The sequence below is a fragment of the Schistocerca serialis genome, chromosome 8 (assembly GCF_023864345.2).
Source record: "Schistocerca serialis cubense isolate TAMUIC-IGC-003099 chromosome 8, iqSchSeri2.2, whole genome shotgun sequence".
In the NCBI taxonomy this organism is placed as follows: domain Eukaryota; kingdom Metazoa; phylum Arthropoda; class Insecta; order Orthoptera; family Acrididae; genus Schistocerca; species Schistocerca serialis.
In genome coordinates this window covers 15,511,074-15,583,162 of record NC_064645.1, presented here as the reverse complement: position 1 = coordinate 15,583,162, position 72,089 = coordinate 15,511,074, and the positions used below count along the sequence as shown (strand labels likewise).

Genomic DNA, 72,089 nt, shown 5'->3' with positions numbered 1-72,089 from the left:
TGGCCTTGTAACAATAACCAAAACGTCATTGCTATTCTGGTACTGCAAACGGCTGAAAGCAAGGGGAAACTACAGCCGTAATTTTTCCCGAGGGCATGCAGCTTTACTGTATGATTAAATGATGATGGCGTCCTCTTGGGTAAAATATTCCGGAGGTAAAACAGTCCCCCATTCGGACCTCCGGGCGGGGGCTACTCAAGAGGACGTCGTTATCAGGAGAAAGAAAACTGGCGTTCTACGGATTGGAGCGTGCAATGTCAGATCCCTTAATCGGGCAGGTAGGTTAGAAAATTTAAAAAGGGAAATGGATAGGTTAAAGTTAGATATAGCGGGAATTAGTGACGTTCGGTGGCAGGAGGAACAAGAATTTTAGTCAGATGAGAACAGGGCTAAAAATACAAAAACAAATATGGGTAATGCAGGAGTAGGTTTAATAATGAACAAAAAGTAGGAGTGCGGGTAAGCTACTACAAACAGCATAGTGAACGCAGTATTGTGGCCAAGATAGACATGAAGCCCATGCCTACTACAGTAGTACAAGTTTATATGCCAACTAGCTCTGCAGATGATGAAGAAATTGATGAAATGTATGATGAGATAAAAGAAATTATACAGGTAGTAAAGGGAGACGAAAATTTAATAGTGATGGGTGACTGGAATTCGAGAGTAGGAAAAGGGAGAGAAGCAAACATAGTAGGTGAATATGGATTGGGGGTAAGAAATGAAAGAGGAAGCCGTCTCGTAGAATTTTGCACACAGCATGGTTCAAGAACCATGAAAGAAAGTTGTATACATCGAAGAATCCTGGAGATAATAGAAAGCATCAGATATATTACATAATGGTAAGACAGAGATTTAGGAACCAGGTTTTAAATTGTAAGACATTTCCAGGGGCAGATGTTGACTGTTGTGTCGGTATCTGGGCCGACACCGTGAAGTTGAGATGGCTGAAAAGGCAAGCTAGACTAACGCAGACGGGCGTGAAGTACTGGAACAGGATACGTAATTAATGTTAGGAAGAAAAGTACGGAGCAGGTTTTAATACTTAACTTTACTTAATCCTTGTGGTACATCGATCTTGACGATACACAGGAGACTTTAAGTACAATCACTGTATGGCTAATGTCGCCTTGCTAGTTCGTAGCCATTAACTTAGCTGATGGCTATTCTGTCTCTCGGCTAATGAGAGAGAAAGGCTTCGTACATCTGGTCGGTAGCTAGGTTCTCGTACAACTGGGGCGAGTGCTCTCTCGTATCACGAGACCTGCCTTGGTGGTGGCGCTAGGTCTGCGATTACACAGTGGCGACACGCGGGTCCGACATGTACTAAATGGACCGCGGCCGATTTAAGCTACCACCTAGCAAGTGTGGTGTCTGGCGGTGACACCACATTGACTCTGACCACAACTATTAGTTGTGAACTGTAGTTGACTGGAATACTCTCTTTCAAATTCTGAAGGTGGCAGGGGTAAAATACAGGGAGCGAAAGGCTATTTACAATTTGTACAGAAACCAGATGGCAGTTATAAGAGTTGAGGGGCATGAAAGGGAAGCAGTGGTTGGGAAGGGAGTGAGACAGGGTTGTAGTCTCTCCCCGAAGCTATTCAATATGTATATTGAGCAAGCAGTAAAGGAAACAAATGAAAAATTCGAAGTAGGTATTAAAATCCATGGAGAAGAAGAAGGGATCGGTTGGTAGGACATGTTATGAGGCATCAAGGGATCACAAATTTAGCATTGGAGGGCAGCGTGGAGGGTAAAAATCGTAGAGGGAGACCAAGAGATGAATACACTAAGCAGATTCAGAAGGATGTAGGTTGCAGTAGGTACTGGGAGACTTGCACAGGATAGAGTAGCATGGAGAGCTGCAGCAAACCAGTCTCAGGACTGAAGACCACAACAACAACAACAACAACAACAACAACAGTCTCTAAAATAGATAAACCGCAACACAAGAGACGAGAGTAGCTGTATTTCTCGTGTGGAACGACGTGGACTACAAAGCATCAACTGATGTCCTTTTATCACATCTCGAGAGAAAATCATTCACATTATTCAATTGAAATGTCATGATAATATCAAGTGAATGTAGCAGGATAGTTCTGTACCATCAAGGAGGTAACTCGTCGGTCACAGAGTTGCCGTACATATTCAGTTATACTTCCAGGAAGGATACCACCTGATGTGTTCTGTGGGTGACCTCGAAAGTGACCACAGGATCGTGTCAAAGCTGTGGGTGGCAAGGGCCGGAGTACCCTCATTATAAGTCAGTGAGTCTTATTCGCACTTCTCTGTCTAGGTTTAGGGGCTAGAGTGTAATTACTTGTAACACAACGATGCACTAAGTGCAAACGATACGTCATAAATTAATAGCTCCGAAATTATTTATGTTTTACTGTCTTAATCGGAACAAAACCTTGGAAGCGTATTCACCAGAAGCGATTCACAATTTCGGATCTTCTCCAGTGGTTGACTTGACAACGTATCTTTGCTATACATTATTGTTATTGAGATACCTGACATTGGCACACCCTCCAGAACACAGAGATGACCTAGCTTCTTGTTGTTAGCTTTTCTGACGGATATTCTGCCGTTGCTCGAAACGTGAAGACTTTAAGTTGAATTCGAACATCCCATACGGCGAAAATCTGATGTTTCTATTCTTCTAACTTTCAAAAGACAGTTACAATAAGCGGCAGAAAAGCGCCTGTGAACCAACAATTAATAAAGCAGTCATAATTAGTGGAATGTGGCGAACTGGTAACTGTGAAAAACTACTTTTTTCATCTGCTCAGCACCGCAGTATGAACTTAAGAGTTTCGTAGGATTACTACACTTTATTTCGTTGTGATCGTTTTCAATGACAGTAGAGGAGGAACAAAACCATCTGACTTGAAATATACTTTTCCAGCGGGATTTGAATCTTTAGCTGCAGTTGCAGTAGTACATCCAGTGAGGTATCATGAATGTGAGCATTCACTCATTGCTGTAGTATAGGCCGAGGCGGAAAGAAGCAGCTTTCCCACAAAGTAAACGATGAGAGACACCCTAATTATCGCATAAAGTAACCGACCCGCAAACGAAAGTTTTCCAAAACCGCTGTCACTTATTAAACATGAATTGTTCAGAAAATTACAATTATATCCAGTGAAAAGAGTAGGTTAATGCAGCTCCAGTCCGTCACTGAGTTGCCACATACTTTCCGAACAGCACTTAGGATACAGGGTGGTCCACTGACAGTGACCGGGCCAAATATCTCACGAAATAAGCATCAAACGAAAAAACTAAAGAACGAAACTCGTCTAGCTTGAAGGGGGAAACCAGATGGCGCTATGGTTGGCCCGCTAGATAGGTGAAATGGATATCAACTGCGTTTTTTTTTAAAAATAGGAACCCTCATTTTTTATTACATATTCGTGTAGTACGTAAAGAAATATGAATGTTGTAGTTAGACCACTTTTTTTCGCTTTGTGATAGATGGCGCTGTAATAGTCACAAACGTATAAGTACGTGGTATCACGTAACATTCCGCCAGTGCGTACGGTATTTGCTTCGTGATACATTACCCTTGTTAAAATGGACCATTTACCAATTGCGGAAAAGGTCGATATCGTGTTGATATATGGCTATTGTGATCAAAATGCCCAACGTGCGTCTGCTATGTATGCTGCTCGGTATCCTGGACGACATCATCCAAGAGTTCGGACCGTTCGCCGGACAGTTGCGTTATTTAAGGAAACAGGAAGTGTTCAGCCACATGTGAAACGTCAACCACGACCTGCAACAAATAATGATGCCCGAGTAGGTGTTTTAGCTGCTGTCGCGGCTAATCCGTATAGAAGTCGGCATGGAGCATGTAGTAGTCAATTGCGACGGAATCTCTGTGTTACATTGTCACTGTGGTGGAGCGAGGGTTACAGTAAGCGGGCAGTGGTTCATTAGAAACAACCTACCGCTTTCCCAGGAGAGCATTCGTGCGGTCACCGTAGCACCGTCACTCGCTTGGAGAGAAATCACCATAGAAACTGTAGCATTCAAGCTCGACGTAATTTCTGTGTAGTATCATTAACGTACGTGTGCGAAGGTTAAAGAAAATGGGCAGTGGTTCATCGGAAACAAGAAACTGGACTCCCAGTAGAAGTTCCATGTAATGACTGTAGCCACGTTAGTCGCTTGGAGTGAAATCAGCATGGAGCCTGTAGTATCAATCACGACAGAAATTCTGTGTCGCATTGTCAATGTGATGGTGTGAGGGTTACAGTTAATGGGCATTGGTGCACCGGAAACAAGCTACTAACCTCCCAGGAGAGGTTCCATTTGATGAATGTAGCCACGTAAGTCATTTGATAAGAATTCGGGATGAAGCCTGCAGTTTTGAAAATCGATACAATTTCTGTGTCGTCCGTCAATGTGAGGGTGTGAAGGATACAGTAAACGGGAGTGGCAAAACAGAAACAAGCAACTGGCACCCCAGGAGAGGTTCCATGCGGTGACTGTAGCCGCGTTAGTCGCTCGGAGAGAAGTCGGCATGGTGCCTGTAGTTTTCAATCGAGACAGAAATTCGGTGTCGCATTGTCAATGTGATGGTGAGAGGTTTTACAGTAAATGGGCAGTGGTGCATCGGAAACAAGCTACTGGCCTCCCAGGATAAGTTCCTTGTGGTGACCGTGGTGGCATTAGTCGCTCAGAGAGAAGCCGGCATGGAGCCTGTAGTATTCAATCGCGACGCTATTTCTGTGTTGCATCGTCAATGTGATACTCCGAGGGTTACAGTAAATGGACAGTGGTGCACCAGAAACAAACCGCTGGCCTCCCAGGAGAGGTTCCATTTGGTGACCGTAGTAACGTAAGTCACATGAAGATAAGTCGTCATCAAGCCTGTAGTATTCAACGCGACGCAATTTCTGTGTCGCATCGTCAATGTGAGGGTCACAGTAAACAGACAGTAGGGCATTTGAAACAACCTACTGGTCTCCCAGGAAAGGTCCCATGCAGTGACTGTGGCCATGTCAGACGCTCGGAGAGAAGTCAGCGTGGAGTCTGTAGTATTCAATCGTGATGGCATATCTGCGTCACATTGTCAATATGAGGGTGCGAGGGTTACAATAAACGGGCAGTGGTGCATCAGAAACAGACTACTCGCTTCACTTGAAGAGAAGTCAGGATGGAACCTGCAGTACTCAATCGCATTGCAGTTTCTGCGTCGCATCATCAATATGAGGGTGCGAGGGTAACAGTAAATGGGCAGTGGTGCACCGGAGACAAGCTACTGACTCGGAAGAGAGATTCCATGCGGTGACCGTAGCCGTATTAGTCACTTGGACAGAAGTTGGCATGGAGCCTGTAGCATTCATTTGTGACAGAAATTCTGTGTTGCATCATCGATGTGAAGGTGCGAGGGTAACAACAAATGGGAAGTTGAGCATCGGAAAAAGGCTGCTGGCCTCCCATGAGAGATTCCATGTGCTGAAGGTATCCACGTTAGTAGTTTGGAGAGCAGTCGACATGGATCCCGTAGTATTCAAACGAGACGCAATTTCTGTGACGCATCGTCAGTGTGCCGGTGTGAAGGGTTAATGTGCATGATCTGTGGTCTGTCGGAAACAAGCTACTGGACTCCGAAGAGAGGTTTCAAGCGGTGAACGTAGCTGCCTTAGTTGCTTGGAGAGAAGTCAACATTGTTCCTGTAGTAATGAAACGCGATTCTTCTCCTTACACGAGGCATCACAACAACGTTTCACCAGGCAACGCCGGCCAGCTGCTGTTTGTGTATGAGAAATCGGTTGGAAACTTTCCTCATGTCAGTACATTGTAGGTGTCGCCACCGGCGCCAACTTGTGTGAATGCTCTGAAAAGCTAATCATTTGCATATCACAGCATCTTCTTCCTGTCGCTTAAATTTCGCGCCTGTAGCACGTCATCTTCGTGGTGTACCAATTTTAATGGCCAGTAGTGTAGTTCGCGCACGAGAAATTTGCTTTGTGCAGGACCCTGGATTCTTGTTCTGACAAATTTTAAAAGGATAGAATGATCTTCACATCATAGTCCAAAGGTGGTAGGTACATTATTTATAAATTCATTTAATGTTGACTTAGTGCCATCAAAGGCCTGAGGGATCAACTGTAACGCATCGCTTATTGAAATACTGCTCTCAGTATCGGCAGAGTTAGGGGTCGTCATGACTCGCTGTGTAGAGGCTGAGTAGAGGCAAGCTGGCGCTGCTCCATTGTGGTACGTGCAGATGCTGCCCTTGGAGCCGAGTTGCTACCACCTGTCCAGAGCTGCGCTATCTCGGGCCGGGCGTGGTGTCGTGTAGCCCGCAGCCGCTGGAGCCGCTGGAGGCGCCTGCTGACGCCCAGGCGGTCCTCCCAGGACCGTGATACGGATTTAGGGCAGTGGTTGCCGGAAGGGCCTACCACTTTAAGCAGATTGAAGGTTACGTTGGACTTCAGGGATGGGATCATTCTGGCAGAGTTTACAGGTGGAGGAGTCAGGTAACTGGCAGAGACCTTCCGCCTTCTATTAACTGTGATTCATAACAACAGTGGTGGAAGAACCTTTGTCTGCAGGTCTACATCTACATCTACATTTATACACCGCAAGCCACCCAACGGTGTGTGGCGGAGGGCACTTTACGTGCCACTGTCATTACCTCCCTTTCCTGTTCCCGTCGCGTATGGTTCGCGGGAAGAACGACTGCCGGAAAGCCTCCGTGCACGCTCGAATCTCTCTAATTTTACATTCGTGATCTCCTCGGGAGGTATAAGTAGGGGGAAGCAATATATTCGATACCTCATCCAGAAACGCACCCTCTCGAAACCTGGACAGCAAGCTACACCGCGATGCAGAGCGCCTCTCTTGCAGTGTCTGCCACTCGAGTTTGCTAAACGTCTCCGTAACGCTATCACGCTTACCAAATAACCCCGTGACGAAACGCGCCGCTCTTCTTCGGATCTTCTCTATCTCCTCTGTCAACCCGACCTAGTACGGATCCCACACTGATGAGCAATACTCAAGCATAGGTCGAACGAGTGTTTTGTAAGCCACCTCCTTTGTTGATAGACTACATTTTCTAAGGACTCTCCCAATGAATCTCAACCTGGCACCCGGCTTCCAACAATTAATTTCATATGATCATTCCACTTCAAATCGTTCCGCACGCATACTCCCAGATATTTTACAGAAGTAACTGCTACCAGTGTTTGTTCCGCTATCACATAATCATACAATAAAGGATCCTTCTTTCTATGTATTCGCAATACATTACATTTGTCTATGTTAAGGGTCAGTTGCCACTCCCTGCACCAAGTGCCTATCCGCTGCAGATCTTCCTGCATTTCGCAGGAATTTTCTAATGCTGCAACTTCTCTGTATACTACAGCATCATCCGCGAAAAGCCGCATGGAACTTCCGACACTATGTACTAGGTCATATATATATATATATATATATATATATATATATATATATATATATATATATATATGTTGTGAAAGCAATGGTCCCAAAACACTCCCCTCTGGCACGCCAGAGGTTACTTTAACGTCTGTAGACGTCTGTCCATTGAGAACAACATCCTGTGTTCTGTTTGCTAAAAACTCTTCAATCCAGCCACACAGCTGGTCTGATATTCCGTAGGCTCTTACTTTGTTTATCAGGTGACAGTGCGGAACTGTATCGAACGCCTTCCGGAAGTCAAGGAAAATGGCATCTACCTGGGAGCCTGTATCTAATATTTCTGGGTCTCATGAACAAATAAAGCGAGTTGGGTCTCACACTATCGCTGTTTCCGGAATCCATGTTGATTCCTACAGAGTAGATTCTGGGGTTCCATAAATGACATGATACGCGAGCAAAAAACATGTTCTAAAATTCTACAACAGATCGTTGTCAGAGATATAGGTCTATAGTTTTGCGCATCTGCCGACGACCTTTCTTGAAGACTGGGACTACCTGTGCTCTTTTCCAATCATTTGGAACCTTCCGGTCCTCTACAGACTTGCGTTACACGGCTGTTACAAGGGGGGGGGGGGGGGCAAGTTCTTTCGCGTACTCTGTGTAGAATCGAATTGGTATCCCGTCAGGTCCAGTGGACTTTCCTCTCTTGAGTGATTTCAGTTGCTTTTCTATTCCTTGGACACTTATTTCGATGTCAGCCATTTTTTCGTTTGTGCGAGGATTTAGAGAAGGAACTGCAGTGCGGTCTTCCTCTGTGAAACAGCTTTGGAAAAAGGTGTTTAGTATTTCAGCTTTACGCGTGTCTTCCTCTGTTTCAATGCCATTATCGTCCCAGAGGGTCTGGATATGCTGTTTCGATCCACTTACTGATTTAACGTAAGACCAGAACTTCCTAGGATTTTCTGTCAAGTTGGTACATAGAATTTTACTTTCGAATTCACTGAACGCTTCACGCATAGCCCTCCTTTCGCTAACTTTGACATCGTTTAGCTTCTGTTTGTGTGAGAGGTTTTGACTGCATTTAAACTTACAGTGAAGCTCTCTTTGCTTTCGCAGTAGTTTCCTAACTTTGTTGTTGAACCACGGTGGGTTTTTCCCGTTCCTCACAGTTTTACTCGGCACGACGATTAGGTCATGATTGGTTTTGAGGCTGTGTACGGCTGTACTTGCTGTCGTGTCCTGACACAGTTGCCAGAGGAAGGAAAGGGGTTGCTGGTCAGTCTGCGCTCCCGAGCAGTACACAGCAGTACACAGAAGGACAATTCACAGTGAAGGCATTTGAATGCTTCCATCTATCTGAGCCAACACTGGTGCACGCGTTTACTAGAATGCAGGTGGTGAGACTCGGTAGGGAACTCGTTGTGGAGACTCTCGGACAAACAGGTGTTTGAAATAGTTGTTTATTCCAGAGAGGACTAACTAATACACTGGAGGCTAGGGTTAGAAAAAGCACGAATAACACTGTTACAACAGAAGCCAGTGCACAAGTCCCAGGAGTGGATGCTAACCACAGTAGCAAACACTAGCACCATCTTAAGGCAACAACTTACTTGCGAAACAAAACATACTGAATGTGACACTGTTCACTGAGGCACTCCAAGTGAGAGAGAGCAGACTTACGCGGAGCTGGACCGAGGCTGGAGTCGACGGACGCGGATTCGGCGCCCAGATCGTCTGACTGAGAACTCCGCCAAGATGCGGAATCTAGGAGTTTTACAGAGTCGCGTGGGGGCACTGTTTTTCCCACTTAAAGCCACCCAGCCAAACCCGCAGGTCTCTTGCAGGCGCCTGCCAATCGCGGTTTAGTTAGGTCCCCTCTACTGCTCCTCAGGCAGGGATGATAATGCAGTTGCACTAAGTCCGTATTTGGTATCAACATTGTTCAGCTGAAAGCTAAACGTAACTGCTCTGCCAAATAAGACTTGCAACATTATCGTCACACGTCATTTAGCCCCACCCTTCGGGCTCCCCGGAGTGGGGACTGCTGGGTCAACAGCTTTTTGGCGTTGTCGCTCTCTTCCTAAGCCTTGTGAGCCTACTGACGCTGCTGGCCTCAGGGCTGGTATCAATCTGGCTTTATACACTACTACATGCCCGTAGGTTACAAAGTTCTACGGTGGCAACTTAGCACAGCGTTTAGACGACATATGAAGTTACGTGTGAATTCCCCGAAGAGTAACTAGCGCCCTGGGGCCGCGTCTGCATTTTCGCAAGGCTTTCCTCTTACGGTTTACTTCCTGTAGTAACAGCATCTCTCCCAGTTTTGTCTGCCCCCAGCATCGTCTCTGCTTCCGCACCTTGGTGGGCCTGTCCTCCTTTCTCACAGCTTCAAGATAACACTGCAGTAGCAAGGAAAAATCTATATACACTACTGGCCATTAAAATTGCTGCACCACGAAGATGACGTGCTACAGACGCGAAATTTAACCGACAGGAAGAAGATGCTGTTATATGCAAATGATTAGCTTTTCAGAGCATTCACACAAGGTTGGCGCCGGTGGCGACACCTACAACGTGCTGACATGAGGAAAGTTTCCGACCGATTTCTCATACACAAACAGCAGTTGGCCGGCGTTGCCTGGTGAAACGTTGTTGTGATGCCTCGTGTAAGGAGGAGGAATGCGTACCATCACGTTTCCGACTTTGATAAACGTCGGATTGTAGCCTATCGCGATTGCGGTTTATCGTATCGCGACATTGCTGCTCGCGTTGGTCCAGATCTAATGACTGTTAGCTCAATATAGAAGCGCCTGCGATGCTGTACTCAACGACGAACGTGGGTGCACGAATGGCGAAACGTCATTTTTTCGGATGAATCCGGGTTCTGTTTACAGCATCATGATGGTCGCATCCGTGTTTGGCGACATAGCGGAGAAAGCACATTGGCTCTGAGCACTATGGGACTCAACTGCTGAGGTCATTAGTCCCCTAGAACTTAGAACTAGTTAAACCTAACTAACCTAAGGACATCACAAACAGCCATGCCCGAGGCAGGATTCGAACCTGCGACCGTAGCGGTCTTGCGGTTCCAGACTGCAGCGCCTTTAACCGCACGGCCACTTCGGCCGGCGGAGAAAGCACATTGGAAACGTGTATTCGTCATCGCCGTACTGGCGTATCACCCGGTGTGATGGTATGGGGTGCCATTGGTTACACGTCTCGGTCACCTCTTGTTCACATTGACGGTACTTTGAACAATGAACGTTACGTTTCAGATGTGTTACGACCCGTGGCTCTACCCTTCATTCGATCCCTGCGAAACCCTACATTTCAGCAGGATAATGCACTACCGCATGTTGCAGGACCTGTACGAGACTTTCTGGATACAGAAAATGTTCGACTTCTGCCCTGGCCAGCACATTCTCCAGATCTCTCACCAATTGAAAACGTGTGGTCAATGGTGGCCGAGCAACTGGCTCGTCACACTCTCACTACTCTCACTACTCTCGATGAACTGTGGTATTGTGTTGAAGCTGCATAGGTAGCTGTACCTGTACACGCCATCCAAGCTCTGTTTGACTCAATGCCAAGGCGTATCGAGGCCGTTACTAAGGCTAGATGTGGTTGTTCTGGGTACTGATTTCTCAGGATCTATGCACCCAACTTGCGTGAAAATGTAATCACATGTCAGTTGTAGTATAATATATTTGTCCAATCAGTACCCGTTTATCATCTGCATTTCTTCTTGGTGTAGCAATTTTAATGGCCCGTAGTGTATTACATTGCTTCTGCTGAAAGGCTGGTGTTCTGAGGAAGGGACAGGTCAAGCTGGAGGTAAGGAATTCCTGGATCGTGACCAGTGGCTGGTTAGGTGGAGGGTGGAGGGGGGGGTGAGGATCATGGTTGGACAGTGCTATGAACTAGGAGAGACAGGGATCAGTGTTGGGATTACGTTGGCTCTGGTTGGAGAGACTGGTGGCAAAAGACGTGTTTCCATTTCATGAATCAGGAGAAGGAGAGTAGGTCTTTGACACATCATCAAGGTCAAGCTCAGGTGTCGGGCGGAAGGTGAGGCCTCTACCTACGACCGAAACTTCTGTGGGGCTGAGGGTTTTGGAGGAAAGGTTAACAACAGTGTTAGGGGAATGTTCTGGCTCTGGATTTGGTGCAGTGTTACCAGGGAGTTTTTGGGATGTGGCAAATTGAAAAGATCAGCTAGGCAGGGTCTGGAGCACTGTGGGGAGGATAGGGACTGGATACTGGTTCACTGAGGTGGCAGTAGCATGTCAGCAGGTTGGATGACTTATGAAAGCGGTGCTCATAATGCCGTTCCAGGTGCTGGACAGTGTGGGATTCAGTTTCAGAGACACGACGTATACAGCTTGTCTTGGAGGGTTGCTGAGGTAGTTCTGGCATGCCTGTGCCGTACAGATGTGTATTTGCAGTACCAGTTTAGTGAGGATCAGGGACCAGCGGAACCTGAGAAGATGCTCATTATGAAAGCAGGGGTGGGATCCAGAGAAAGGAATTTTTGCAGTTAGACCATTGTACGGGTGGGGGGTGTACTGTGGTTCAGGCAGCGTTTAAGAAACAGGATGTGGGACTGGGTTTTAGCCAGGGAAAGGGATACTCTTCTCAACTGGTGCAGAAAGATGGAGCAGGTACATTGTGGTAGGGACACTGTAGGTAAAACGGGAAGGACACGGAAATGGGCAAATGAAGGAGTTAGATTGTCGTGAGGGGAGCTCAATAACAGAAAAGAGGAGTAAAAAAATACGACACGCAAAAACATGCACAGATACGTTAAAAATGTACAGAAACACGCGAAAAAAGGAACCGATGAACAACGGGATATGCGTGCGTAAGGGAAAAGTGGGGGACGGGGGATCGGTTAGACTGAGGATCAAAGTTCGTGTGGCACAGGTAGGTGTGGAGAATAAAATGTAAAAATAAGTGAGGATGAGGGATAAAATGGGATCAATAGGAATAATTATCATTTGCAGTGGGAAGAACTTGGAGCATCAGATGCTGCACCGACACCCCGTGCAGTCACGAAGCCACATTTTTAGTGGAAGAAATCGTTCGTACAGAGTTGCTCGGAAGTGTGTGCAGTTTGAAAGGCGGTGAATAAACACTGGAAAGAAGAGAGGAAATGCACAGAGAGAAGAATAATACTATAGAGAATAGTAACAAAGGAAAACATTGCAGAGTTGTGCGATTGTAGAAAACCCGTTAGGCAAAAATCAAACAATGGAAACTCCAGGTTTGAATTTCAACAGTATAAGGAAAAGATAGATCTACTAACTGTAAAGATGACACATTGGCTTGCTGACAGGCGCAATGAAAAGATGCTTACACATTTAGCTTCCAGTCAAAGCCTTCAGAAAGTGAAACACACACACATTCACTCACACGAGCAACCACACCACACACACACACACACACACACACACACACACACACACACACACACACACGCGCGCGCGACCACAATCTCTGACAGGTGGGACTGGGATGTGGCTGTAATGTGGGATGGAAACAGCAATCTCTAGAGGAGGGGGGGGGGGGGCGGGACAGCAGCAAATGGGTGGGGGGGGGGGGGGAGAGAGAGGAACGCTGACTGGCGGACTGTGTAGGACCAGACTGCCGAAAGGCGCAGTGTCAGCAGGTTGTGGGGCTGGGAGGTGAGCGGAAAAGGACAGGAGTGGGGAAGGGGGAAGACGGGGGGACGCATTGGCAGAGTGTGGCACACAAAGAGGGTGAGCGGGCGAGAACGGGAAGGAGGTGACGGGACAGAGGGTGCGAAAACTGTCGGACGGAGCGTGTGGGGACTGTAGGTTGACGGGAATGAAGAAACCGAAATGATGCTATTTGAAGCTAAATCGTTAAAAGGTAACATACGATGATTAGGATGTCATAGAAGCAAAACGTATGACGTTTTTACACCTTAAATCTCCAAAAATATCTAAACTGGAAGGCACACATTGACTACTTAACAGCTTAGTATTTTCAATTTGTATTTTGGCAGGTGCGAGAAACACAGACTAGAAAGGTAGTCTATAACTTCTACTTTGAGTCAGTTATTCATTATGGCATAATCTTATGGGGAAATTCAACAAATGAGACTCCTAGTATTACAGAAGAAAATACTTAGGAACATAAGTGTTACCAAACAACAGGTGTCCTGTCAACTATTGTTAAAAGATTTCAATACACTATCTATACCCTCCCTTTACATATATGAGGTGATGTTATTCTTATATAGAAGTCAGCATACAGTAAACTCTGTTTCGTCCACAACTAAAATACTCACCACAGAGAGAATTTTAAACTCTTGAAACACTACTGAAAACTTTTTACCCAAACACCAGGGTAGAAGGGACTTAAAATTTACAATAAAATAAAAGGCAGTAATATATTTAACATGGAGTTTGGTTCATTTAAAAGATTAGTTTTTACCATTCTAGTGGAAAAGTGTCATTAGTCTATTGACGAATTCATTGGGGACAGTTTCAGAGTTTTAAGATGGTAATTATGCATTTTATTTTTGTATACTGGAAACTGCAGTATGCATTTGTGTAGCAGTATCTCAGTAGTATACATAAAATAATGTAAACTATTGCATTTCTCTTTAAAAATGTTTCTTATTTTAAATCCTGACACGTCTCCCACAAAATGTGTATTACGAGACAAATAAGAATGACGACAAGTCATGAATGAGTGCGTGTTTCCACCTGCTGTGGAGGGTCGCTTATGCTTTAGACTCACAGCTTTGCAGGTCTGTCAGCAAGCAAAATCGAGAATGGTGACCACAAGATATTTATAATGTGTAAGTTGGCACACACATCAGCAGGGTGACAGATCATTCATGGAGTGGATCACCAAACCCACACTTGTGCCAATCCACAATGTGTGCTGAAACCACGACAAATGAAATAAAATGACAAAAATTGTTTTCCTAATGAGCCCTCCAATTGTGATGTTGTTAATGTTTATGTTTTATAACTTCTAATTATATGTAAATCGTGAAATATAGATTAGAAATACTGAACAATGGAATGGCAGTGAAGTGTGACTTCTGGTGACACTGACTGTGCAGCAATGTGTTTCAGAACCTCTAGAATATGAAAACTGGTCAGATCTGACAGTTGAGCTCTGGATCAGTGCAACATGGAAAGCATGTAATGTATGTATGACTGACACTTTATTAACAACATTATGAGAAGGAAAGTTGCTACTCAACATATAGCAGAAATGCCGAGTCCGTCCTGGATTTTCCATTGTTTGACACTTTATTAATTTATTTCCATTTCGTCCCAAATAAAAATCGTTGTGTCCTTTCGTTAGTGTATTACTATCTGCAGGTGACATCAAAATAGTGCACATATGAAATAACTGAAAAGTGTGAAACAGGCATCTGAAAGACATTCAGGACACATGGAGGTAGGATTGCCTGCCCATTCAGATTTAAAGGACAATTTCATCAACACAAGGGTATGGCAATAAAAGGTATGAATATGACATTCACTATGGTGCCAAAAATTCCCATTTGTGTAATGATAATTGTGACAATGAGCTTCAATATGGAGGGAAATAAAATCAGTTTCAGTGGCTGACATAATGAATTCTTTTGTGAAATAAAATTTTTTTAAACACGAAAAATTGCATTTTTATTTCGGCCAACACTTTCTTGGCTCTTATACAATAATTTCATAAATCCATATTTTGTCTTTTACTTGCTTTTCAAACAGTTCACTCATCCAGGGGCTCCAATGTTACATTCTGCAGTCTGAAAACCAAAATTATTTCTCAGTACCCTATGTCAGTGTCATCATCATCATCATCCATTTCGTAATCTGTTAGGAAGTCATTCTCTGTCCATCGGAAAGTATTAATTATCCTGAGCCGAGGCATTTGACTCTGCATCTCAGCAAAAACATTTTTGTAGAAAACCTCATCCTCTTCCTCATTCGTCACATGTAGTTCTCTGGAAAAAGAAAGAGAAAAAGTTACTGCAACATTTGTATTTCTGTATTTTATTACACCCTATTTCTTGCAATACTACAAACCATAAACATTGGTGAACTGTGTCATAAATGAAGTGCAAAGGAAATTTATCAGAATTTTTAAACTTAGGAGATACAAATTCTAGTTAATACCTATCTTCATATTAAACAGGTTTTAACTGTGGAAATATGTAGGTAGCATATGGTGTTTTGACTGATATCTCAATAAAGGACTTGGAGAAATGAAGAACCCACAAAAACAGTGAAAACTGGTCTCAACATGCAGCTGAGGTAAGTACTAAATGATTTCTATTGTGTTTTTCATTCTAATTATTTCTCGAATACATCAAATCCAATGAAATTTGGAATAATGCACTATTTTGCGACTGATGATTTTAAAGAAAGTGTTTTTTTCCTCTGTGCCTTAAATACCTGAGGACCATCCTACAAGATATTTTCAAAATTTTTCCTTTTTTCCAGTCAGTCTTCTGACTGGTTCAATACAACCCACCACAAAGTCCTCCCGTGAGCCAATCTCTTGATTTCAGTTGCATCTTGTGTCCTCAATTATTTGTTGGATGTGTTACACTCTCCTTCTACACTTTTTACTCCTCACAACTCCTCCTAGTACCACGGAAGTCATTGCTCAATGTCCTAACACATATCCTATCATCCTGTTTCTCTCCTATCATCCTATCCCTCTTCTTGTCAGTGTTCTCCACACTGATTCTGCACATAACCCATTTCTCATTTCTTATAACAGCCCACCTAACTTTCAACACTCTTCTGTCAATTTTCTTCTCTTCTCTTCCAGTTTTCTCATAGTCTGTGCCTCGCTTTCATACAATGCTGTACTCCAAACGTACATTATCAGAAATTTCTTCTTCTAATTAAGGTTGATGTTTGATACCAGCAGACTTCTCCTGGCCAGAAATGCCCTCTATGCCTGTGCTAATTTGCTTTATACGTATTGTTTGGTTATAATTAAAGTTCAGCCACTTACACAGGTCCAGTGTGGGCTGAATTATCATATGGCAGTGAATCTTGGTAGGTATGCTAATGTGTTAATGCAGGACCAATTTATGCTGGAAAAACAATTACTTCCAACTACGGCCACTACGAGCAAATCTGGCACAGTACACCGTTTGTACGACATCCACACTATCGTTTGACAAGCTGTAACGTGAGTGAACAGTAGTGATAATTGAGGAGAAAGACTGCGTGCTGTTAGTGAAACAGTTTCATGTGAACGGCAGCAATTCCAGTGCTGCACTGACAGAGGGGCCAGATGTCATTAAATGCTTTAAAGAAAATGACGATGAAATTCAAAAACGTGGGTGGGCTTGGTGTGGCACCTGGAAGAGGAATGCATCCTACCGCAGTGGAAGTTATTGACACAGTTATTGTTGCTGCAACTCAGTATGTAGCACGTGTCCCGGCTAATGCTAGTGTTTGTGCCCTTCCACGAGAATTGTCCATCCTGTGGTCAATGGTGTGGACAGTTTTTGTGTGGTGTCACCGCCAGACACCACACTTGCTAGGTGGTAGCCTTTAAATCGGCCACGGTCCGTTAGTATACGTCGGACCCGCGTGTCGCCACTGTCAGTGATTGCAGACCGAGCGCCGCCACACGGCAGGTCTAGTCTAGAGAGACTCCCTAGCACTCGCCGCAGTTGTACAGCCGACTCTGCTAGCGATGGTTCACTTACTACAGACACTCTCATCTGCAGAGACAACAGTTTAGCATAGCCTTCAGCTACGTCATTTGCTACGACCTAGCAAGGCGCCATATTCAGTTACTGTAACTAATTACTTCAAGACTGTATTCTGAACAAATAATATTGTGAATCATGTACCGTCAAGAGCGACGTTCATCATCAATGGATTAAAGTTAAGTATGAAAGTAATTACGTCCGCTTTCTGAATTCTCATTCCCTGTCATGTTCCAGACCTCACGTCAGCATAGTCCTTCCCTCCTCACGCCAGCCTGCGTGAGCTAAAACGCGTGCATTTAGACTGGTGCCCCTACAAGATCCGGACGGTGCAGCAACCAAATCATCATATCTGCAGCAACGTACTGAATTAGCTCTTCAGTTTTCGGACAGATAGAAGTCGATGACATGCGACCAGGAAATTTTCTATGGAGTGAAGAGGCACATTCTACACTACAGGGTACAGTAAATACACTGAACTGCCAAATTTAAGGGTACTGTTAAACTGCATGTTGTGCACCAAGAACCACTGCAGTTGCTGTATATGACTGCTTGGTGTGGAGTCACAAGCATCTTTATTCTTGGTCCGTTCTCTGAAGAGGATACATCCGTAGAGCCTGTCGGGGGTGGTGGGGGGCCCTCTGTGATGCCTTTACGTTATGGAGACCTCCTTGTACAGCACGTGATTCCTGCTTTGGAAGAGCACAACTGTGTGGAAACCATTCTTTTCATGTAAGATGGGCCAACATTGCATGTCACTCACCCAGTGAAAGATCTGCTTAGTGCAACCTTCCTTAAAACATATTATATCGAGAGGTTTTCAGATGCATTGCCTGCAAGATGACCTGATCTGAATCCATATGACTCTCGACTCTGGGAATACCTAAAAGAATACCTTTACCAGAGGCACATTAGGTCTCTACCTGATCTGAAGGCCAGTACGCAGGAACACATCGCTTAAATTCCACCGGAACTACCGTGAGCAAGTGTTGATCACATCGTTTTACAGAAGTAGCATCTCATTCGACATCTCCAGTGCTCGTACAGAATGAATTAACCCTTTAGTGACCAAATTATTTCCGGAAGTTGTAGATTTTTTATGAACACTTTATTGGGCTAAGAAACCGTTCATAAAATCATAGTTTAAATCTTGAAATGAGAGTTTAGCCTATGAGTGTAAAAAAATTAGTGGGAACTATTGGAACTGTGGAGTAACTTCACTTGCTAATTTAAAACAAATGTATTTCCTTTATTTTTTAGTACAAAAACATGTTAAACATTACATTTATATTTGTATTAGTTCATACTGTCCTTTGAGTTCACTAAGGTGATGTACTATGGAACTTAGAGAAGCATGGTGCTACATACAAAGGTACACGACAGTTGCTACTCATTACTTTTGTTCGCTTTTCTTTGTTCTTGGTGCTACATTGGCGGCATCTTCTGTTTGTTGTACCTTTTGTAGGGAAATGAGTTCCAACTTTCTCCAGACGAACTTCATCTGGTACTCCAGACACACCTCTTATTGGTGTTTGACCTTCCTCTTCTCTTACGACTTGAGAAGCCAGAGATAAGCTGCCTTGCCAAGTGCAATCTGAATGTTAGCTGGTCTGCTTTTGTCTTCTGTAGCTTCCACATAACGTAGGAACTGACAACTGCCAAATGCACAAGAAAGGAAAACAGTTTGTGCCACCACTTCTACGAACGACGGCGTACAGCATACCGTTGACGCAGCTGATCAAATCTATCGACTCCTCCCATTATTTTATTATACTCTGTTACAGCCAATGGGCAGAATACTTCAGTTCTGCTTCCACTAACTTACCTTGTAATATTTATGTAATTTTCAGTCAAATGCAGCAAATATCCACGAATACTATCTCCCTCATAAATACAAAAATAGATAAATACAACACAAGTCACTTCACACGCAAAAGGAAAGCACACTATCCAAAAAACGCTGTAGCGGTCGAAACAGTGGCTCGTTTTCACACGGGAACTGCGCTTCTGCAATGATTGACTCACAAGGTAGAAAAACAACAGCTTTAGCCTAACTGTTGACAATCTATACATAGTTAGCACACTCTAACAGAGATGGTAGCATAAGTTAGAAGTGGGAACACGGATTACCACTGAACTTACAGAGAAAACAAATAAGTGGGAACTATTTGCATTCGCAGCACCAGATTCGCACCTGGTCGCCAAAATTGAAACTAATTTTTCTCCAGCGTAAAACTGTTCTGTGTTAACGCATTAGAATACAAATCGAGTTTCGCTTCCATATGATAATTACAGCCCACACTGGACCTCTGCGAGTATCTGCACTTTAATTACAGCCATTTGGTATGTCATCATTGCTTCATGCATCGTGTGTCACTTTATTTCCAATGTATCAGAACTGCATCACTTCTTCATGGACACCAGTTTTGATGTTAAATCCATAACTAATCTGATATAGCTAATGCTCATTAATTTCATCTTTCCTGGTTTCTTTCTCAATCTGTAGTGTGTTCTCATTAGACTGTTCTTTCCATTCAACAGGTTCTGAAATTCTTCCTCCCTTTCACAAGCCAATAGGAGTATCATCAGTGAATGATATTCTTAATATCCATTCTCCCTGAATTTTAATCCACTCTTCCATCTTTCTTTTATTTCTTTGACTGCTTCTTTGATATATAAACTGGAAAGTTGGGATTGAAAGTTTACATCCCTGCCTTACACTCTCTCTAATACTAGCACTCCGTTCCCAGTCTCGTGGAAGTCATCGAGGTCATACGGTAGAAACGCAAAGTCATCGGAACCGGGCTCGGACGGTGAACAGAAGCAGCAGGAGCAACCTACCTGAGGTTCACGAGCCTCACAGAAAATTCTTCAAATGGCACAGCTCTGATGTGGCCGCTGTACAGGATATCGAGGCACCGCAGTTGCTTCAAGTCCAGGACGTGCCGTAGGCTCGGCTGCAGATCTGTCAGGTCGTCAATGTACTGGAGGAGCAGCGTGCGGAGGGCTGGCAGCTGCGCCACGTGCGCCACGGCAGATCCGCCCAGCCCACTGCATCCGGAAAGATCCAGTCTAGAAGAACAAAAAGAAAAATAATGTTACACTTTAAGATGTTGGTGACAGCATGAAATTTGCTGTGTAATACACAGTACGACAAAAAAGAAAGGCAATGAATTATCCAAATGGGACAGAAATCAGTACATGTACAGACAAACAAATGGTTACATGTTGTATACATAGTTCCGTGTAGTCAGCGCGTACACAACTTTCCCACTAGAGCGCGCCCCGCTAAGCACAACAGCGCAGGCGCAGCGCTCGTCCGTCTCCTCACTACGAGATGGCGCTGCCTTAGAGACGGACCAAATTCTGCTTCCGCCGATCTGCGTATTAATATGTAACGCAGCCAATGAGATTGCTGCTAACGTAGAACCTTTTCTCCTCGCGGATCACACTCGCGCAGTGATACCTGAACGCGCGAGGTATTATAACGAGTGTACAGACCTCCAATTAGTCAGTCTGCATTAGTCTGTACCAGTCTATAGTCAAGTTTCAGTGTGCGCCTAATAAGATTATCATATTCCTGTACATAGCCACGAAGATAAATGTATAGACACTTTGTCAAGTATCAGAGATATGTGAGAATAAGATTAACGTACCAAGACCAAAGGAACTTCAGATTGTCAATTGTAAATAGCATCCAGAATCAAGTTACGTAATGTTTATGCTTGTTATCATTTTAATAAATGTGTGAGAAAATTAATCAAGTTCTGTTTGAAGTCGGTCACCGTCAACCTGCTACTCTAAGCGTGCAAGTGGCATATCTACCGTCCGACCTAACGGCAGAAGATAAACACGCCACAATAAGACCACGAGACATATTGCTGACACTCGCCTACTTCGTTAGATCGACAAGTCAAATAATCTGATGGTGTGTGTACCGAATGTCTTACAGTACGCACACCACATTACAATTTCAGAAAAAACTGGATGATTCATTCAGGAGAGAGAGCTCCACAAATTGAGCAAATCAATAGCGCATTGGTCCATCTCTGGCACCTGTGCAAGATTGGCACTGATGACAGAGTTGTCGAGTGTCCTCCTGAGGAATATCGGGCCAAATTCTGTCCTATTGATCCATCAGATCGTCATAATTCTGAGACTGTTGGAGGACCCTACCCATAACGCTCCAAATGCTCTCAATTGGGAAGACATCCGGCAAACTTGTTGACCGAGGTAGGGTTTGCGAAGCACCAAGAAAAGCAGTAGAAACTCTCGCCCTGTGGAGGCAGGCATTATCTTGCCGAAACGTAAGCCAAGGACAGCTCGCCACGAACGGCGACAAAACGAGGCGTAGAGTAGCATCGACTTACTGTCGTGCCGCAAGTGTTCCGAGGATGACAACCGAAGGAGTGCTGAAAACAAATGGCACCTCAAACCGTCACTTCCGGTTGTCGCACCGTGTGGCGGGTGACAGACACGTTGATATCCCTCTGCTATCCGGGGTACCTCCAGACGCGTCTTCAGTCTGGAATAAAATTGTCTTCAGTGATGAGCTCTGCTTGAAATTGAGCCACAGTGACCAGCAAAGACCCGCCTGGGGACACCCCGGAGTGTAGTGGGATACCAACCGACAGCAAAACAACCGGAACTGATAGTCTGGAGTGCCACTTGTTTTCGTAGCAGGTCACTTTCGGTTGTTATCCTCGGAAAACTTGTGGCATAGCAGTAAGTCGACACTATTTGGTTGCCATCCAAAGCACCCTTACAGCACAGTGATACGTCAACGATAATCTACGCCCCTTTTGATTGCCCTTCCTGCTCTTACATTTCAGCAAGATAATGCCCGCCCGCACACTGCGAGAGTTGCTATTGCTCGTCTTCACGCTCGCCAAACTCTACCTCGGCCAGCGAGGTTGCCGGATCTCTCCCCAACTGAGAACATTTGGAGCATTACGGGCAGGGCTTTAATGATGTCAGGATTTCGATGACAGAATTGGGCACCCAATATCCGTCAGGACGACATCCGACAACTCTGTCGATCGAAGCCGAGCCGAATAACTGCTTGCGTACAGGCCAGAGGTAGACCGACGCGTAGTCGAATTGCTCAATTTCTGAAGCTCTTTCTCTCGAATAAATCATCCAACTTTTCTGAAATTTTAATGATTTGTTTGTCTGTGCACGTACATCACATCCCTCTGGACAATTCCTTCGTGGTGTGACGTTTTCTTGACTTAGAGCGGCATTTACACGTGAGTAATTTCCTGTGCACACTAAGTGCAGCAGCTGTTGCAAGTACATGCACGGGAACAGACTTTCACTCAGCTCTGTCCCGTGGCACAATCTTCTGGGCCTTTGCAGCTAAGGGGAAAAAGTACAGGGTCTTCATTAATGAGTGGTGCATTTTCATATATTTATTGATTTATATGGGCACATTTTACATCATAATTTTACATCACTACATGACTACGGAGAGCACAGGCTCGCTGTGTCGTTGGGACCGGAACACGGGTCCGGGAACTGCGACGGACGAGCCCGGACGCGGTCGGGGTAGTATCTGGAGCTCAGCGGGAACGTGACACGCACACCGACAGTGGCCCCAATGCCCGATGCGACGACGGTGGGCCCGGGAGCTGTGACGGGCAGTCGGCCGACGAGACGGGAGGAGACGTCTGGCGAACTGAAGACGAGATCACAGCCAGTGAAGTGGCCTGCCGGGGACAGTGTGTTAATAGCAGATGGCAGGCAGGGTGCAAGCTGGCCATATCGTGTGGTGTGACGTCATTACGGTGCGGCACGGGCATTCGAAATGGACGCGGCGGCCAGCTCGCGTGACGCAGTCTGCCGGCTGCCGGAGTGCCCGTTTGGAGCACGGTCTCGGGGGCTGCCCGGCCAGGTCGGGGACGGGACGAGGTGGGTGTGGCTGCGCACTGGCAGCTGGCGGTACCCGTGCACCGCTGATGGCTAGGGGAGTGGGCTCTGCCTAACAGGTCACACGGGGAGTGTCGTCCGTGGACAAGTCCTCCACTGAAACTTCCTAGCAGATTAAAACTGTGTGCCGGACCGAGACTCGAACTGCTAGGAAGTTTCATATCAGCGCACACTCCGCTGCAGAGTGAAAATCTCATTCTGGGAACATCCTCCAGGCTGTGGCTGAGCCATGTCTCCGCAATATCCTTTCTTTCAGGAGTGCTAGTTCTGCAAGTTTCGCAGGAGAGTTTCTGTAAAGTTTGGAAGGCAGGAGACGAGATACTGCCAGAAGTAAAGCTGTGAGGACGGGGTGTGAGTCGTGCTTGGGTAGCTCAGGGGTAGAGCACTTGCCCACGAAAGGCAAAGGTCCCGAGTTCGAATCTCGGTGCGGCACACAGTTTTAATCTGCTAGGAAGTTTCATATCAGCGCACACTCCGCTGCAGAGTGAAAATCGCATTCAAGTCCTCCACTGGTTTGAAGAACTGAATGAGAATCGGAGTAGTTGAGGTGAAATCTGTCTCAATTCTGTCCACGGAGACTTTAGTCGGCTCGCCCTTACATTTGATCTGCAAAATGTTCTCGTCACGGTGATCGTGCGGTGCACTCTATGGCAGCGTAAGTGGTGGCCGTGCCACGTCTACGCACAATACCGGGTCAAAAGTATTTAATGCGACAAACTCCTGGAGGTTGTAGGGGACGTCAAAACAAATATTTTCCCTAATGTCATTTTTACCTATGAGGATTATTTAAACTGGTGGAGGCTGTATTATGCTCGTCAGTTGTTAGACGCCGTATTGCGATCTTGAGATGTTAGAGGGTTTATTACGCTCTTCAGTTGTGGGCAACTGCTGTCCACCAGTGTAGTAGTGCATTGTCTCTGTTTACTAGTAGAGCGATACATCTGGAGTGAGTACACTGACACGGTTTGTGCGTACTACGTAGCGCACCACAACGGACGAGCTGCACAGCGGGTTTAGCAACAGCAATATCCTAATCGCCGTATCCCGCATCATACGACCTTTGCTGCTGTGTACCAACGTCTGCGTGAGACCGGGTCATTTAGCACATTACCTGGACAGGGACGCCGTCGCACGGTAAGAACGCTGCAGTTTGAGGAAGCTGTCTTGTAGCATGTGGAGCCGGGTGCTTCAGTCAGCACTCGTGCAATTGCACGTGACATTGGGACTAATCAGACGAATGTAAGAACAGTCCTTCGAGAGCAATTGTTACGTCCATTTCACTTATAGCGTGTCCACAACCTGGAACCAGTTGATTATCCACCCAGAGCACAGTTTTCGCAGTGGTACCTGGAACAGTGTGAAATGCATCCTACATTTCCATCCTCTGTGTTGTTTAGCGATGAAGCAACGTTCGGGCGCGATGGAGTCTTCAACATGCACAATTCGGATGTTTGGATTGAGGATAACCTACATGCCACAGTTACTAGCGCTCATCAAGTGCGGTTCTTCGTTAATGTGTGGGTCGGTGTTGTTGGGGATTGTTTAATTGGGCCGTATGTGCTACCTAGGCCATTAAATGGCAGGCACTATTACAGTTTTCTCGCCAGAGCATTGCCAGAATTGCTGGAAGACGTCCCGCTCCCTACAAGACAACGCACGTGGTGCCAACATGACGGGCCGCCGGCATATTTCAGTCGTCGTGTGCGTCGATTCCTGGACCGACGATTCCCAGAAACGTGGATTGGCAGAGGTGGTCCTGTACCGTGGCCTGCTCGATCCCCAGATATGTCCCCTCTGGACTTTTTTGTGTGGGGAGAGATGCGCAACCTTGTTTACGCACCTCCTGTTGCATCAGAAGAGGATCTGGTTGCCCGGATAGTAGCAGCAGCAGGAACAGTTAAGGATACTGCTGGGGTTTTGCCCGTGTCAGACATAACATGATCCGACGGTGTAACCTTTGTTTACGTGTGTCAATGGAGGCATTTCTGAAAATCTATTGTAATTGAAATTGGGTTGTGTTAATGAGTTGTCTCTTGGTCATAAAAAAATGGAAAAGTGTTTCTTGGTTTAATTAATTTGCCGCCAGAGAAATCTTCCTCTACCGGTTTAAATACTCCTCATAGGAAAAAATGACATTAGGGAAAAATATTTGTTTTGATGTCCCCTACAACCTCCCAGAGTTTGTCGGTATAAATACTTTTCACCCTGTATAATGTGGAACAGTGTAAATCGGCTCGAGCAAATACCCATCGGCTCGAGCAAATACCCACCGGTACTGTGCCGTGTCGGCGCGTGCAGTCGGAGGTCGGCTGTACGACTGCGCAGATGTTGTGCCGGTGTCGGGCACCGAGGCAGCGTGTGACGGTAGTACCTCCTCCACTAATTCACCGGGAATGGCGAGCGAGTGAGCACAGGCGAGGTGTACAGGTGGAATACCGATGTCGTCCTTGGGATTATTCGCAGGTCGAGAAGTACGAGCCGAAGTGCGTCCGTCCGGGTGATGCCGTGACACGTCAGGGATGCTTCCGGTATACAGTGGAGCCGTTCCGGGTGGCTACGCAGACGTCAAGTGCACGACGACGAGCCCGGAACTGTGTCGGACTGCCGTCGCGTGCCGCCGAATGTGCAAACTACGTCTCATCTCACTGGCTCAAATGGCTCTGAGCACTATGGGACTTAACTTCTGAGGTCATCAGTCCCCTAGAACTTAGAACTACTTAAACCTAACTAACCTAAGGACACCACACACATCCATGCCCGAGGCAGGATTCGAACCTGCGACCGTAGCAGTCCCGCGGTTCCAAACTGTAGTGCCTAGAACCGCTAGACCACCGCGGCCGGCTCATCTCACTGGCACCGTTTGATTCGTGGACACGACAGGACGAAGCAAACAGTCGGCACTCGTTCAAATCCGTCAAGGTGTCAGTGGGGGGCCACGCATTGTACTCGATCCGCGTGGTCCGCGGCTGACGGAATCGGAAATAGGCGTAACTGTCCACGAGGCGTGGAGATCTAGCTCACACTGGCTTTTGCTTCGCTGGGTGCTCCACCGTCGTCACAGGTTGGCCCGGCCATTAAATCTCCTCCCACAGGTAAACGCTGACGTGCTGCTACCCACGTGATTCTGTGGGATGCCTGCCACAAGTTTGGCATAAGCTACGTTTAATATTTTTTGTGGGATCTGAAATTTAAAAACCTCTCTCACACCGGCCCGATTGAGCTTCACAGATCAGGATAGTAAAAAACACGCGAATATTTAGGGAATTTTCATTCACAAAGCAGGCTTATCACATTCACACAGTTCAATGCTGTCCTATCCTGATTAAATTGAGCTTAACTTAAATTCCATAAGGCAGTGAAGCAATTTCGAAGTCTCGGTGCGACGAAAATTGTCAGTCGATCTTCTGAAAACATTTGTAATAATTATTAACTTTCTGTGACCACACGGGGAAGACCGGAGATGTGCTGGTAAGACCGTGTTAGCCCATTTATTGAAAGTAATAAACTGGATATCTCGAGCGTACAAAACGGCAGGTTCGTCCAATGTAAATCAGACGTTCCCCACTGATCCCGTGCAACACAGCATAGTAAGCAGACACTGTCAATAGTAATCAGTTAAATAATACGCGAACACACTTCCTTTAGTTTAGTTCATGTATTAAATTCCTTCTCATACAGAATCTCATCAAGATGGCGACTAGCTCAACAATACATACATATACATCTTCGTTCTTTCACGGCTAATCGGCAAGATCTCCTTCATTCTTTTCATAAGAGAAAACATAGATAGCAGAGAAGGTATTCCATGGAGTAAATGCACGCTCCAAGGAATAATAGGGCTTGAAACTACTTTGCATTGATAAAAGATAAGAAGAGATATTTCGAGATATGTACTGAGTTATATATTTTTATAATATTTCTGAAAATATCGCGTAGAGACCGCAGCAAGAGACATTACATACAGTAGTCCTCAGGTGATCATTAGTGACAACGTCGGATTTCAAACAGAGTCCACAAAGTGGGTACCCCATCTTCTCACCACAGACGACAAATTTCATCATCTTGAGGCGTACAAACAGCTACTGTTACGCTACCAAATTGAAGGGGAACATTTTGTGCACCGGATTTTGATCTGTGATGAAACGTGAGTACACTATTACGCACGGGAATCGAAAAAAGCAGCCCAAAATGGCACAAAAAAGACCAATCTACACCCACTGACGACTCTACACCCACGGAGTGCCTAAAATTGTCTCTGTGTCGGGAAGGTTATTGCGACAGTCTTTTTTTATATTAAGGAAGTTCTCATCAGTTTTGTCCAAGAATGCTGTACTGTGAGCGCCGTATACTACTGCCATTTTTTGCATAGATCGGAAAGCGAATATCGTCAGAAAATACCAAATCTGGGGCGTGACTAGGCCGCGTGACTGTGCTCGGCCCCACACGGCAGCCCGGACTCGACAAAAAGTTCGGGAGCTGTCGTGTGCCACACTAGGACATCCTCCCTACACTCCGCACTTATTGTCCTGTCATTTTCATTTGTTTGGACCACTAAAAGAAGCAGTCGGACGACACAGATCTAACAACAATTGCGCTGTCAAAGTGTTTGTGTGAACCCTGCTGTTACAGCCACATTCATTTTGTGAAAACGGGGTTGAGAAAACTACCTATCCCCTGGGAAAAATGTATTTCCCATTCAGAAGACTATACACAGATTAAATAACTTGTGTGTATGAGTTTTTCTGAAGTGAACTTTTCTGAAGTGAACTTATAAACAAAAAATTCAAATTAATATTTGAATTTCCTTTGTACGTGAGCATAAAACATGTTCAAAGACTGCGCAACAGCGACGTCAGGTACTTACATCTGTAAGTGTTTAAGACGGTGGATCTCGGCAAGTGCTCCGTCTGTGAGACTCGTCGCAAAAGTCAGGCTCAGGTGGCGCAGTGACGGGCACCCCCGAGAAATGGTGACCACCGCGTCATCCGGGAGGTCGGTGGCGTGCGGCAGGTCCAACTTCTGCAGGAGTGGTAGGCAGCCGGGCCTGCAGTTGTTCAAAACAACACCTGTTGTGAATGTAAATCTAAGCCGCACAGGTGAAATATTAGTCAGACCCTCAAAAGAGTACCGTATTTACTCGAATCTAACAAGGGGAAGGCCTCAGACACGGCCAACCGATTCGGCTCAAATTTGGCAGGTCGCTTGTGTACAACCCAAAACGAAGGAATCTAAGATACACTCCTGGAAATGGAAAAAAGAACACATTGACACCGGTGTGTCAGACCCACCATACTTGCTCCGGACACTGCGAGAGGGCTGTACAAGCAATGATCACACGCACGGCACAGCGGACACACCAGGAACCGCGGTGTTGGCCGTCGAATGGCGCTAGCTGCGCAGCATTTGTGCACCGCCGCCGTCAGTGTCAGCCAGTTTGCCGTGGCATACGGAGCTCCATCGCAGTCTTTAACACTGGTAGCATGCCGCGACAGCGTGGACGTGAACCGTATGTGCAGTTGACGGACTTTGAGCGAGGGCGTATAGTGGGCATGCGGGAGGCCGGGTGGACGTACCGCCGAATTGCTCAACACGTGGGGCGTGAGGTCTCCACAGTACATCGATGTTGTCGCCAGTGGTCGGCGGAAGGTGCACGTGCCCGTCGACCTGGGACCGGACCGCAGCGACGCACGGATGCACGCCAAGACCGTAGGATCCTACGCAGTGCCGTAGGGGACCGCACCGCCACTTCCCAGCAAATTAGGGACACTGTTGCTCCTGGGGTATCGGCGAGGACCATTCGCAACCGTCTCCATGAAGCTGGGCTACGGGCCCGCACACCGTTAGGCCGTCTTCCGCTCACGCCCCAACATCGTGCAGCCCGCCTCCAGTGGTGTCGCGACAGGCGTGAATGGAGGGACGAATGGAGACGTGTCGTCTTCAGCGATGAGAGTCGCTTCTGCCTTGGTGCCAGTGATGGTCGTATGCGTGTTTGGCGCCGTGCAGGTGAGCGCCACAATCAGGACTGCATACGACCGAGGCACACAGGGCCAACACCCGGCATCATGGTGTGGGGAGCGATCTCCTACACTGGCCGTACACCACTGGTGATCGTCGAGGGGACACTGAATAGTGCACGGTACATCCAAACAGTCATCGAACCCATCGTTCTACCATTCCTAGACCGGCAAGGGAACTTGCTGTTCCAACAGGACAATGCACGTCCGCATGTATCCCGTGCCACCCAACGTGCTCTAGAAGGTGTAAGTCAACTACCCTGGCCAGCAAGATCTCCGGATCTGTCCCCCATTGAGCATGTTTGGGACTGGATGAAGCGTCGTCTCACGCGGTCTGCACGTCCAGCACGAACGCTGGTCCAACTGAGGCGCCAGGTGGAAATGGCATGGCAAGCCGTTCCACAGGACTACATCCAGCATCTCTACGATCGTCTCCATGGGAGAATAGCAGCCTGCATTGCTGCGAAAGGTGGATATACACTGTACTAGTGCCGACATTGTGCATGCTCTGTTGCCTGTGTCTATGTGCCTGTGGTTCTGTCAGTGTGATCATGTGATGTATCTGACCCCAGGAATGTGCCAATAAAGTTTCCCCTTCCTGGGACAATGAATTCACGGTGTTCTTATTTCAATTTCCAGGAGTGTATTTTGGGTCAACACCCCCTCGTTTTTGAGAAAATCACCCCTAAAGGTTATGGCGAGCAATCAACTCAAAATTGGCGGGATCGATACATAATTGTAATTACATTTTTCATCATCAGGTATGAGGTCCGAAAACGCATACTTTTCCAGAAATGGGGGTAAGAAACTTTTACAACTGCCGCTTCTGTACCGACGTGCAAAACGCTTTCCGCCGGCAGCGCCGATAGCACAAAGGTAACTGGCTCGGAATGGGAGAACCCGGGTTCGAATCTCGAAGAAACCTAGCGGATGTTATTATTTTCATTTGTATTTTTCCATATCTCAATTGATAAGGATAGGACGGTTAATAAGGTAAGTAAATCAATAACGAATGATAATAATAAGGTAAGCAAACTAACTTCCCAAACGCCGTGAGTTAGTAAAGTATTAAACTTTTAAGCCTCGTCACATGAAAACAACTCCGAGCAAGAGTGCTGCGAATTCCTCACGAGGGATCACAGACAGCCAACCGTGCGACGCTTGTTTACAGCGAGGCACGGGACAGAATGTACGCGCGGAGAGTTTTGTTGTCCCGGTTGCCTCTTCGTCATATCATAGTTGAGAACCTGGAAGAGTGAAGGTGTGCAGCACGAGCCTTATAGAAGTCAATCGGAAAGAGTTGTTTTCCGTCATAGGCTGCCGCGAACCTCGCCGATACATGTAGTGATTTTTCCATCGTTAATGCGCCGAATGAAATACGATTTATGAATGAATACAGTCCTTCCGTAAGTAACATATGACGAGTATTGTCTGTAGTTTGTGGTGATTAGCTCGTCTGTTTATGCTGTAGTAACTAGTTATTGTTTGTTGTGAAATATTTTTTCGAGATTCGAACCCGGGTTCTTCGAGACCCAGCCAGTTACCTTGGCCGGTGCGCTATCAGCGCTGTCGCCGAATAGCGTTTACCACCTGGGCACAGAAGCGGCAGTTATAAAAGTTTCTTTCCTCGATTTCTGGAAAAGTTTGCGTTTACGGACCCCATACCCGATGATGAAAAATGTTCTATTTACAATTATCTATCGATCCCTCCAATTTCGAGTCGATTGCTCTTCACAACTTTTAGGGGCGATTTTCTCAAAAACGCGGGGGTGTTGACCCAAAATAACTTAGATTCCTTCGTTTTAGGTTGTACACAAGCGACCTGCCAAATTTGAGCCGAATCGGTTGGCCGTGTCTGAGGCCTTCCCCTTGTAAGCCGCACTTGAATCGAAGCCGCACCTGAAAAATGAGACTCGAAAGCAAGGAAAAAAATTTTTCCCGAATCTAAGCCGCACCTGAAATTTGAGACTCGAAATTCAAGGGGAGAGAGAAGTTTTAGGCCGCACCTCCAAATCGAAACAAAGTTGGTTCATTTTAATACGAGACACAATTTAGGTCGAATGAATGACGATACAGCTACAGTAGTTTGGTTCGAGTCGTAAGCTTAGCAATTAAGCTTTACCAGGTAGCCATTGCTATGCGTCAGGCGCTCCGTCGGTATTTATACGGGTACCCTTCCTTTTTCACGTGCTTCGTCTGGTTTGAATTGATTGCTTATATTTCTTTGATCTCGTAAGTGCCGTTCTCTTTGTTATAGGTGTTTACGTCACTCTGAGCGGAAAATGCATTACTGTACTGTGTCACGCATTGTTTGTAGCATTATGATAGTGAGTGTTTACGGCCTGTCGCCGCTCGCGGCATGGCTTGCTTATGTGCGCGCTACCGCCGCTTACAATGGCAGCGGGGGGCGGGGGGCGGGGGGCGGGGGAAGATGTTCTGAACGAGAGTTTAGCGAAAATTTTTCTCCGTTTGAAAATCTTTGCAGACGCCTCTTTAGTACATTACATTCTGCACAGAAATTAGAGTCATCTTAGATTTAAAAATCTAGTCAATTGCCGTGCTTCATTTCTGACTGTATCACTAATAGGCATAAGAATAATACGAATAGGTCTAGCGGTTCTAGGCGCTCAGTCCGGAACCGCGCAACTGCTACAGTCGCCATGCCTCGGGCATGGATGTGTGTGATGTCCTTAGGTTAGTTAGGTTTAAGTAGTTCTAAGTTCTAGGGGACTGATGACCACAGATGTTAAGTCCCATAGTGCTCACAGCCATTTGAACCATTTAATACGAATATAAACATGACATGATATGTACATTCTTCCGCGTTTGCTGTTGTCTCACTCTAGTTTCGTAGTTTATTACGCAGATAGGATTTAAATGAGATAGCAGCAAACACGAAAGAATACATGGCAAAATGTTTATATTCGTATTATTATATTGTGGTGAAGAGAATACCGCATGTGATTCACAATTCATAAAATTTCCTATTAGCAATCATCTCTTCTCACAGGTAGGTAAAAATTCAGAATGTAGAGTTGGCCATATTGACAAAAACCCCAAACAGTCTTGCCAGTCGGATTTTCATAGTACATTGAAATGCTGCTACATTCGAAGATGAACAATACGGTATTTGTATTTACTTCGTTGGATAATGTATGAAAATGCAGTGGTCGAAACTCGGGGCGGAGGAAAAAGCTCATCTTCCATTTTTTTTTTAAATTTATTTACTGACACAGAGGTTTTGGCACCAGTATTTATCTTTGTGCCTGCAAAGCAAGCCTGTGTAGCACTACATATATTCGACGGCAGAAGTTAGTTGTGGCGGCACCTATGAACATTTTTCAGAACTTCCGCTTACTTTGCACTCGATTCTAAGCCGCAGGCGGATTTTTGGATTACAAAAACCGGAAAAAAAAGTGTGGCTTAGATTCGAGTAAACACGGTACACAGGGATGGCTAGAGGACAAATGTAAGGAGGTAGAGGCTTATCTCACCAGGGGTAAGATAGATACTGCCTACAGGAAAATTAAAGAGACCTTTGGAGAAAAGAGAACCACTTGTATGAATATCAAGAGCTCAGATGGAAACCCAGTTCTAAGCAAAGAAGGGAAAGCAGAAAAGTGGAAGGAGTATATAGAGGGTCTATACAAGGGCGATGTTCTTGAGGACAATATTATAGAAATGGAAGAGAGTGTAGAAGAAGATGAAATAGGAGATATGATACTGCGTGAAGAGTTTGACAGAGCACTGAAAGACCTGTGTCGAAACAAGGCCCCGGGAGTGGACAACATTCCATTAAAATTACTGACAGCCTTGGGAGACCAGTCCTGACAAAACTCTACTATCTGGTGAGCAAGATATATGAGACAGGCGAAATACCCTCAGACTTCAAGAAGAATATAATAATTCCAATCCCAAAGAAAGCAGGTGTTGACATATGTGAAAATTACCGAACAATCAGTTTAATAAGTCATGGCTGCAAACTACTAACGCGAATTCTTTACAGACAAATGGAAAAACTAGTAGAAGCCGACCTCGGGGAGGATCAGTTTGGATTCCGTAGAAATATTGGAACACGTGAGGCAATACTGACCCTACGACTTATCTTAGAAGCTAGATTAAGGAACGTCAAACCTACGTTTCTAGCATTTGTAGACTTAGAGAAAGCTTTGGACAATGTTGACTGGAATACTCTCTTTCAAATTCTGAAGGTGGCAGGGGTAAAATACAGGGGGCGAATGGCTATTTACAATTTGTACAGAAACCAGATGGCAGTTATAGGAGTTGAGGGACACGAAAGGGAAGCAGTGGTTGGGAAGGGAGTGAGACAGGATTGTAGCCTCTCCCCAATGTTATTCAATCTGTATATTGAGCAAACAGTGAAGGAAACAAAAGAAAAATTCGGAGTAGGTATTAAAATCCATGGAGAAGAAATAAAAACTTTGAGGTTCGCCGATGACATTGTAATTCTGTCAGAGACAGCAAAGGACTTGGAAGAGCAGTTGAACGGAATGGATAGTGTCTTGAAAGGAGGATATAAGATGAACATCAACAAAAGCAAAACGAGGATAGTGGAATGTAGTCGAATTAAGTCGGGTGATGCTGAGGGACTTAGATTAGGAAATGAGACACTTAAAGTAGTAAAGCAGTTTTGCTATTTGGGAAGCAAAATAACTGATGATGGTCGCAGTAGAGAAGATATAAAATGTAAACTGGCAATGGCAAGGAAAGCGTGTCTGAAGCAGAGAAATTTGTTAACATCGAGTATAGATTTGAGTGTCAGGAAGTCGTTTCTGAAAGTATTTGTATGGAGTGTAGCCATGTATGGAAGTGAAACATGGACGATAAATAGTTTGGCCAAGAAGAGAATAGAAGCTTTCGAAATGTGGTGCTACAGAAGAATGCTGAAGATTAGATGGGTAGATCACGTAACTAATGAGGAAGTATTGAATAGGATTGGGGAGAAGAGAAGTTTGTGGCACAACTTGACCAGAAGAAGGGATCGGTTGGTAGGACATGTTCTGAGGCATCAAGGGATCACCAATTTAGTATTGGAGGGCAGCGTGGAGGGTAAAAATCGTAGAGGGAGACCAAGAGATGAATACACTAAGCAGATTCAGAAGGATGTAGGTTGCAGTAGTTACTGGGAGATGGAGCAGCTTGTAGAGTAGCATGGAGAGCTGCATCAAACCAGTCTCAGGACTGAAGACCACAACAACAACAACAACAACAACAACAACGGTACACAGATCGCTCTGGAGCGCTGCACACGTGTGGAACTGGTAGTGAGCGGTCACGAGGCGGTGCAGTAAGGCGTGCTGAGCAGGAGACGTGGCAGAGTGGCGCAGAGGAGGTGTCTCGTCTGCAGGTGACGTGGCCACACCGTCAGCGAAGTTGCCGCATTTATTGGGGTATCGACACAGAGCGTCTGCTGTGCCTACAGAGGCTACTGCACAACTCACAGCATAATAGAACAGAGGTCCTAACGAGATTCTAACTGACAGGGAGACGAGTGTCGCGCCTTTTCGACGATAATTTCGTACCTGACAAGAACTGCTGCATTTTCGAGATGAACATTGTAAAGAGAACTGCACGTAACGAACGTACGGTGTTTGGTGCCTCACAGAAGGCTGTCATTCAGAGCTGCACGTAAAGCTCAAAGTTGCAGCTCGAGTTACGCACTGTAATTGAGTCGACAACTTCACGAGCGGTCCGTCATCCGAGTATTATTCTCGATGACTTTTACCTCGATTGTCTTCTCACACAGTTGCCTTTCTCAAATTTTCTCGGTGCACAGGACCTGCTACACAATGCCAAATATTGCAGTCTGACTTCTTCTCCGTCTACAAAATACCGAGGGCGGGAAGAGAGCTTTGTAGTATTTACACTACTAAATGATGTAACAACTCTTTGAAGAACCATTATGTTTTCGGTTGTTCTTTCTAACAATTACAACACAGTGTGAGGGTAGTGGTGTGTAGTATCTGTAAGTGGTTGTTCTTTGGTGGGCGACAATGCCCAGTGGCGCAGAGAGTCGCTAAGTAGAGGCAGTTGTTGAGAGGCTGTGGACGGTGTAGGCTGCGTGAGCCGAAGGCGGTTGCGTAGCGAAGGATTTATCTCTGTGTTTAATAGTAGTGGCACAGTTTGATTAATAGTGTGTTTATGTTTGTGCAGTGTGATAAGGGAAAAAAATTAAATTTTACCAGTTCTTAATGCGTCTCCATCAGTTAGTACCACACCACTGCATGTAACAATGAACGAAATCTCGATATACACGGTCAACTAAAACAAGAGGAATGTAACATAATAATCATTAGTTAAGCCATATAATCTCGAAGGAGACGGGAGCTTATAATTGCATCTCTTGTTAATCAGAAAAACATATCCAAAGGAATCTCAGAACAGATCAGAAGAGAATGACACCTTTCTTCAGCTCCTTTCAACCGTCCGTCTGGACGTCGTCATTCTGGGTGGCCCGTCTCATTCTCTGCCTTCTGAGACACAGCCGAGCCACGACGCAAAGCACGAGTGACGCCTACACTACAGGTGGCGACACCTGACCGCTATCGCACCCTGGTGACATTCTGTGCTAGCTTGGCTCGCTCCGACTCTGCACACTCGTGAAACCGGCACGAACACAGTGGAAAATTCTCTGCAGCCCAACCACCTAAGCAATAGTTTTACACTGACACCTTCCATCTGACCGTGAGGAAGTGGTGGAGCAACCACGAGCTGCACACATTCGACGAGCCAAATGACACGGACTGGACAGTACCCAGTTGGAGTTGTACAGTTTGGTCCAGTGGGTCGTGATACTGCTCATTTTTGTACGACACGAGGTATCGAGTGTACTGGTGACCCAATGAGGTGTTTAATCTGCAGTATGTACCGTGACTTGAGCACTTTTGTTGAGGTTACTGTGAACATTAACAGTGTTTATTTCCACATTCTCAGTAACCAAACGTTTTCCTTCTGTGTATGTTCCTGATCAGTATGCTGTGGACACTCCTGTCATTTGAGATGACAACAGCCATGTTCACAGGGCTGTAAGCATACATACCCAGTTTCATGAACATTCAATAGCCCTGCCACACCTTGACTTCTCCTCTATATCAGCCAGTATAAATCCCATTGGAGAATATGTGGGACTCATACAATGTAGGCTTTCACAGCCGGTGTTGTCTTCAGTTGAAACTTCCTGGCTGAGAGGCCGTGGTCGATGTATAAAATTTCCACCTGACGTTTCGTCTGCATCTGCGGGAGACATCTTCTGAGGTCGACCAGCTACTGCCACTGAGGCACCATGTACTCTCGCATTTATAGAGGGCACCACCGTTCGTCACGTGATGCCGACGGTATGCCTATCTTTGGAAGGCATCATCATTCCGATTAAGAGTAATTGATTGTCATTCTGCTGGCGCAACGTCGACATCCATATTTTGTCCAACTTTAAAACTTCCTCTTTTCTATTAAAGTTGTTATGGTGTTTGTGAATTTCTATTGCTTCTCTACACATGCGAGCACGATAATGGGATGTTCGTGCTAGAACGCTTGTCTCATTAAATTTAATTTCGTGATTCCCATCTCGAAAAACATGCTCAGCTACGGCCGATTTTTCGGTGTGTCCTAAGCGACAGTTACTTCTATGTTCGGCTAAGCGGGTGTTTACACTTCTTTTCGTTGTTGAAATATATACTTGTCCACAACTGCATGGAATTTTGTATACCCCAGGTGTTGATAGGGGATGTCGGGCGTCTTTTGCAGTTCTTAAATATTCCTTAATCTTCTTGGTGGGTCTGAAGATTGTTTCTAACCCATACTTGGCCAGAACTTTCTCGATACGGTCCGTGACCCACCATGAAGTTTAAGGAATATTTAAGAAATGCAAAAGACGCCCGATATCCCCTATGAACACCTGGGGTATACAAAATTCCATGCAGTTGTGGACAAGTATATATTTCAACAACGAAAAGAAGTGTAAACACCCGCTTAGCCGAACATAGAAGTAACTGTCGCTTAGGACACATCGAAAAATCGGCCGTAGCTGAGCATGTTTTTCGAGATGGGAATCACGAAATTAAATTTAATGAGACAAGCGTTCTAGCACGAACATCCCATTATCATGCTCGCATGTGTAGAGAAGCAATAGAAATTCACAAACACCATAACAACTTTAATAGAAAAGAGGAAGTTTTAAAGTTGGACAAAATATGGATGTCGACGTTGCGCCAGCAGAATGACAATCAATTACTCTTAATCGAGAATGATGACGCCTCCCAAAGATAGGCATACCGTCGGCATCACGTGACGAATGGTGGTGCCCTCTATGCGCTCTATAAATGCGAGAGTACATGGTGCCTCAGTGGCAGTAGCCGGTCGACCTCAGAAGACGTCTCCCGCAGATGGAGACGAAACGTCAGGTGGAAATTTTATACATCGACCACGGCCTCTCCGCCCAGAAGTTTCAACTGAAAAATATGTAGGACTATCTCAAATAGTGGTGGGAAGTAGCAATCGATATCCCCACATTTTTTGTAGCTCTTTGTTTTTTTTCTTTTCTTTGTTTTTTTTTTTTTTAATCTCATTTTGTTCGTTGCATTTGCTCGGGGCGGACGTCGTAAGACGTCCATTGAAGTTCGTTGTTGATCGATTAACTCAGTTTTTTATTACAGAGGGCAGCTAACCCTCTGGCCGAAAACGCTGAGCTACCGTGCCGGCGTAGCTCTAGATGATCTGAGCATTGACGAGTGGCTCCGGCTGGGTTTGGCATACCTGAAACAGCGTCTGGACTCTCAGCCACTGTGAAGGTGTTAATGTGATGTCTTTATGGGGTGAGTAACTTTGTGTACGGTGCACTTAGAATGGCACTCTCTGCTGGCACACGCAAATGTTCACTTAGGTCGTATCAAAGCCAATCACAAACTTGTGAAACTTGAATTTCTGCTGATGTATAAGATATTCAAACAACTTGAGGGAGCACAGTCAGGAGATGTTTTAGGCAACCAATGACACGTAGCCAGGTGAACAGCCCTTCATTTTCGCAGCACAAATGCAATAGGGCAGCATTGTGTGAGGAAGTTTAAAACCTCAATATGCAGGTCACATTCAGACAAACACTGTGATGATAGATGTCAAAAGTTATCAATAGCAAATACTAAATGGTGACGTCTCTAGAAATGGAAGTTTTTGCTTAAATTCCATTTACAATCCAGCTCTCTCTCTCTCTCTCTCTCTCTCTCTCTCTCTCTCTCTCTCTCTCTCTCTCTCTCCTGAAACAACAGAGAGACAGAGTTAATGTTGCTTCCTCTCCTGCTGATAATTAATATTCACAATCAATAACTTCCGGTGTTCATCATCTTTGGTTGTGCAGTGGAGCTAGTATTTACTCTTTCTCTCTCTCTCTCTCTCTCTCTCTCTCTCTCTGTGTGTGTGTGTGTGTGTGTGTGTGTGTGTGTGTGTGTGTGTGTGTGTGTGTGTGTGTGTGTGTGTGTCCTTTTTGACCAGCATACTGAGGTTTTAAACTTCCTTGCACAGCACACTCTCATCTCTCATTGCATATGTGGCTCTCAAACGGTGGGGTGTGTGCCTATCGAAATATTGGTGGTTGTCAAACACGTCACCAGCTGTGTTCTAATAAGACATTTGAACAAGTACACTCTCGAATAGTACCAAATACGAGAGTCGAGGAAAAAAGTATTTGGTTTTTGGTTCTCCAGCACTTTTCTTTGAAGATAATTGAAGAAAACTTATTTTACAACATATTTTGGTAGCTGAGCTACTTTTCTATGTAGCTGCCACTTAAATTTAAATACCTGTCACAGACTCATTTGCCATCAAGTTGTTGAGCCAGTCACTACTGACCTCTTTCAGTTTGTTGTCATTACCACTGTGCTCTCAGCTCAAAAAGTTCTTCATTTTGTGAAAAATATCATAATCATTTCATGACCAGATCTGGGCTACGACATCGCTGTTCAAAAGCTTTCCACGTAAACTACCATGGCGACGCAGCAGAATGCGGCTGAACATTATCGTGAAGAACCACAGTGCTGCTGGAAAACAACCCATGCATCAGTTTTGATTTGCCTGGCACAGTCTCCGAAGGGTCTGACGGCAGGCTGCAGCATTTTTGGTCTCTCCTTTAACCCTACAGCCAACGAGCAGGATGCCCATTCAATCCCTAAACACTGTGGCTGTAGCCTTTCTGGTGATCAGAATTTGTTGATTTTTTTTTTTTTTGTTTTGATGTAAATCACGAATGGTGCCATTTGAATGACACGCACTTTGTTTCTGTACTTTTACATGGAACCCACGTCTTGCAACCAGTGACAATGCGGTTACAAAAATCCCCACCATACTTGTTATGCTGTGTGAGAAATGTTGCTGCCAAATGTCAAGAATACCACCTGGTACACACTTTCTATAGCCGAAATCACCAAAATCAGTTTGATAAAATCCATGTGGTACACACTTTCTATAGCCCAAATCACCAGAATCAATTTGAAAAAACTGATCATGAAATTTCAGGAAAGTACAAGTTCAGTCCATCAAAAGTGGAACGTTTATGGCATCGAATTTTTTTCCTGGGTTTGTCAGTAGCAACTGCCAGTCTGGCTGATCGTTCTTCATCATAAATTTTCCTCTGTCTGCCACTAAATGTGATGCACAATTTTTGAACTAAAACTTCATTCAACACACTTCCATAATGTTTTGTTATGTGTTTATAAATTTCAATACAGCAGACTTTTTGGCATTCAGAAACCACATTATGCTAAGAACCTCACACTTCATGATCATTACAAGGTGCTGTGACTATTGCCTACTTGCTGACACCATTTTCCATAGGTCAACTGCTTCCTGCGCTGGAATCTTCCTCTTTTGACTTCATCCTACCTTTTTATTCTACTCCTTCCCACTTTCTTCTGTGCTCTCACTGAACCTTCAAGAGCTGTTGTCAGAAATCCTTTTACTCATTTTATGTGTTCTGCTAAATCTGTTCCCCTTTTCTTAATGAAGTTTAGGAGATTTCTTTGCTTCTTTATGCTTTTCACTACCCCATTACTCCTCACTTTACCCACTCATGTTGTTTTCTCCATTCTTCTTTCAACCTCACATCTCAAATTCTTTAAATCTCCCTCACACACACACACACACACACACACACACACACACACACACACACACACACACACACACTCTCTACATCTAGATCTACATCCACATAGATATTCTGCAAGTCGTCATATGGTGTGTGGCAGGGGGTGTTCTGTACCAATACTTGTCATTTCTGTTTCTGCTCTATTCGCAAATAGAGCAAGGGAAAAATGATTATCTACGTGCCTCCATATGAGCCCTAATTTCTCTATCTTATCTTCACGGCCCTTCACACAGAGTATATTACTGACAGTAGAATCGTTTGGCACCCTGCTTCAAATGTGGGTTCTCTACATCTTCTCAATAGTGTTTCTCGAAAATAACTTCACCTTTCCTCCAGAGATTCCCCTTTGAGTTCCTGAAACATCTCCATAACATTCACGTACAGTTCGAACCTACTGGTAACGAACCTAGCAGCCCACCTCTAAACTGCTTCGACGTCTTCCTTCAATCCGGCCTGATACAGATCCCAAACACTCAAGTAGTACTAGCTTCCTATATGCAGTCTCCTTTACAGGTGAACCACTCTTTCCTAAAATTCTCCCAATAAACTGAAGTCGACCATTCAGCTTCCCTGCCACAGTGATCACACACTCGTTCCACCTCGTATCACTTTGCAACGTTAATCCCAGATATTTAAATGACTTGACTGTGTCAAACACGACACTAGTAATACTGTATCTGAACATTACAGGTTTGATCTTCCTACTCATCCACATTAACTTACATTTTTCCACATTTTGGGCTAGCTGCTATTCATCACACCAACTAAATTTTGTCTAAGTCATCTTGCATCTTCATACAGTCACTGAACTTTGACACCTGCAAACAACTGCAGATTGCCACCCACCCGGTCCACGAAATCATTTACGTATACAGAGAACAACAGCACTACTGTCACACTTCACTGGGGCACTCCTGGAGAAACACTTGTCTCTGACAAACACTCACCGTCGAGGACAACATACTTGGGTTCTATTATTTAAGAAGTCTTCGAGCCACTCACATATCTGTGAACTCATTCCATATGCTCGTACTTTTGTTAACAGCCTGCAAGGGGGTAGTGTGTCAAATTCTTTCTGGAAATCTGCATGTTGCCCACCATCCATAATTCTCAGTATGTCACGTGGGAAAAGGGCAAGCTGACTCACACAAGCGAAACTGTGCTGATCCGTGTACATAAGCTTCTCATTCTCAAGAAAGTTAATTATATTCTTCTTAAATTTATTATATTCTGTCTCTCTCGCCTTCAATTCCCAGCTTTCACAGCCATACAGAAAAACACTCTACACTCTCACTTGGTGGGATCATTAATTTTGTCACACGTTTAAAAATCATACAAATAAACAGTAAATGACACATGCTGTTTGTGTCATACTGGCACTGAAGACAATCAAGGTGTAAGACACAGTGGCGGGATTGGGGGTAGAATTGTGCAGCTCTCAGATCAAAACATTCTTTACTTTTTTTTTGAAAGACCCTCTATTTCCCTGGATAAACTGAAAGAACCAGAGGATGTAGAGAGCTTCAGGGAAAGTATAAGGGAACAATTGACAAGAATGGGGGAAAGAAATACAGTAGAATAAGAATGGGTAGGTTTGAGAGATGAAATAGTGAAGGTAGCAGAGGATCAAGTAGGTAAAAAGACGAGGGCTAGTAGAAATCCTTGGGTAACAGAAGAGATATTAAATTTAATTGATGAAAGGAGAAAATATAAATATGCAGTAAATGATGCAGGCAAAAAGGAATAGAAACGTCTCAAAAATGAGATCGACAGTAAGTGCAAAATGGCTAAGCAGGGATGGCTAGTGGACAAATGTAAGGATGTAGAGGTGCATATCACTAGCGATAAGATAGATACTGTCTACACGAAAATTAAAGACACCTTTCGAGAAAAGGGAAGCACTTGCATGAATACCAAGAGCTCAGATGGAAACGCAGTTCTAAGCAAAGAAGGGAAAGCATAAAGGTGGAAAGAGTATATAGAGGATATATACAAGGGCAATGTTCTTGAGGACTATATTATAGAAATGGAAGAGAATGTAGATGAAGATGAAATAGGAGATACGATAATGCGTGAAGAGTTTGACAGAGCACTGAAAGAACTCAGTTGAAATAAGGTCCCGGGAATAGACAACATTCCATTAGAAATACTGACAGCCTTGGGAGAGCCAGGCCACATAAAACTCTACCATCTAGTGAGCATGATCTATGAGACAGGCGAAATACCCTCAGACTTCAAGAAGAATATAATAATTCCAATCCCATAGAAAGCAGGTGTTGACAGATGTGAAAATTACTGAACTATACGCTTAATGAGCCCCGGCTGCAAAACACTAACACGAATTCTTTACAGACAAATGGAAAAACTGGTAGAAGCCAACCTTGGGGAAGATCAGTTTGGATTCCATAGAAATGTTGGAACACGTGAGGCAATACTGACCCTGTGACTTATCTTAGAAAACAGATTAACAAAAGGCAAACCTACATTTCTAGCATTTGTAGACTAAGAGAGAGCTTTTGACAACGTTGACTGGAATACTCTCTTTCAAGTTCTGAAGGTGGCAGGGGTAAAATATAGGGAGCGAAAGGCTATTTACAATTTGTATAGAAACCAAATGGCAGTTATAAGAGTTGAGGGGCATGAAAGGGGAGCAGTGGTTGGGAAGGGAGTGAGACAGGATTGTAGCCTCTCCCCAATGTTATTCAATCTGTATATTGAGCAAGCAGTGAAGGAAACAAAAGAAAAATTCGGAGTAGGTATTAAAATCCATGGAGAAGAAATAAAAACTTTGATGTTCGCCAATAACACTGTAATTCTGCCAGAGACAGCAAGGGACCTGGAAGAGCAGTTGAACGGAATGGACAGTGTCTTGAAAGTAGGATATAAGATGAACACCAACAAAAGCAAAACGAGGATAATGGAATGTAGTCGAATTAAATCGGGTGATGCTGTGGGAATGAGATTAGGAAATGAGACACTTAAAGTAGCAAATGAGTTACTGATGATGGTTGAAGTAGAGAGGATATAAAATGTAGACTGGCAATGGCAAGGAAAGCGTTTCTGAAGAAGAGGAATTTGTTAACATCGAGTATAGATTTAAGCGTCAGGAAGTAGTTTCTGCAAGTATTTGTACGGAGTGTAGCCTTGTATGGAAGTGAAATGTGGACGATAAATAGTTTCGACAAGAAGAGAATAGAAGCTTTCGAAATGTGGTGCTACAGAAGTATGCTGAAGATTAGATGGGTAGATCGCATAACTAATGAGGAGGTGTTGAATAGAATTGGAGATAAGAGGAGTCTGTGGCACAACTTGACTAGAAGAAGGGATCGGTTGGTAGGGCATATTCTGAGACATCAAGGGATCACCAATTTAGTACTGGAGGGCAGCGTGGAGGGTAAAAATTGTGGAGGGAGACCAAGAGATGAATATACTAAGCAGATTCAGAAGGATGTAGGTTGCAGTAAGTACTGGGAGATGAAGAAGGTTGCACAGGATAGAGTAGCATGGAGAGCTGCATAAAACCAGTCTCTGGACTGAAGAGCACAACAACAACAGTAAAGTGGAAAAGTGAAGGGACACATACAGCACAAAAGCGTACAGGCTGACCTCGTCTGTTGACTGACAAAGACTGCTGACAGTTGAAGAGGGTCGTAATGTGTAATAGGCAGATATCTATCCAAACCATCACACAGGAATTCCCAACTGCATTATGATCCACTGCAAGTACTATGACAGTTAGGCAGGAGGTGAGAAAACTTGGAATTCATGGTGATAAGCCGCACATCACACCGGTAAATGGCAAACAACACCTTGCTCGGTGTAAGGAGCATAAACATACAATGGACGATTGAACAGTGGAAAAACATTGTGTGGAGTGACAAATCACGGTATGCAATGTGGCGATCCGATGGCAGGGTGTGGGTATGGCGAATGCCCAGTGAACGTCATTTACCAGCGTGTGTAGTGGCAACAGTAAAATTTATAGCTCGTGGTGTTATAGTGTGGACGTGTTTTTCATGGAATGGACTTGCACCCCTTGTTGTTTTGAGTGGCACTATCACAGTACAGGCCTACATTGACGTTTTAAGCACCTTCTTGCTTCCCACTGTTGAAGAGCAATTCAAGGATGGCGATTGTATCTTTCGACATGATCGAGCACCTGTTCATAATGCACCGCCTATGGCGGAGTGGTTACATGACAATAACATCCCTGTAATGGACTGGCCTGCAAAGAGTCCTGACCTGAATCCTATAGAACACCTATGGGATGTTTTGGAGCACTGACTTCATGCCAGGCCTTACTACTGCCATCGATACCTCTTCTCAGTGCAGTGCTCTGTGGTGAAGAATGGGCTGTCATTCCCCAAGAAACCTTCCAGCACCTGATTGGACGTTTGCCTGCAAGAGTGGATGGTGTCATCAAGACTAAGGGTGGGCCAACAACAAAGTGAATGCCAGAATTACCGATGGAGGGTTCCACAAACTTGTAAGTCATGTTTAGTCAGGTGTCCAGATACATTTGATCACATAGTCTATCTTACAACCTGCCTCATAACTGCTTGACAGAAAGTCACCTCAATTTTCTGCTCGGTCTATGTGACTAAATAATCTTAATCGGGGGCCAGTAAGCTCTATCTCACACAGCAATCCACACCTTTTATTTCTTCGCTTATGCTGTTATTATCAATTATCAGCACTTCTGAGCACTAGACTTTCTCTCATCTCTCACAGTTGGTCCTGTTCAACTCGATGTATTTCTCTTTAACAGCAGCATTTCTCCTGGAAGCAAAGAAGTACTGAGTTTTGATGTCGTCTACTCAAATGCTCAACTCTTCTGCTTTCTTTTCTAGTCTGCCAAATACTTGTTCCAGTTCTTTCAATTTTCTGGACAACATGCAATCATCATAGGGATATGCTCAGTTTTGGTTCACATGGTTAAACAGAGTATCACATGGGTTATTGATCTTTCCCCTTCTCATCACTTTCTCCAACACTATGTTGAAAGGTAGTGCAGATAGTAGATCCCCCTGTCGTAACTCTTGGTTAACTTCAAATTTTTAGAAGAATTTCTTTCTATTTGCACTTGGCATTTCATGCTGGTGAGGACCAATTGTACCAATCTCATTAGTTTATAATGAAATTTCATACCCATTACAATCTGATATAGCTTCTTCCTTTTAAAGCTATTGTAAGCCTTTTTGAAACCTACAATGAGCTGATGTACATCCACATTATGTTCATAGTGCTTCTCCATTATTTGCCTTATAGTAAATATACAGTCAGTCACTGATCTGCCCTGTCAGAAATCACACTGATGGTCTCCAAGTATCTCTTCTGCAAATGGAATGAGTCTCACAGGAATGACTTTGGCTAAGACTTTGTACACAACATCAAATAAGGCGATAACACAGTAATTTTCACAATCTGCTTTCTCCTTCTTCTTATAAATCGGGCAAATAATGGCCAAGTTCCACTGGTCTGACATCACTTCTTTTTCTCATATTTCAAAGATCAGCTGGTGGACAGGGTGTGTCAGATGTTCATCACCACCTTCAGTCATCTCTGCTGAAATGTTATTGTTCTCCGAGACCCCATTATTCTTCAGGCTTTTAACTGGCAACCTAATTTTCTCTACTATTGTTGTGGGTGCAAATATTTCATCCTAGCTACCACTGTGCATGGCCGACTGTGCCCTGTTTCATTTTCTTCCAGTATTACTACAGTGAAATCTCTCTATGATATTTTTTTTCAAGGGACCACGAATTCTCAACACTGCATCGAGGTAAACACTGTAAAGGTGAAGACTTCTAATTGATGATTATAAAAGTTGAGTCAAATTTTACTGAGGTTATACTACATAAGAAGACAGTAAATAGTAAAAATTAAAAAAGAATTAGCTACAAATAATTACTTTAATAATGAACTTGTAAAATACAACTTCAGTCAGACTTTCGCAAAAATCTATGAACTGACACAAATTGAACATCCTGTACCCAGGGTTCTTTGAAGTAATCAAGCAAACATGTTTGCTTCCTATTTCCTCTGGGCTGTATTAGAACCATTTCTTGCTCCAAATGAGAAAGTTGTGCTATTGTTGTACCCGAGGGGTCATCATAAATCTTCTGAATGTTTTGAATGTTTCAAATCCTTCAGCCACCTTTGTATAAATGGATCTTCAGGCCCCAGATTCCTTCTTCCCATCCAGGGTGAACCAAAAAACGTTTGTTTTTTTCATCACAGTCATTGACATCATCATCCTGCCCTCATCCTAATGGTTACAGGCACTGCCAGGGAAATCTTCGAAAAACGGCTACGTCTACCGTGTGTAAATTTATGGCCTGTGTGGTTGTGTGTACTACTGCTGGAAGAAGAGTAAATGCTCAAAAGCTAGGATGAATGTTGTTGCTTTTAAGTGTTTCTATGTTCCACATACCAATCTGTTAGACCATAGGTAATTGCCTTTCCCTTATTTTACGTATTGCTCCATCCTGGAATTTCCATTATTGTTATAAATTTAGATAAAGTGTCCTTGAGCAAACAACCATTATAATACAAAACAGTTGGGTCATAATTCAGAACAGTAATAAAATAATTTTGTGCTAGCTACGTAACAGAACAACAATTACTTTAAAAAATAGGAACCTCAAGGTCACACCTGTCATAAATTTTTCATTCAAATGAATTTTGTTACGAAAAATCACTAATTCTCCTTCCATTTTCACATTTTATTCCATCTAGTGTAAACACGCAGATTCGTGCCAGGGATACCCTGTGTGTACTGTGTAATTGGTTGACGTGAACCAATCTGCAGTTCCAAACACGTATGCCTGCAGTGCACCTCAGGTGTACAGTGTAATTGAGGTGGAGTGTTAAACACACCGTACAGCTGTTCACCGTTTGCTCACACGAAAAACAAAAAAACAGTGCCGGTGAGACAAACGACAAGCACAATGTGTGTCACATCTCACATCACGCGGGCACTGACGCTGACGTGTGACTCACGCCCAGTGTGACCTTTCAGAGCTTGTGCAAATACACAGGACGGGAAATGAAGCACCTCCACCAAAGGCTTAAATGCTATGAGGAGAGAAATAATTGGTTAGGGTTCCAAAAATATGAATGTTACATGGAGGAAAGTGTTGTACAGAGTAAACATACTAAAGAGGAAACTTTAGCAGTGGGCAAACGGGCTTTTCGTCGGGACTGGAAAAGAAAGACAGAACACGGGGGAAACATTATCTGAGGGAAAGTTATAAAGAGGTTTCCGTATATCTCTGATCAGCAGTTTACTAAAATATTCAGCCCACCATTCCAGAATCTGTTCTTCTCCTCCTATAAAATTTCCTTCTTTAGCACTGCAGAATACAGTACACGAATAAAAGCCTTTATTTAGTTCACGAACCCTTTCATAGAATTTTCTTACTTCTTGGCCGTTACATTTTTATTCTAGCTCCATAATTCGTGTCTTCTCTGATTTTCATTTCTTTCTTCTGTTGATTCTGTTTACTTCCTCCCTTTCCTTTGTGAAATCTTCCATATTAGATTTTGTTGCCCTGTTTATCATTTCTTTCTTGCCTCATTTCCCTCTGTCATTTTCTTTTTACAGTCTTCTTCAAACCATCCTGACACTTAACAGAGTTGGTACGAGGGTGAATCAAATACAAATGGGATTTTTGTTCCTGAGCACCAACAGTTGGTAGGACCGGACCTGTGCTGCTAGTATTGTCGGGTGGTTCCGTGAGGAGCAGGGAGAGCCGGCTATCGCATACCTCCGACAGCTCCGTCCGTAATGCGCAAGATATCTGAGTGACAGGTCTACCTCTCCACTGCACGATGCATAATTATTACAAAAATTCTTGCTCGTGAAAGAGTTAGAGTGATAGAAATCTTCCAGAGACTGATTGCACAGTTCGGTGATCAAATACTGTCAAGGATGCGTGTGTTTGCTGGCATAAAGATTTTGAGGAAGAACGGGAATGTGTGGAAAATCAGCAATACGATCATCATCCTCGGACCAGTATTACAAACTGAGACATTTGTGCAGTTCGATACATTCTCGAAGGCGACCGATAGGTGAGAGTATCAGAAATAAGTTACGGGAGCTTTCGAGCGATCGTCACAAATTACCTACAGCTCCGGAAAGTTTGTTCCACATGGATACCTCGCCTTTTGATCAAAAATCAGAAGCTGACACATTCGGAGGTCTGTCAAAGTCTTACAGCAAGGTTTGAGAAATAAAGTGATGCACTTTTGAGTCGGATCATCAGCTCTGACCTGTGTGTCGGTCCACCACTGCACTCGCACATCCAGACGGGCCAGTAAGGAGTGTTGGAGGAAGGGGGAGGAAGCCCCAGGGAAAGACAGGGCTCAGCTGTCAGCTGGCGTGGTTCTTTCCACCATTTTTCATTTTTACCGGTAAGCCATTTTGCTCACTGCATTTTTACACGAGCAATGCACAATCGGTGCTGCACGCTACTGTGAGCTGCCGAAGAAGGTGAGGGCTGCGTATCGCCTCAAAAGACGAGGTCGACTGCTTTGACAGGTCGTCATCCTCTGTGACAGTGCTGGACCCGATACTGCAGCTCTGGTGATCTCCAAATTACAGAAAATGCACTGGACTTACCTTAGTCGTCCTCCTTACAGCCCGCACCTATCACAATGTGATTTCAATTTATTTGGACAGCTTGAAAAAAGCTCTAGGAGAGCACCAATTTGAAGATGACGGGGGTGTGGAGGAATCCGTGCGCAGTTGGCTTCTGACGTGACCAGCTGCATTCTATAATGCTGCAATAAAGAAACCTTCCTTCTCCCTGGGAAAAATGTACTTCTAAAGCAGGGAATTATGTGGAAAAATAAATTGTAACTGCCTTTTTTTCAATAAATGAATTTTTAAAAAATAAAATCTGATTTATATCGACTCAGCCTCGTACCTATAAATAGTGAGGAATGACTTACTGGAAGGCGAGAGAGATGAGGCGAGGCCGGTGCGGGCAGAGCTGATTGCAGTGCAGTTCACGCAGGTTGTGCAGCTCTCCGAGATCTGCAAACGTCGCGGCCTCCTCCTCGGGTGCCACGTCAAAGAGGCGCAGCTGCAGTTTCTTGAGAGAGCTGGCGGCCTCTTTCAGCACGGGAACCACACATCTGTCAGCAAGTGACACACTTTAAGCTTTTTACAAATTTTTATTATACGGGATGTACAGAAATACCAAAATTTCCAATACCGGCTGTATTAGAGTGGAAAACATATTTTAGGTATTTATTAAGTGGACAACCTTACACTGTGTGTGCCCTAATTTAACGTCTGTGCAGATGAACTGTAAATAATGTCAGCTCCAGACATCAGCAAGGCACGACGGTGAATAAAACACTCCACCTGCCGTGGCAGAGCGCTTTTTCTTTGGGACGTCGCAGCTCAGTGGTGGCTTGAAGGACGAGGAGTGAAAAGAAGTGTGCAAGAAAGTCAACAGAGAAATCAAATGATGAAAGTTGTTAGAACTGTCACTCAGTCATTGGCTAATATCAAAGCAAGACTTATGTATGTTGAGACTTCCTGAGATCTGTTCACCTAGGATGTCACTGAAGTTGTACACAGAGAAGTAGTGAACATATAATACAGAAGATTTAACGATACACTGTTTACATCTTTGTGTAAATAGTTGACGTACATCTGCACTCTCTTACAGACTGAGTAATTTTTCCTCCTACCTATGTAATTATGTAGTTATGTAGTTCTCAATTCGTTCAAGCAATCAGTCATTCATAATAGGAAACACAATCATATCTCAGTCACTCAAATGATTCAGAAATTTTACTTGTTAGAATGAAATCAGGCGATGATTCTTCTTCCCTGCAGGCTCGTGCTTTGTGGCAGTCTGCTAATCTGTACAAATAAAATGCCTCGTAATTTTGGGAGCGTTGTATAATCAGTCGGGAAACCTCAGATTATGCGGATATTTGGCTTTGATGAAGTTTAACCTTCTGAATAAGTAATGGAGCTCTTGGATTATTAAATGCAGGTTCGTATCCAGTCTTTCGGAAGGTCCCTTCTGATTAGCAACTACGCAATATATTGATGGATATCATTAATTCTCAAATTTCAAATACACACCTTTTGTATAAAGGAGCAAATATCGTACAATTTCGTATCAGTTATCTTTTGTCATAAATTTCAATATTCAGATTACAATTCTTCAAACAAAGCTCAGGCTAATCGGCACGAAGACAATCTCGGAAGCTTTTTCTGACAACCACCAGAGAGAGTACTACAAAGAATAATTATGTGCTCATGGCATAGCTATTGTATGAAACTACTTTGCGCATGGATTCTGCAAGTATGAAGATAGAAAGTTAGTAAACATCATTCAAGGGTAGAATTGTATCAGAATAATTCATCGAATATAAAGAGGTATTACAACCTCGACCTTCTGCAGGAGGAGTCGAAGTCACACGGCTAGAAGTAGTGGCACTGTGCAGCATTTCCACAGCGTCGAGAGAGCTACGAGAAGGCAAGCGTCGGGCTCAAATGAGACAAAGGTGATCGCGTGAAGCATCAGAATGACAGACAGAACTATAAACAAGGACTCGGTTACTACTGACAACCGGAGACCATTTTATTTCACTACAGAACATGAAACTAACATGACGCTTGAGAACTATAGAGTTTTGGGCAGGGAGAAACAAAATTAAAAGACATTCCTAAAATAAACACATTCTTGAGCAAAGCATTATGGAATGATCAATGTACAGTTGAAATGTTAGTGTGGTTGGGCACTGGTGAAGTCAATGAATGTGAATGGAAGAAAATGATCACAGTACACAAGGATCTGTAGTGTAGCTATAAGCCTAGGCTACTTTGGAATGTCACAGTTTGGTTGCAAGATGGTGAAGCCAACAAATGTGAATCAAAGAAAACTCACTGTGATGACAAACACATATGTAGCATAGCCTGAAGTTTATGTTAATGTGGAATGTTTAATTAACTGTCAGTTGGGGAAGCCATCAAATGTGAATGGAAGAAAACTGGCTGCCGCGGCAGACTGATCTGTAGTGTAGCCCAAAGTCTAAGTCACATCTGAATGTGGGAGTTTAAATAATCATCTCAAAAACGTAGTGTGGTTTTTGTTTTGTTTAGGAATGCTCCATTTTCCAAGGTCGTGATTTCGCAGGAGCCTAAAAGAACAGCTTAAATATTACACAGCATTAAATTTCATATGTCAGCATTCTGCACACCTATATTTCATTATACCGCCCTGTATTTTCAGTTACTCACCATGATTACATTTATCATACGCTTTTGTCTCACTGGTTCCCATATTTGATCTACACTCCTGGAAATGGAAAAAGGAACACATTGACACCGGTGTGTCAGACCCACCATACTTGCTCCGGACACTGCGAGAGGGCTGTACGAGCAATGATCACACGCGCGGCACAGCGGACACACCAGGAACCGCGGTGTTGGCCGTCGAATGGCGCTAGCTGCGCAGCATTTGTGCACCGCCGCCGTCAGTGTCAGCCAGTTTGCCGTGGCATACGGAGCTCCATCACAGTCTTTAACACTGGTAGCATGCCGCGACAGCGTGGATGTGAACCGTATGTGCAGTTGACGGACTTTGAGCGAGGGCGTATAGTGGGCATGCGGGAGGCCGGGTGGACGTACCGCCGAATTGCTCAACACGTGGGGCGTGAGGTCTCCACAGTACATCGATGTTGTCGCCAGTGGTCGGCGGAAGGTGCACGTGCCCGTCGACCTGGGACCGGACCACAGCGGCGCACGGATGCACGCCAAGAACGTAGGATCCTACGCAGTGCCGTAGGGGACCGCACCGCCACTTCCCAGCAAATTAGGGACACTGTTGCTCCTGGGGTATCGGCAAGGACCATTCGCAACCGTCTCCATGAAGCTGGGCTACGGTCCCGCACACCGTTAGGCCGTCTTCCGCTCACGCCCCAACATCGTGCAGCCCGCCTCCAGTGGTGTCGCGACAGGCGTGAATGGAGGGATGAATGGAGACGTGTCGTCTTCAGCGATGAGAGTCGCTTCTGCCTTGGTGCCAATGATGGTCGTATGCGTGTTTGGCGCCGTGCAGGTGAGCGCCACAATCAGGACTGCATACGACCGAGGCACACAGGGCCAACACCCGGCATCATGGTGTGGGGAGCGATCTCCTACACTGGCCGTACACCACTGGTGATCGTCGAGGGGACACTGAATAGTGCACGGTACATCCAAACCGTCATCGAACCCATCGTTCTACCATTCCTAGACCGGCAAGGAAACTTGCTGTTCCAACAGGACAATGCACGTCCGCATGTATCCCGTGCCACCCAACGTGCTCTAGAAGGTGTAAGTCAACTACCCTGGCCAGCAAGATCTCCAGATCTGTCCCCCATTGAGCATGTTTGGGACTGGATGAAGCGTCGTCTCACGCGGTCTGCACGTCCAGCACGAACGCTGGTCCAACTGAGGCGCCAGGTGGAAATGGCATGGTAAGCCGTTCCACAGGAGTACATCCAGCATCTCTACGATCGTCTCCATGGGAGAATAGCAGCCTGCATTGCTGCGAAAGGTGGATATACACTGTACTAGTGCCGACATTGTGCATGCTCTGTTGCCTGTTTCTATGTGCCTGTGGTTCTGTCAGTGTGATCATGTGATGTATCTGACCCCAGGAATGTGACAATAAAGTTTCCCCTTCCCGGGACAATGAATTCATGGTGTTCTAATTTCAATTTCCAGGAGTGTATTTCTCTTAAAAGATGCTTTTCACTGCACTGCTTAGCAATTTTGGTGATTTATATAAAATGACGTACTTCTTACAATATAGCAGAGATGCTGAGTCGCAGATAGGCACAACAAAAAGACTGTCACAAAATAAGGCCTTTGTAAAAATACACACACACACACACACACACACACACACACACACACACACGCACACGCACACGCACACGCAGGTGTCCACAGTCTCTTCAGCTTCCTGGATTTTTCATTGTTCGATGTACTTCTTACCTACATGTCAGTGCCTAAAATCTGATTTTGATATATGACAATCTCTTTTAATTGGATTCAGATATATTCTTAAGTTTTATCACACTGCCCCACACTCTCTCTCTCTCTCTCTCTCTCTCTCTCTCTCACACACACACACACACACACACACACACACACACACACACACACACACACACACACACATCTTTCCCTGCTAATGAAGTTCGTGTGTGTGTGTGTGTGTGTGTGTGTGTGTGTGTGTGTGTGTGTGTGTGTGTGTGTGTGTGTGTGTGCACGTGCGCAAGCGTGCGCGTGTGAAGGGGGATTTTGCTTGATAAGTACATTTTTAATTTTTTGCATTTTAAGAAGAATGTCGTGGATTTATTTGATATAGCAGAATGTGATTCAGTTGTATACCTAAATATATGAGTGTCAGGCAGCGTGGAGCGTAAAAATCATAGGGGGAGACCAAGAGATGAATACACTAAGCAGATTCAGAAGGATGTAGGTTGCAGTAGGTACTGGGAGATGAAGAAGCTTGCACAGGATAGAGTAGCATGGAGAGCTGCATCAAACCAGTCTCAGGACTGAAGACCACAACAACAACATGAGTGTCAGGGCCAGTGAATGCTGTGTGTCTGATGCTCATAGGTTGGCAATGTGTCAGTTATGCATGTACATCAAGTGATGTTTTCAGTAACAGTTTTTGCAGCATGTTTTGCTTTCTTGGTACTGAGGACAGAATTCTAGTTATATAGGTCAAGTGGAGGTTTCAGTGCCAATTTTTGTAGCAAGTTTTGCTTTCTTAGTATCGTGGACTTCTTTCTAGCTATGTGGTCAATTGAAGTTTCCAATACGAGAATTTGTAGTGAGGTTTGGATTTTTGGTTAGACTTTTTTGATACATTTTCTTACAGATTTACTCATTAATTGGTATTATAAAGCTCGGTTTACCTAAACAGGTTAATAAAAAATGACAATACCAAATTGTGTGGGTTTTTGTGGCCTTCATGTAATGTAGATGTTATTGATTCCTGTGTATTATTTTGCTTGGGTATGTGAGTTAACACAGAAAGTCATTTGTTTTGTTTATCACTACCCAAAATCCCCTAATTCCTACGTGTTTCCTGTTACTTTCATGTTATTCTTTAAATTACTAAATCAAATTTTGTATTTGATTTTGTTTTGTTAATTTACTGAGTTTGTCAATGTGGTGGACAGAGGTAATATGGCTAAGTATGCTATATTCGTGGCTTCTTGGATCAAAGGTGACAGCCAGTAATGTCTCGACATTTCCACTGTCCACATTTATCGTAAATTTTAACGACTATAACTCTGAAAGTAAGTTTCATGAAATTAGTAATTTTTGTCCCAGGTTGCTTTACGGAAATACTGTTTTGTATGCTTATTGCTTCAGCACTTAAAGGGAATTAGTAATACTTTTAGCTTAACAAATCCAGAAATTAAAAGAGAATCAGCAGACTTATTTTAAAGTTATTTGTTGCTGTTTAGTAAAACATTGCACCCGCCACAACGGAGCCTCACTGTGAAGGCTGTTCTCAAACATGGGATGAGATAGATGGAAATTGCCTAACTATTGTCAAACAATTGGAAACTGCTTTGAATATGTGTGTTGGGAGAGCTCCCCAGAGTTTTGTACTAGAGGTAACAAAGTTACCTCCAGCACTATCCTCTCCTGTCTCCTCTACAGAAGACTATTCATCCACTCGGCTGTGGGTGACGTGTCAGTGGGAGGGCTAGGCAACATTTCCAGGGGAGACAGGAACCAGGAAGAACTCCGTGTGTTAGACCCATCTCAATAACAGACAAGTTCAAAATGCTGACTTCCCCTGAAACTACACTCAGCCAGTGAGACTCACTTTCACTGTCGGAAACCTGTTCTGTCTCAGGTCAAGAGAAGGGAAATGTGAAAGCGTACAGTCTATCACTAATTTGTAGTTCAAATGTATGGCAAATAATGGTACCTGTTAGGGAAATGTCAGCTAGGGATGTAAAGGAAGATAAGATTCACCTGCCTGGGGGGTCTCATTCAGCATACCGAAGAGGCTAGTCTGGCAGCCGTTGACAAAATGAGGTACAACCGAGAACCGGTTGTGGTGGGTGTTGGAACAAATGATGCCTGTCATCTTGGCTCCGAGGTCATACTCAAATTATCCCAAGCAGATGGCAGGAAAGGCTGAGGAGACCATCCTTGTTCAAAGGTCACGGTTTACAGCACTGACCCCAGAACTTACTGTGGCACCACAGTTCTGAATGTAGTGGAAGGGTCGAATGACAGGCTTCAAAGGTTCTGAAACTTTCTGGAATAGCAAGATAACGTCGAGAACTGTACGGTCCCCCTAAATGGGTAAGAAATGCACTACATATCAGAGGCTGCTACCCAGGTAGCTGAATGTGTATTGAGTGCACCCAAGGGCTTTTTAGATTAGGTAACCCAATATTCACTCCAGACAATGACAGATGTAGGGGACGCAGAAGTGTCCGTATAAGATTCAAAGAAATGCCTCGTACAGGTGAGAGTCTTAAAATCCTACTGATTAATTGCAGCAGGATTCAGATGAGAGTGACTCACATAATGCTAGGTGCAGAAATCCGGTTAAAACCGGAAACTGATGGCAGTGAGATTTTTGTGAAAACTTTAAATGCGTATTGAAAGAGTAGGCTAATGGTAAATGGATGTGGTGTATTTCTCATAGTAGATGAGAAGAATACAGTTTTGTAAGTGGTGGGCATGGCAGGGTACCCTGCAAAACATTATTAAACCACCTACTTCATACTGTCTGGAAGACCAGTCAAGATAGAAATATATTGGATATAACAATAATAAATAAACCTGAGCTCTTTGAGGATTTACACATAGGCCGGTATCAGTGACTGAGGCAGCTGTAGTAACAATGATTAGCAAAATACAAAAAGCACCAAAATGAGTAGAAACATTCACAAATTCAGTAAACTAGATAGAGATGACGTAGTGCCATATCTCAGTAAGGAACTCAAAACATTGAGCTCTAGTGAGAATACTGCAGACAAACTGTGGCTTAGGTTTAAAAAAATAATTGCCCATAAATTTGACAGATATGTACCTAGTAGAGCAGTTCATTTTCTTAAAACATTGGGCTACGGACAGAGAGGCGCTACAAATTTGGCTGTAAAGAGAGTAATGACTACCGTCACAGAAATTTATCGAAGGCCTGTCGAGAAACCAAAAGAAATTCAGATCGCGAGTAAAGGCTGTTGCTGGTATGTCTCCAGACACTCGTGGGCACGACAGGGACTGATACTGAGAGTAGCAAAGCAAAAGCAGAAATGCTTAACTTGATTTTCAAATGTTCTTTTACAAAGGAAAATCTACGGGTGCTGACTCAATTTAATTCTTGCACCACTGCAAAGATAAGCAATATAGATTTTAGTGTCAGTGGTGTTGAAAAATAACTGAAATCACTAGAACTGAACAAATCTACAGGGCCTGACGGAATCTCCATCAAATTCCATATCAGACCTGTGGCTAATTTACAATAATCTATCGCAGATCACTCAAACAAAAACATGTGCCCTGTAGTTGGGAGCAAGCACAGGACACACACTTCCACAAGAAGGATGGCAGAAGTGATCTACAAAACTACCATCCAATATATTTAGCATCCATCTGCTGTAGAATCTTAGAATATATTCTGAGTACAAATGTAATGCTGTATGTTGAACAGAATGACCTCCTCCATCCCAACCAGCACGGATTTTGAAATCATTGATCGTGTGGATCCCAACTCATACTTTTCTCACAGGAAATCTTAAAAGCCACAGATCGAGGCAGTCACGGAGATGCAACATGTCTCAATTTCCGAAAAGCGTCTGACTCAGTACCGTAGCTATCCTTATTACTGAAAGGATCATTGTATGGGCTGTGAAGTGTAAGTTGTGAGCAGGCTGAGGAATTCTCGGGAGGGAGGACACAGTGTGCTATCTTGATGGAGAGTCACTGTCAGGTGTTGCAGTAACTCAGGTTGTGCCCCACAGAAGTGTGTCCAGACACTTCTGTTCGTGTTGTATATTAATGACCTTGAAGACAATATTAACTGTAATCTCAGACTTTTTGCAAGTGATGCAGTTATCTATAATGAAATACTATCTGAAAGAAGCTGCATAAATAATCAGTAAGCTCTTGACAAAATTTCAAAGTGGTACAAAGATTGGCAACTTGCTCTAAATGTTCAGAAATGTAAAATAGTGGACTTCGAAAAATAGAAAAAATGTAGTATCCTATGACGAAAATATCAATGAGTCACTGTTGGAATCGGCCAAATCATACAAATACCTGGGTGTAACACTTTATAGGGATACGAAATTGAATGATCACATAGGCTCAGTAATGAGTAAAGAAAGCAGGCAGTAGAGTTCAGTTTATTGGTAGATTACTGGGGAAGTGCAATCAGTCTATAAAGGAGATTGCTTACAAATCATTCGTGCGACCTATTCTAGACTATCGCTCAAGTGTGTGGGACCTGTACTACGTAGGATTAACACGAGACGCTGAACGTATACGGAGAAGGGCAGAATGAATGGTCACAGGTTTGTTTGAGCCGTAGCAAGAGACTGTCACAGAGATGTTGAAAGAAGTGAACTGGCAGGCTCTTGAAGTGAGACGTAAACCATACCAGGAAAGTCTACTGAAGTTCTAAGAACTGGCTTTAAATGCTGACTCTAAGAATATACTACAATGCCTTACATATCACTCACACAGGAAGATTTTCACTGTACAGCGGAGTGTGCACTGATATGAAGCTTCCTGGCAGATTAAAATGGTGTGCCGGACCGAGACTCAAACTCGGGACCTTTGCCTTTTGCGGGCAAATGCTCTACCAACTGAGCTACCCAAGCACGACTCACGCCCCGTCCTCACAGCTTTACTTCTGCCAGTACCTTGTCTCCTACCTTCCAAACTTTACAGAAGCTCTCCTGCAAACCATGCAGAACTAGCATGGAGTGTGTGCTGATATGAGACTTCCTGGCAGATTACAATGGTGTGCTGGACCGAGACTCGAACTCGGGACCTTTGCCTTTCACAGGCAAATGCTCTACCAACTGAGCTACCCAAGCACGACTCACGCCCTGTCCTCACAGCTTTACTTCTGCCAATACCTCGTCTCCTACCTTCCAAACTTTACAGAAGCTCTCCGCTGCAGAGTGAAAATCTCATTCTGGAAACATCCCCCAGGCTGTGGCTAAGCCATGTCTCCGTAATATCCTTTCTTTCAGGAGTGCTAGTTCTGCATGGTTCGCAGGAGAGCTTCTGTAAAGTTTGGAAGGTAGGAGATGAGGTACTGGCAGAAGTAAAGCTGTGAAGATGGGGCGTGAGTCGTGCTTGGGTAGCTCAGTTGGTAGAGCACTTGCCTGCAAAAGGCAAAGGTCCCGAGTTTGAGTCTCGGTCTGGCACACCATTTTAACCTGCCAGGAAGTTGCAAGATCAGAATAATTACAGCATGCACAGAAGCATTAACAATCATTCTTCCTGCACTCTGTACAAGAGTGGAACAGGAAGAAACCCTAATAACAGGTACAGTGGGAGGTACCCTCTGCCAAGCACCTCACAGTGATTATTGAAATCTTGATTAGATGTAGATGTAGATGTAGATGTACGTTAGTGATGCTAAAAGTGCTGGGCACTATCTGGATTCTGACTGCCTCTGAACTGAGAATTTAAATTCAAAACAGTTGTGTGTGCGTGCGCAAACTACTGCAAGACCGCCTTACATTGATTTCGAGTCTGGACAATGGCTAGATTGCAGAGATGAAATTAGCTTCCACACTGCCACAGAGAGGAGAGGGACAGATATAGAAGAGATAAAAGGTTTCACACTTTATGCAACACCATCCATAACTTATCAAGCACCTCTCGTCGAGCTTGTAGTCAACACTGGAATGTATGTGCCAGCCAGCTAACTAATGGGCTGCTTCAAGTACAGACTACACAAACCTGCAAAGCTCAGATCCAGCAAAAATGTCTATTGGCACAGCTTTACCTTTCTTAGTAGATATGACACAGCTGATGAGGTAAGCTCTGTTGCCTCATCTCTGAGACAACTACATGCTCTCATTAATACAAGGGTTGCCCAGAAAATAATGCAAAGCATTTTATTTTTTCAGCCAGAAACAATGCTACAAATGCAAAACATTACATACGTATTATTTGAAGTCTCCCGAGAGAGTGTGCCAAGTTTCAGTCACTTCCGATGGATAGCGTAGCTTCGGGACAGTTTCAGAATGGCGTCTGTAGGTGACAGACGTTACGAGTGATGTGCCGTCATCGAATGACTCGCTGCAGGAAAAGAAATTGTGGGGATTACTCAAAAACGCTTGTCCAGAGTTTAAGGAGCACCTGCTGTTGACAGAAGTACAGTCAGTTGTTGGGCACTGAGGGTGAAGTGACACGAAGGCAGTTCGGCAGAGCTCCACGATTTTCAGCGGTCGGGGAGACCGTTGACAGCTCTCGCACCTGACCTAGCCCCCTCGCACTTCCACTTGTTTGGGCCATTAAAGGATGCAATTCGTGGAAGACATTTTGAGGGCAATGAGGAGACGATTCAGACAGTGAAGCACTGGCTCTGGCCCCAGAACAAGGATCGGTACCGACAGGGCACACACGCCCTCGTCTCGTGCCAGAGGAAGGCTGCAGAACAGGATGGAGATTACATAGAAAAATAGGGTGTGTAGATTAAGGAAAGGCAAACCTACGTTTCTAGCATTTGTAGACTTACAGAAAGCTTTTGACAATGTTGACTGGAATACTCTCTTTCAAATTCTGAAGGTGGCAGGGGTAAAATATAGGGAGTGAAAGGCTATTTACAATTTGTATAGAAACCAAATGGCAGTTATAAGAGTTGAGGGGCATGAAAGGGAAGCAGTGGTTGGGAAGGGAGTGAGACAGGGTTGTAGCCTCTCCCCGATGTTATTCAATCTGTATATTGAGCAAGCAGTGAAGGAAACAAAAGAAAAATTCGGAGTAGGTATTAAAATCCATGGAGAAGAAATAAAATGTTTGAGGTTCGCCGATGACATTGTAATTCTGTGAGAGACAGCAAAGGACTAGGAAGAGCAGTTGAACAGAATGGACAGTGTCTTGAAAGGAGGATATAAGATGAACATCAACAAAGGTAAAACGAGGATAATGGAATGTAGTTGAATTAAGTTGTGTGATGCTGAGGGAATTAGATTAGGAACTGAGACACTTAAAGTAGTAAAGGAGTTTTGGTATTTGGGGAGCAAAATAACTGATGATGGTCGAAGTACAGGGGATATAAAATGTAGACCGGCAATGGTAAGGAAAGCATTTCTCAAGAAGAGAAATTTGTTAACATCGAGTATAGATTTAAGTGTCAGGAAGTCGTTTCTGAAAGTATTTGTATGGAGTGTAGCCATGTATAGAAGTGAAACATGGACGATAACTAGTTTGGACAAGAAGAGAATAGAAGCTTTTGAAATGTGGTGCTACAGAAGAATGCTGAAGATTAGATAGGTAGATCACATAACTGATGAGGAGGTATTGAATAGGATTGGGGAGAAGAGAAATTTGTGGCACAACTTGACCAGAAGAAGGGATCGGTTGGTAGGACATGTTCTGAGGCATCAAGGGATCACCAATTTAGTATTGGAGGGAAGCGTGGAGGGAAAAAATCGTAGAGGGAGACCAAGAGATGAATACACTAAGCAGATTCAGAAGGATGTAGGCTGCAGTAGGTACTGGGAGATGAAGAAGCTCGCACAGGATAGAGTAGCATGGAGAGCTGCATCAAACCAGTCTCAGGACTGAAGACCACAACAACAGCAACAGATGAAACACCATTATTTTGTGTGTGTAATTCTCATTACGTTCAATAAAGAGTTGTTGAAGAAAAAAAAATGTGGCGCATTACTTTCTGGGCAACCCTCGTAAGTCGACGTGGGAGGAATCGTGCAATAGAAGGCAGGACCCGACCTAAAAATAGTACAAATCAATGCAGTCCAACCAGTTTTATTCCAAATACCTTAGTATGGGGGTATGCTGGAATGGTAGAGTGGTGATTCTGAAGCTTAACGATGTTGCTTACTTAGCCTCATAATTGAGTGACACACTACTGATCCTCGTGTTAGCACATTGACGAGATATCTCTGAGGAAGACGGAGGTGAAAAATTGGCTCAGTCAGTCACCCAACACTCCCTATTCCAGTGCTGTCACCCTATCAGGGGCCAGGCCTTCTGTGAAAGCAGCCATGCCATTTACCAGCTCTGTTGCAACCACTCCACAGCTTTTCATATCAGTACGACTACCAGCCAGCTGTCCACCGGGAGGAACGGCCACTGCCAAACTGTGGCCGAGAGCGAAGTGGACCGCCCTGGGGCACGGCGTGCAGCTGAACATAATTTGCTCGATTTCGACGCCTGCATCGTTACCTGGGGCATCTGGGTCCTCCCATTCACTACCAGCCTTTCCGAACTGTGCTCCTGTAACTATCCCAAACTCAACCTACAGTAACATACTGTTCCTGCACTCTGTATCCGACAGTTTCCACTCCCCTACATTCTGTTATCTCCTCTCCATTCCCATCTCCCACCCTCCTTGTTTGCTATTCTCTGCCATTACACCTGCCCACGTTTCCTCGCTCCTCTCCTCGTTTGCTCCTTGTTTTCCCTACCTACCTGTCCCACGACCTCCTAACGCCGCACTCGTCAGCATTCGAGTCCCCACTCACTCCGCTAGGCAGCGTTCGTCTCTCTCTGCACTCGTACACTACCGCCCCTTCCCCTTCCTTGCCCCTCCAGATTGTCGCTCGTATCCCACATCGCAGTCGCATTCCGGCCCGAGAAACTGATGTCGGTGGTCGTGTCTGCGTGAGGTATGCTTTCTTGTACGTACGAATGGCACGTGTCTCTCTTTTACTGATGATGGCTGTGGCTGAAAGCTTTATATAAATGTCTTTAAATTGTGCTCGTCTGTAACTTAATATGTCTTCTTTACGGTAAGTAGCAATCTGTCTTTTCCTACATTGTCGATATTCCTACCCGGAGTTTCCATTACAACAAATCTTCTCGAGAGAGAAAAGCTCGTATCCAAAAATCGATAGGGATCTAGATATCACCATTCCGGTGAAACTCGGCTCGTCCTCTTCTCACACGATGTCCTGAAAACTGTAAATCGAGGGCAACAGGCAGACTGCAAATTCCTAGATCTGCAGGAAGCATTCGACACGGTGCCAAACAGCAGACCGTTAATGAAGGTTCGAGCTTGTAGAATAGGTTCTCAGATAAGTAAGCATCTCTAAGAGTGTTTACGTAATAGAAAAGTTAGTTAGTTCATTTCGTGTTCCACGGATCATTTTTGCACGATAAATCGTAATCGTCAAACGAGTCTTATTTGATGTTCGCACTGCAAATTAATTTGTAAATATGGTTATATGCTGAACATTTATAAGTTTTTTTTATTATGTATTAAATGTACAGATGTGAGTTAGTAATTCTTACCCACAACATTTTACATGTTACAATAATGGAAATTCTTGTACAGAACAGGAGTTGTCAAGTAGAAAGTTTTTTAATTTGTTTTCAAATTTTACTTGGCTGCCTGTCAGACATTTTATGTCCTTGTGTAAGTGATCAAAAATGTTAGTTGCAGCACTGTGCACCCCTTTTTGTGCAAAAGACAACCTTAATGTGGAGTGATGAATGTCATTTCTCCTTCTCCTATTGTAATTTTGTACATCATTGCTCCTTTCGAACTGTAGTGGATTATTTACAACAAACTTCATGAGGGGATAAATACACTGGGAAGCAGTAGTCAGAACTCCTTAAACAGATGTCTACAAGTTGATCACAGGTGAGCAACACATATTATTCTTACAGCCCTTTTTGAGTTATGAAGACTTTCTTTTTTAAAGATGAGTTATCCCAGAAAATTATTTCATATGACGTTATAGAATTAAAATATACAAAATGTCAGCTTACTGTTTTGTCTTTCCGTGGGATTTTCAATGTTTCTAAGCGCAAATGTGGGTGAACTAAGTTGTTTCAGGAATTCCAAAATTTGTTTTTTCCAATTTAAATCCTCATCAATGAGGACAGTGAATGTTCCTCACAGAGAAAGTAACCATCAGGATTTCCCCAGGGAAGTGTGCTAGGACCACTCTTGTCCTCTGTACATCTATATACACAAATGACCAGACAGATAGGGTGAACAGCAACAATTTTCTGACAATCTCAGTCGGTCCGTTGCAATTAGGGGACATCGGCTAGTATGTACTTTTCAATGTCAATAAACCTTACCGACAGCTGTACACTTTAAGATATTTTATTTTATTTTGAAAGCAACCAGTTTCGGCAATTCGTGTTCGTGTTGCCATCTTCAGGCCCCGTACGCTATACAATAAGTTCTGCATGGTTCACAGAAGAGTTTCTGTGAAGTCTGGAAGGTAGGAGACGAGGTAATGGCAGAACTGAGGCTGTGAGGATGGCTCATGAGTCGTGCTCGGGTAGCTCAGACGGTAGAGCACTTGCCCGAGTTCGTGTCTCTGTCTGGCACACAGTTTTAATCTGCCAGGAAGTTTCATACAATAAGTTCATTGACACTGAAAATTTTCTGATGCTGTAGTTTATGGAAAGTGTCATCTTTGAGTGATTGTAGGAAGATTCAGGACGTCTTAGACAGAGTTTCTATTTTATGAGATGGATGGCAGCTTGCTCTAAATGTGGGGAAATGTAAGTTAATAAAAATGACTACGAAAAACAATTCTGTAATGTCTGAATACAGTATTAGTGGTGTGTGACCTGACAGAAAATCTAGGCATAATGTAGCAAAGTGATAGGAAATGGAATGAGTGTGCAAAGAGAAGGCAAGTGGTTGACTTTGGTTTTTTGGGAGAATTTTATGGAAATGTAGCTTAGCTATAAAGAAGTCTGCAAATAGAATACTTGTGTTTTGAATGCTGCTCAAGTGTTTGGAATCCATACCAGATTGGATTAAAGGAATACATGCAATTATTTCAGATTTGAAATCTGTTACAGGTTTGATCAACGCGTATTGCAGAAATACTCTGAGACCTGAAATCCGAATGCCTGTAGGGAAGAAAATATCATTTTTGTGAAGCACTATTGAGAATATTTAGATAACTGGCATTTGTGACAGACTGCAGAACGATTCTACAGCAAGCGACATACGTATCACATAATGACCACAAAGGTAAGAGAAATCGGCACTGGTACAGAGGAGAACAGATAGCCACTTTTCAGCTTGCTCCATTTACAAGTGTAGCAGGAAAGATAGTGACTAGAGGTGGTAAAAGGTATCCTCCGCCACGCACTGTACACTGGCTCGTGGAGTATTTTACGTCTGTGTGAATTTAGGTGACGTACCAGAACGCGGAGAAAGATGCCGACAGACTCACCTCTTCCCCGCCATGGTCCAGTGCACGGTGGCAGAAGTGAGTGTGTCCCCTCGACGTCCTCCAGTGGGTGGTAGTCACAGCTGAGGTTTATCTCCCGCAACTTCGAGCAGGTGTCTGCCAGGAAGCGCAGCAGCACGGGCCCCGCACCTCTCCGATTCTCGAACACTTCCAGGCTCTGCAAGTGTTCCAGGCGTGACACCAACTCCGCGTACTGTCGGTCGGCCAGTAAGTTGTTGGCGATTATCAGCTTCTCTATCTTCGGACACTTCTCAAATATGTACTTCAGGAGCTGCAGGGAGAACAAATTGCAGTGTATTTGTTAGTACATCAGTATTTTCCATAGATTACATCTCATTATGGGATGTAACTATTCATTTACTATTGTCATATTTCATACACTGAAACCAACCTTCTCAATACCAGTATTGCTATTAATATTCTCTACGAATTTATACAGCTGCATTCTCGTTAATGTGAAAATGAGTGTAAGAACACCATCTACATCCACACTCAGCAAACCGCAGTGAAGTTGGAGCGTGCCGGGACATGTATCATGTATTAGTGCCACTTAAAGTTCATGTCACAACTGGATGAACCGGTTTTGAAACATTTCCTCACCCAGTAGATAGTGCGCAGTGTTCTTGACCTACCTTGCTTTGCTTATTCAATATTGTCTTCCCGGTAGCTGCGTCTGTCTCACCTAAATCACACTGAAATTAAGAAGCCAGGATCCTAGGTTAAGTTTTCCAAAATCAAAAGTCAAGATCGTATTCACTGTTGAACATTTATGTCAACCACAGTGCGATTTATTTGTTATCACTCGCACACACAATATTCATGTGACCAGGCCTCTTACACTTAATCGTCAAGTTAATATATCATACTTTATAATTTCCCAGGGTTAAAATGATCCTTTCTAATTGGTTTTGAAGTTAACTATAGGGTTTTATTACTTAAATAACATGAGTGAGCTGTATCAATTTAAATACAGGGAACTAACTTATGCATCCGCCGTGGGAATTCCCGACTTATAACCATGGCACCTCTTGAACAATAATTTTTACATATTCAAATTTACTTAATTCTTAATTAATGCACTTACAAAGTTGAGACTGGAGTCATTTTACGAAGAAAATATAGGTAGCAAAAGTATCAAAACAGACCTCGGAATTATACAGTAGTTTGGTCCCAATTGGCACTTAAAGTCATACAGGCTGCAGATTTCAAGTCTTAATATCTATTTAATTAATAGACTTTAGGTTAATTTAAACACTTTGCTGGAATCAGTAAAATTTAGGCTTTCTTTTGGATGCAGTCTTCTAGCTGAATTCGATCTATTAGCTCACTCGAATTTTATTTAATATGTATTGCACAATATATGTCATTGTTCATAACTGTTAATATGATGCATTTCCAATAAAACTAATTAGCTCATTACTTTCAGAATGGACATTAGAATGTACTGAAATAATAGATTTTACAAGGGGAATTTTATTTAAACTATTTCTGAATTCTGTACAATGAGGCTGAATGTCACAGAATCTGTAGTCGGAATCTGAGTAGTGAAAATGAAAAAAAAAATACAAGTTCATTGCTTAACTAAGTTACTAAAGCAGTGTAAAACCAAAACAGGATATCAGTGGGCAACCCTGCTTCATTACAAAGTGAGTGGAACAGGGGATGACCCACTGTGTCATCTATTAGGGTTTCTTTCCATTCCATTCATGTACGGAGCACAGGAAGAATGATTGTTTGAATGCCCCTCTGCATACTGTAAATAACCTACTCTTGTTCTCACAATCCTTATGTGAGCAATATATATAAGGGGATGTAGTATATTTATAGAATTATCATTACAAGCATGTTCTTGAAGCTTTTAACAGGCTTTCTCAAGATATATGTAAACTATACGAGTTGGTCGACGTTCAGAAGCAGTCGGAAATTACCACGACTACTGACAAACGATTGACAGCTGCTGCGAATTGGTGTGTCGGAAGAACTCCCGAGAGTCGTGTACCTGTGATACCTCTACCAGAGGTACCTCTTCTCCTGTGGATCCTGCCTCCTCTGCAGAAAGTACAGGATCTGTCATTACCTGTCCAACTGACTTTGCGTGGCTTGTACAGGGCGGACGGTGACCGAGGAGGACTCAGACTGTCGTACCGATCCCCCTAACCGACAAGTTCGAAGTGCCATCTTTCACTGAAACCCAGTGGGACCCACTACACCTGTTGTGGGGAAACCTGTTTTGTCCAGTGTCGGGAGGAAGCAAACGCAAAAGGGTAGGGGTCAATTAATCGTCAGCACTTTGAATGTACGGTGAATGGTGGTACCCCTCAGGGAAATGGCAGCAAGGGACGGGAAAGAACATCAGGTGCACTCAGTGCCTGGGGGGGGGGGGGGGGGGCCTCATTCAACATGTTGAACGGGCTGTTCCAGGAGTCATTGAAAGAATAAGTTGCAGCCAACTACAGACTGTGGCACACATTGGAACAAATGATGTCTGTCGTCTGGGCTCTGAAATCATTCTTGTGTCATTCCGACAACTGGCAGAGAAGGTTGAGAGGACCAGCATTGTGCGTGGAGTTTCAATGAAGCTCACAATTTGCAGCATTGTCCCCGGAAGTGATGGTGGCCCTTTGGTTATGAGTAGAGTGGAAGGACTGAACCAGAGAATTCAAAAGTTGTGTGACAAACTAGGCTACAACTTCCTGGACTTGCACCATAGGGTTGAGAACTGTAGGGACTCCCTAAGTAGGTCAGGCATGCACTACACATCAGAGGTAACTCACTGTGTGTGGGATTCACACAAGGGTTTCTCAGGTTAGGCGACTCTCCATCCAATCCAGATAACAATAGATGTAGGAAACCCAGAAGTATCAGTGTAAGATCGAAAGAAATGTCTCCCACAGGTGAGAGTATTGAAATCCTAATGGTTAACTGTACAATACAAGAAGAATGGGCAGCTTTGAGAGATGAAATAGTGGAGGCAGCAGAGGATCAAGTAGGTAAAAATATGAGGGCTAGCAGAAATCCTTGGGTAACTCAGCAGTTATTGAATTTAACTGATGAAAGAAGAAAATATAAAAATGCCATAATTGAAGCAGGCAAAAAGAAATACGAACATCTCAAAAATGAGATCGACAGGGAGGGCAAAATGCTTATGCAGGGATGGCTAGAGGTCAACTGTAAAGATGAGCACAGATGGAAAACCAGCCCTAAGCAAAGAAGGAAATGCAGAAAGGTGGAAGGAGTATATTGACAGAGCATTGAAAGACCTAAGTCAAAACAAGGCCTGGGAAGTAGACAACACTCCACAACACTCAGCCATGTGAGAGCCTGTCATGGCAAAACTCTTCCATCTGGTGAGAAAGATGTACGAGACAGGTGAAATACCCTTTGACTTCAAGAAGAATACAATAATTTCAATCCCAAAGAAAGCAGGTGTTGATAGATGTGAAAATTACCAAACTATCGGTTTAATACGTCACGGTTGCAAAATACTAACACGAATTTTTTGCAGACGAATGGAAGAACTGGTAGAAGCCGAGTCACCGAAGATCAATTTGGATTCTGTAGAAATGTTGAAAAATGTGAGGCAATACTGGCCCTACAACTTGGAAGATGGGTTAAGGAAAGGCAAACCTATGTTTCTAGCATTTGTAAACTCAGAAAAAGCTTTTGACAATGTTGACTGGAATAATCTTGTTCAAATACTGAAGGTAGCAGGTGTTATTTACAGGGAGCGAAAAACTATTTACAACTTGTACAGAAACCGGATTGCAATTATAAGAGTCAAAGGGCATGAAAGGGAAGCAGCAGTTGAGAAGGGAGTGAGACAGGGTTGTAGCCTATCCCTGATATTATTCAATCTGTACATTGAGCAAGCAGTAAAGGAAACAAAAGAAAATTTGGAGAAAGAATTAAAATTTATGGAGAAGAAATAAAACCTTTGAGGTTTGCCGATGACATTGTAATTCTCTCAAAGACAGCAAAGGACCTGGAAGAGCAGCTGAACAGAATGGACAATGTCTTGAAAGAAGGAAATGAGATTAATGTTGTAAGGGATCTGTGATCCCACGAACACAGATACTAGTATCCGACGCCCAGGTCAATAGTAGACAGGAGTCGATTGTCGAGCGCTGCAGGAGGCAGTGAGAGGAGTGTCGAGTGAGCGGCAGTACTGAGAAGATGGGCAAGAAGGGTGGTCGAGCCGAGTATGGTGCCAATGGCGGATGTGCCGAATGAGAAGTAAATTGTAAATTCACAGAAGTGTAACAAATGAGCGCATCCCCATTATCATTGTGGGGTTGACCCTCATCAATACTGATTTGTGAGTGATATAAAACCGAAAGTGACAAGTGCCGAATTTTGTGTTTCGCATGAACCGCGTCTGCCAGTAACGACCGTCGATTGCAGTGAGGATTGTTGTCAATGTTAACCATCATCATTGTGTGTGACAAAGTACTTAAAAATCAGCAACCAATAACAGATATAACCGTAATTAAGCGTGTAAGGCGAAGGTAGCCACTGCCTCAGAATTTGCACGCAGGTTGCAGGCTGAGCTGTCTATTTGTAGCATCGTACCCAGGGTCGATCGTGGTCCTCCGGTTTGGAGCAGAGTGGAAGATCTAAACCAGAGGCTCAGACGACTCTGTGGCAGTATCGGATGCAAATTTCACGACCTCCGCTATCGGGTGCAGAATTTTAAGGTTCCCATTAATAGGTCAGGCGTGCACTAAAGTGCACGTCATTTACGACGGTGGGCAAGTTTAGGTTCTTTCTGCGCATCTGACGTCACAAAACACAGTCAGCCGATGAACAGAGAACGACGTTGCCAGAACTCGACTGCAGTGCAGAGCATGGACGAGTGTCTTAAGTTTTAGAAACGTTCAGTCATAAATAAAGTAATCGAACAAAAGCAAAGTCTTGATAGCAGACTTTTTTTTATAGAAAGTTTGGAAAAAGCATTCTTTATACCAACTGCTTCATATTCTATTAATTAATTAAGCCAAACAAGCAATAAGCCTCCTAATTCAGGTGATAGCAAGGAAAGGTGTTTGTATCATTCTCACGAACCGCTTTTTTGCAATAAAGAAAAGCGGTAATTGTTTATTTCCTATTGTACTTCGATGAAACGTGAGCAATTCGTAGTCATACCAACAGTGTTTGTCGGTATTTTGCTTGATATTTTAGAGTACTCCAGGACTTTTGTTAAACGGACTGCGGGGAGCACGTCTCTTAGCAGCGAAAGGGTTAGTGCGGCCGTGATGGCTTTACTTCATAAACTGTGCGCTCCCGCCTAAACGTAAGTTGGCGCTGCTTCTCTTGGCGTGTACATCGTTTGCAACTGGCAACGCAGCAATCTCCCGCATCTGGGCGGGCATGCGCAAGCCGCCAAGATAAAAGAATTGAACTATAAATGCAGGATGCGGCTACTAGAGTAGTGGAGTACGTGTGGTGTGCACACGGAGCTGTTTCATGTTAGAGAACTCCTCCCTTGGGAGCAAAGATGATTTGCATGTCAAATCAACCACAGCAACCACGGAGATTCTTGGTCCTCGCAGATCAGAGATAGAAAGATTAATATGATTTTAGTAAACTGCAGGAGCATCCCAGGAAAGGTCCAAGAATTAGTATCGCTTACTGAAGGTGGCATTGCACAGTTAGTATTGGGAACAGAAAGCTGGTTGAAACCAGACATCAGTGACAATGAAATCCTAAGTTCAGACTGGAATGTTTATCCTAGGGATAGGTTAGTCGCCAATGGTGGCAGCGTGCATATTGCAGTAAAAAAATTCGATAATATCTAGTGAGGTTACCACGGACTCCGAATGTGAATTAATCTGGGTGAAATTGAGTATCAAATAACGGTCAACAATGGTTATCCAATGCTTTCATAGACCACCTGGGTCAGGATCTGTAGTTGTAGAATGCTTCGGACAGAACTTGCACAATATCATTAGTAATTTTTCTGATTGTGCCGCTGTAATAGGGGGTGACTTCAACTTGCCAGGTATAGATTGGAAGTGTTATGCCATCAAAAGTGGTGCCAGAGACAGAGAATCATGAGCCATTGTCCTGGATGTCTTGCCCTAAAATTACTTTGAGTAGATAGTTAGAGAACCAACTCGAGAGGATAACGTTTTAGACCTCCTGGCAACAAACATACCTGAACTTATAAAATCAGTTAACGCAGAGAAAGGTATCAGTAATCACAAGGCTGTGACAGAATCTATGATGACGGGTCCTACAAGGAATGTTAAGAAAGGTAGGAAGACATATTTGCTCAGCAAGGGTGACAGGATATAAATTTCAGAATATCTCAGCAGTTAGTATCAAATATTCGGTGATGAGGACAAAGATGTGGAGAACAAATGGAAAAAATTCAAAGGCATCGTACAATATGCCCTACACAAGTATGTTATGAGTAATGTTTTAAGAGATGGAAAAGATCCACCATGGTGTAATAGTCATGTTAGAAAAGCACTACATAAACAAAGAGCACTTCAACTCAGATTCAAGAGAAGTAAAAACCTAGGTGACAAACAAAAGCTGAACAAAGCGAAAATGAGTGTAAGGAGAGCGATGAGAGAAGCGTTGAATGATTTTGAAAGTAAGACATTGTCAACAAATCTGAGAAAAAACCTTAAGAGAGGCTGTGTCGCCTGGCCACCAAGAGCTGTTGCACAATGATTTGAATCACGGATCCAGTTATATGGCTCCCTCCGCGTATAGCAATTTTACGACTATGACGTGTGGGGCCTGAAGATGGCATCAATGTAATGCCGAAACTGATAGCACATAGAATTTCATAAAATAAAATAAATTTCTACAATACATACGGCTGTTGGTAAATTATCGCATCAGGAAGTTCATGCCAGCGTCCATAATGGATCAACGAAGACTATGAGATTTTGGTTGTATGTAAAATCAGTAAGTGGGTCAAAATCATTTATTCATTCTCTTGGTGACCACACTGGCACCAAAATGGAAGATAACAAAGAGAAGGCCAAAATACTGAATTCGGTCTTCTGAAGTTGCTTCACCGTGGACTTTCAATCATCGTACGAACATCGAAGTGGCAGATATTGAGATAACTGATCACGGAACTGAAAAGCAGCTACAATAGCTTAATAGTGGAAAGGTTTGAGACCCAGATGAGATACCTATAAGATTCTATAAAGATTATGCAAAAGAACTTGCTCCCCTTCTAGCAGTAATTTATTGCAGATCGCTTGAGCAATGAAAAATACCTAACAACTGGAAAAAAGGCAGGTCATTCCCGTTTTTAAGAAAGGCCGTAAGACAGATCCAGACAGTTACAGACGTATATCATTGATGTCAATCTGTTGTAGAATTATGGAACATGTTTTATGCTCAAGAATTATGACATTTTTGGAAAATGAACATCTCCTTTATAAAAATCAACATGGATTCCACAAATAGGAAT

At 44.0% G+C, this 72,089-nt stretch overlaps 1 protein-coding gene and 1 non-coding gene across 2 annotated transcripts; both read right to left on the bottom strand.

Annotated features, from left to right (window-relative positions):
* Positions 1–15,207: 15,207 nt before the first annotated feature.
* LOC126416525 (uncharacterized) lies at positions 15,208–64,678 on the bottom strand. The gene is made up of 4 exons (XM_050084272.1): positions 64,637–64,678; positions 49,169–49,354; positions 19,958–20,188; positions 15,208–15,385 (listed from the first exon to the last, which is right to left on the bottom strand). The coding sequence occupies exons 1-4, from the start codon at positions 64,648–64,650 to the stop codon at positions 15,208–15,210; spliced, it is 609 nt and encodes a 202-aa protein (XP_049940229.1). The 5' UTR covers positions 64,651–64,678.
* Positions 58,248–58,322, bottom strand: Trnah-gug (transfer RNA histidin (anticodon GUG)). The gene has a single exon. It is a non-coding gene; the product is annotated as a tRNA-His (tRNA).
* Positions 64,679–72,089: the final 7,411 nt, after the last annotated feature.

Coding starts and splice junctions, on each gene's coding strand:
- LOC126416525 (XM_050084272.1), bottom strand. Junction 20,189..49,168: donor CTCATCTCTCTCGCCTTCCA/GTAAGTCATTCC, acceptor TTGTTCTTCTAG/ACTGGATCTTTCCGGATGCA. Junction 15,386..19,957: donor GTGAGGCTCGTGAACCTCAG/GTAGGTTGCTCC, acceptor TTCTTTTTCCAG/AGAACTACATGTGACGAATG.